At 36.8% G+C, this 60,948-nt stretch overlaps 2 protein-coding genes across 2 annotated transcripts; both read left to right on the top strand.

The window, feature by feature from the left end:
* Window positions 1-586: 586 nt before the first annotated feature.
* Window positions 587-19,927, top strand: LOC126976718 (agrin-like). The gene is made up of 9 exons (XM_050825220.1): window positions 587-1,014; window positions 1,279-1,402; window positions 2,944-3,180; window positions 4,184-4,399; window positions 6,371-6,583; window positions 9,793-10,005; window positions 16,157-16,257; window positions 18,458-18,572; window positions 19,674-19,927. Exons 2-9 carry the CDS (start codon window positions 1,321-1,323, stop codon window positions 19,925-19,927), a joined length of 1,431 nt encoding a protein of 476 aa, XP_050681177.1. The 5' UTR covers window positions 587-1,014; window positions 1,279-1,320.
* Window positions 19,928-27,271: 7,344 nt separating this feature from the next.
* Window positions 27,272-32,227, top strand: LOC126976833 (uncharacterized). Its single transcript, XM_050825458.1, has 2 exons — window positions 27,272-28,001; window positions 29,502-32,227. The coding sequence occupies exons 1-2, from the start codon at window positions 27,412-27,414 to the stop codon at window positions 29,668-29,670; spliced, it is 759 nt and encodes a 252-aa protein (XP_050681415.1). The 5' UTR covers window positions 27,272-27,411; the 3' UTR covers window positions 29,671-32,227.
* The last annotated feature ends 28,721 nt before the right edge of the window (window positions 32,228-60,948 follow it).

Below are 60,948 nucleotides of genomic sequence, written 5' to 3'. Positions count from 1 at the left end.
GCAATTGTTTGTTCTTCGTGACATTACAATCTCACTAAAACCAGGCTGTTAAAAATTGTAAGAAATGAAGTTGATTGACAATCTACCGTTTTATTATAATATCACTAGTGAGCCACACGCCATATCTCAAAAATTGAATTAAATATGACTAGTGAAATTTAAATATCACGGCTGTGACTATATGGAGGATTATGTTGAATTTAATTTTAATAAGTGCAAAAATGCAACATGTGCCTTTTTCGAAATTGCATAATATTTAATTTTCTTAACGTAAGACAAAATACTAACTCCTCACACGAACTTTTAACACGAAAGATTAAAAAAGTAAGATAATCAAAAGCGCACTAATTGGATGTGCGGTTTGTAAGAAAAACCACCAACATTTTTTCTTCAAAAACAAAGGCAAAATAGATTGTTGTTTGAAAACGTTCGTAGCTCAATCAAGGTTGTTATGACTTCCCCGAGATTATTATAACACAACACAAAATCTAGAATAATCTCTTCCTTCGTAGGTTAGCTAATTCTTTCGCCGGTTTCAGATTCAGTCTTATTTCTATGTATAACAAGTCACACAGCACTGCTTAAGTTGGTCCTGGTTGGCTTAAAGAAAAAAACAAATTGATCTGAAAATAAAATAAAATCGATAGACGCGGCCTTGGCTTTTGATCTATGTTATTATTAAGGGCATAAAATAAATGAACCTATATGTAAAGATGTCTTTGTCAATCCAGATAAAGTAAAGTTCTATTCATGGATTTCCTTCAATGGACACCAAAATGGCATGTTTTGATCGTTGTTACTGCGCATGCTCTCTTTAATTCATACCCATTACGGATATCTAAGCATTGTTCGCTTACTCAGCAAACCTCACATACGTTCATAATAAATTAGACTATTATTACAACGATTAATTAGGAATCTCATTAGAGAATCCTTTATGCAGTCAAATCTATGGCGGACAAGTCTACAGGAAGTCATCCAATACCTATAATATTGCGGTGCGTATGTTTTATGGTATGTACTACTCTAATTACTATTATTAGATTATATGAGTCAGTTAAATGAGTATTGATTATTCCTAAGTAACTCTCATTTAAACCGAGTTTTTCAGAATATTGCTATGAATATTTTTGTTTATCAATAATTAATTTTTAGTACCTACACACGTAGAATATATTTTAAAATATGAATAATATGCCTGGCTGAACTAATTAATGATATAGGTATATCCTTACCGATGTATTAGGTAGGTTTTATATGACTTTTCGTTATTTACAGAAACAACTTTGCAGACAGCAGTAAATTAATTAGTTGTGAAATATGAGAATACCATTTGGTATTGAAGTTATACTTACATCGCTCGCAATATCGGCGTCATTTGGATGCTATTTGTTCCCTAGTGGTAAGTATTTTTTTATCTTTTTTTACCTTTTTTTCACCTTTATTTATCTTTTTAATACTAAAAGACATAAAAGGCATTTATTTTCTCAAAATTGATTCCTTTAGAATTCTTTTTGATGTCATTTCTAATAACTACTAGATACTACTACCGCTTCGGAAACAAATGGCGCTCTGAGAGAGAAGAAGCGGCGCAAGAAACTCTCCCAGCATTCTTTTTTTTTCGCTCTTTTCAATAAAAATATACAATATTGGACAGTCATTTATATCGCTATAAAATAATGACATTCTAGTCCCAGGCTGTCCGATCATTTAGATATTCAGCAGTGGAGCAATAGGATTTACAGCAGAGCCGTTTTTTTATAAAACATTTAAATTGCCATTTTTTGCCAAATTTGAAAGCCATTTCTAATACTATTAAGATGAAAGAGAAGAAGCGGCGCAAGAAACTCTTCCAGCATTCTTTTTTGCGCTCTTTTTAATAGAACATGCAACATTGTACTGTCATTGTTATTGCTATAAAATAATCATAATCTTGTCCCAGGCTGTCCGACCACTTAGATATTCAGTTGTGGAGTAGAAGGACTACGACAGAGCCATTTTTTAATAAAACATTTAAATTTATTTATACATAGATTATGCCTGAACAGTGGCTCGGACTTTATTATAATAGTGTATACATTATGATTAATGTATACACTTTTATAATAAATACACTAAAAGCTAGTTATAAAATATAAACGCCCACCGTTGGCTATCCCTCGGGCTCGCTGAACCCTGGGTCTTGTCTTACATACCGTGGCTTAGTGTGGTAAAAGCCACAACCTGAGAATTGAACAAAGACATAGTGTATATAAAAATAAATTTGAAAACAAAATTTATGAACTTTATGTCACTCGTACGGTTGGCTCAGTGGAAGAGCGCTCGCACGGAACGCGAGAACTCGCGGCTTTGAGTCCCGCATCGTTCATAAATTTTGTTTTCAAATTTAATTACGATAGACACTTTGTCCTGATTAGTCGCTTCGGATTGTTGGAAATAAAATATAAAATATTAGCCAATTTAAAAAGAATAGTGATGTACACAGTGTCAATACTCGAAACAAACATAAACTCGCAATTCAATCTACTAGGCTCCGTAAAATTGCTAAATCTTTTAAAGTGGATTGTGTTGTATTTTATAATAAACTCCCTAATGAAATTAAAATGTTACCTATTAAAAAATTTAAATGTATCGTAAAAAATAAATTAACATCTAAGGCCTATTATAGCGTGAAAGATTATTTGAATGATAAAGATAGTTGGAATTAATGTTATAAATTTTGTTAATGAATATTGTTATACTCATTTGAATGCTATTGTAACTTTTGTACTTCATCCTGACTTGCACTAAATAACTTATAAAGTTTTATAGTGAATAAAGATTTTTTGACCTTGACTTTGACTTAAAGATGCTGCTATGTTTCTGCAAGAAACGGATGAATAATCAACAATGTTCGTAGAGTGACGTGTTTGTTACAGTGTATTGATGTGAATGTTGGTGTAGACGTGCCGGATCCCTGTGTGGGTATAACGTGCGGCCCAGGGGAGCTGTGCCGACCTTCGGCTGATGCCAGCAACTACAGCTGCGAATGCCCAGCCTCGTGCCCCAACTATGGAGACCATGAAGGTGCTCGGCCACTCTGCGCCAGTGACGCGCGCGATTACTCTGGCGAATGCGAAATGCGACGCGCTGCCTGCCAATCAAATACCAATATCACTTTCAAATACTATGGGACTTGCGGTCAGTAACCTTATATTTAAATACGTATGGGTTTAAACTAATTGGTATTGAAACTTATTTGATTTTTGCAAATTGTCTTTGATAGCTCTAAAACTGTGTCTCGAAATCTCGAGCGAATACCAATTCTGCGGTCATCTGGAGGGCAAATCCAAATTGGTTTCGATGAAGCTGGGTGTCATTAATAGATCACGGCAACACTTTAAGCCGGCCCACATTCTAGCACTTTACAAAGCTCAGGTCCGGCCACGTGGAGTATTGCTGTCATCTCTGGTCTGGTGCATCCCAGTATCAGCTCGATGCGGTGCGGTTTTCAAGTAGCTTTCTTCACGTAGTACAAAGCTGTAGAATGAGCTTCCTTGTGCGGTGTATCCTGGACGAATCGACATGGGTGCCTAAAAAAAAGCGCGTACACCTTCCTCAAAGGCCGGCAACGCTCCTGTGATTCCTTTGGTGTTGATTGATTGGTTTTGGTCAAGAGAATGTAGGCGGCGGTGATCACTTAACACCAGGTGACCCGTACACTCGTTTGTCCTCCTTTTCCATAAAAAATAATAATAAATAAACGTTATATGTCCGAATAAACCATATGATTGGTTTAAATGCATTTGCAAAGTAAAATGTTGATTTGTAAGCATTTTAAATATTTTTATTTTTATCTCAGGTACATTTATTACAATTTTCATACCAAGTTTATCTGCATGGCCGTTTACGTTTTAGTACTTAGAGAGAGCTTACTCTTATATTATAACTTTATTACTAAACAAAAATTGAAACATTAGATCTTACTAACTAAAGTATACATTATAAGGTTAAACTAAATGTGCCAACAAAACCGTTAACCACAGATTAATTATAAAAAATGAGAAAGGTGAACATCGTGAATCCTTAAGTTCTAATAAATTATAAACCTTTAAAAGTTGGTCATAAGGTAGTCTGTTTAATTACCAATTTAGTATGAGAGTATTAAGTAGTTCTTCTGTACTGTTTGTGTTGTCTTTTTCAGATCCGTGTGCCGGTATAACTTGTCCGGACCCAGAGGTTTGTCAACTGGATGAAAAACGATTGCCTTCCTGTCGTTGCGCGGAACCCTGCCCTCTGGAATTTTCACCGATTTGTGCGTCTGATGGTAAAACCTACTCGAACGAATGCCAAATGCATAGAGAGTCATGTCGAGCAAGAAAACAGCTGAAGATAATATTCAAAGGACAATGTAGCTCTGGTAATTATCGTAATATTATGTTATTATACATGACCAACCCATAATAGTATAGTATAAACCCATGATAGTAGATACGAGTGAGCTCAGTTGCTCATTATAGACGAGGCTGTGAGTTGCAGCTCGAGCCGTAGGCGAAGTCGCAAATCAGCCGAGTGTCTAGTAAGCAAGTTGCTCACAAGTTTCATATGCAATTTTTCAACACACTTGCGAGGAAAAAACAAACATGTTTAAACAAAACAAATATAAAAGAAAATCATGGGAAATGGTACACAAGTTGTTTTTTCCACAAATGTAAGGTGATTGATTACATATAGTCATACAGCCTCCTGATAAAATGCATTTAATATAACAAATTATTGTGAATTATAAAAATTCTTTTACAAAATTATCATTGGCTTGAGGTAATATCTATCTAATACTTCTAAATACGCACATCTAGCCTCTGTCTGTAAATACATTTGTTTTTTGTGAAATTTATATTTTTTTAAATTACTTAAGCCAATTCTACGATTTTTTGTCTGTCTTTCTATAATTCGAGAACGGCTTACACGAAAATTGCTAAATCTTATGTCTTGACGAAAATTATGTGTGTGTAGTTAGATCATGTGGCGGGGTAATGGATAGGCTATATAATATAATGACTATATTCTGCGTGTGACTCTGTCCGCATGAAATCTTTAAAAAAATTGACAAAAATACAACCGACTTCAAAAACACTATTCCAAAACAATAGATATAATGTGCACTAAAAAGAATTATCAAACGAATTTGATAATTCTTTTTAGTGCACACTTCACCCAGTCGAAAGTTTGGAGGTAACAAAGTTTTTTAAGTCGATTAAAAATATATAAAATGTATTCTTTCTCCGATTCTACCCAAGAAATGTGTAAAATTTCATGATTAGCTTTTATTTATGAAAATAAAGGACGAGACGAGCAGGACGCTCAGCTGATGGTAATTGATGCGCCCAGTTGCCCATTACAATGCAGGATGCAAGGTCAGGATTCTTGAAAAATCCCAAAATTCTGAGCGGCACTACAATTGCGCTCGTCACTTTGAGTCATAAGATTTTAAGTCTCATTTGCCCAGTAATTTCACTAGCTACGGCGCCCTTCAGACCGAAGAACAGTAATGCTTAGACATTTCTGCTTCACGGCAGAAATAGGCGTCGTTGTGGTACCCATAATCTAGCCGGCATCCTGTGCAAAGGAGCCTCCCACTGTGTAGCTAAGGCTTGAAAGTATAACAAACTTATTTTAATATCAAATTTTTTGAGTTCAACTTTGTGCTGTAATCGATTGTATGCGTCACGACCAGTCTAGGCTCAACAAACAAAAAAGAGCTGTGACCGCAAATTGTCGTAATCATAAGAATAAACTCTAATATCTTTTGTGTTAATGAAGAATTTATTATACATGATGTTACACAAAATATGATTCGATAACAAAATTTTATGAACGATGCGGGACTCGAACCCGCGACCTCTCGTGTTCCGTGCGAGTGCTCTCCCAACTGAGCCAACCGTTCGAGTGACGTCGAAATTGAAATATATTGATTTAAAATCCATGCTGACGAAGTAGCGGGCACAGCTAGTAATATTATAAAACTTTAAAAAAAAATACATTTATTCTCAGCAATAAATAAAAAATATCATAAAAAATTGACTTTAACAGGCATTTAACCTGTATGGCCACGAATATATATTGATTTTCACACTTTTACCATGAGAAATTTCGCGAAATTTCGCGGCTACTCGCTGTGACGTAGCGGTAGATTCAATAAGAAAAATATTTTAGGTTTTTTTAACATTCAAGTGTCATTTCCGTGACCTACGTGAAAAAACTGATTTTGATTTGACGCTTTGTGACGTCAGGAACACGATACACTCACCCATGGAAATTAAAAGTACTTACCGTAAATATGATCATATGACAAGGTTCCTTTCGTATATAAGTTTTATCTTGATTGCAGGGTTAAACCCTTGTGCGGAGGTGGAGTGCCGGCACGGTGCGGAGTGTCGTGTGGAAGGTAGCGGTGCCGTGTGTGCGTGTCCGGCCGCGTGCGAGCCCGTGCTGCGGCCCGTGTGCGGCTCGGACGCTCGCACGCACGACAACGAGTGTGAGCTACAACGCGCCGCGTGTCTACTTGGCCGCGAACTGAAAGTGCTACATGTCGGAGCTTGTGGTTAATATAAATACATTACAATTATATCCTAATTCTGTCAACCGCATCAAGTTTTTAATCTTAAGCCATGTTAAATTCAATTATTGGCAATATTTTTGAAGTTATTAGGCGATAAATATCGCTCTACTGAGTAGTGTCATGATGTTTTCGTGATAAGGCGAAGATAAGCGTTGTGGCGACTCGTCTAAAGAAGAACAACTTCTTACATGCGTAAGAGCAAGGTACACACTTTTTAAACAACGTGTTTACGTTTTAATGGGTACATATTCTACAATCTTCATATCCTTCCTCTTACAGCCACCCATTTCTTTCCTCACTGCAGTCCTCCCCTTCTTGACCTCATCATAGTCTCTATGCCCGAGTATGTAAACTCGCATGGACAATGCTCTGCGGATGTTTTTTCCTTCCATGATCTCATCTTTCTCTCCTATAGAGTACGCCCCCCTAAACGTAAACCCCAAATACTGATGCAGCGAAAATTTTCTGGGATGGATATGCAACGTCTTTCTATAGACGCACAAACTATTGATTGGGATGTCATTTCTAATTCTAATAGTATCAATGATAAAGTTGATCTTTTTCATTCTTTGCTAATACAGCTGTATGAGAAGCATGTGCCAGTTAAACCCGTGAATATAAAGCATTTACCTGCTCCTTGGCTTACTGATGATATTAAAAAACTGCAAACTTTTAAAAATCGAGCTAAATCTATTTATAAACAGAATAACTCTGATCTTAACCGGGAAAAGTATATAATATTAAGGAATCGTTGCAATACAATGTGCAGGGACGCGCAGCGACGCCACGTCTACTCGTCTGTTGAGAACGGTGACACTAGTAAAATTTGGAAATTTCTAAGAACGCTAGGAGTTGGGAAGCAACAACAAACTATTTCTAACAGTCTAAATATTTTAACAGCTTAATCAACATTTCTGTCAAAATTCATCTTTTCTTGACAATAACACTAAAGCTCTTTCGCTTAAATCCCTTTCATTAATGCCAACGCCTGATTTTCCACCGTTCAACTTCTCTCACTTCACTGATTGTGACGTTAAAAAAATATTTTGTCTGTTACATCTAAGGCCGTTGGTAGTGATTCGATTAGTCGTAATATGATCCTTCCTATCATAGATATCCTAGTTCCTATAATCTCTCATATTCTTAATTTTTCCATAACGTCTGGCCAATTTCCGGAAGCCTGGAAAGACGCTAATGTTATTCCAATACCAAAAATTTCTAAGCCTCATAATTCTTCTGACTATCGCCCCATATCTATACTACCATTTCTTTCCAAGGTTCTTGAACGCTTAGTCCATCAACAATTTTCTATATTTATTAATAAGCACGGTGTTCTTAATCCTCTCCAATCTGGTTATCGTCCAGGACATAGTACGACGACTGCACTTATCAAAATTACCGATGATATCTGATCTGGTATGGATAAGCAACAGGTCACAATACTCACACTACTCGACTTCAGTAATGCCTTCTGCACTGTTGACTTTGATATATTGCTGAGCATGTTGAGTTCCATTAACGCATCTCCAACAGTAATAGGGTGGTTTCGAAGCTATTTATGTGAGCGTCGGCAAAGGACTAAGCTTGATGATAACACTTCGACCTGGTCTAACCTTTCCGCTGGAATACACAGGGCGGTGTACTGTCTCCTCTTATTTTGCAATATTTATTAACTCTATAACTAAAAATTTAACTTCCTGGTATCATATGTATGCAGACGATCTCCAAATATACTCGTAATCTTCTCCCGAGGGTCTGCCTTTAGCTATTCCGAATACTAATAAAGACTTAACTACAATCTTGGAATGGAGTACCGCCCATGGTCTAAAATTTAATTCGTCGAAAACTCAATGTATTATTGTTGGTAGCTCACAAATAATACATAAAATTGAGAGGGGTACCTCCCATTTGCGTAGGAGGAACTCTCATTCCTTTTAGCTGCTCTATTAAGAGCTTGTGTGTATTCATTGATCGGAATTTGTCTTCACTCATTAAAAAAACTCCAAAACTTTCTTCCTATACCCACGAAAACTTTACTCGCTCAATCCCTTCTCTTGTCCATTCTTGACTACGCTGATATTTCATATGTTGATTTAACCGAACTCCAGTTGGATAAGCTCGAACGATTGCAGAACATGTGTATTCGTTTTATATTTGGACTACGTAAGTACGACCACGTGTCGGAATTTCGTAAAAAGCTCAAATGGCTCCCTATCCGCTTGCGTAGAAATTCCCATATACTTATACTACATCGTGTCCTATTTGATCCTAAAACTGCTATATATCTAAAGGAAAAATTTTCAGCATTAAGTTCTCACCAACTATATCTTCGATCTGTCTATAATCTCTTGCTTTGTACACCTGTTCATAAAACTTCCTTCTTCAACAATTCATTTACTGTGCAAGCTGTTAACCTATGGAATTCTCTTCCCACTGAAATCAGAAAGGCTCAAACTCTCCAATCTTTCAAAACAATGCTCCATAATTATTATTTATTACTGTGACAAATTAATCACTAGTTCATTTCTTGGAATTATTTACTGTATGTTTGTCAAAATAACATCACCTTCGGTTATCTTTTCAAATAAACTACTCCATTACAGGTTGCCTGGACGAAATCGCTCTTAAGCGCTTAGGCCGCCTATTGCTTTTTGTAGTCTCAATTTTTATTATATTATTTTGTGGTGTGCAATAAAGATATATTTCAGTTCATTTCATATTTTTGTAAGCTATATTTGAATCGTGAATGTTTTTATAACATACATTTTAAATATGAGCTCGTGCTACGATAATTGTTAATTTGGAAGCGAATCAGTCATAAGAAACCAAATACTCGAAGAAAATTGTGTCACTTCCGTAACACACACACATATATATTTATTCATTATAGATCTAATTTCACGGTATCGGAAAATCATTTCGCTGTAGTTCGTGAAAAAATTTACATGGCATCACATCGTATAAAATCGATATCATATTTTTGCGTCAGAAGCATAACTTCAAAATAAAATTCTACGTACATACCTATTATATAGATATGAAAAAATTCGACGTTTTATTTGTGGATTATTTTAATCAAAGAGTTTTCTGATCTGTTCGTGTTTTGAACAACGCATTTTCAAATCAATAGTGTCTTCGTGCCGCGAATAAATGGCATCAAAGATTTTCATATTATTTTAAATATGTTTTAGGATCAAACGGCGTGTGCGCAGGCCGGGTGTGTCCGCACGGCGGTGAGTGCGTAGCGTCTGGCGCCCGCGGCGTATGTGTGTGTCCTCGGTGTTCTAACGAGTTCGCTCCGGTGTGCGGGTCCGATGGCATCTCCTACGGGAACCGATGTAAACTGCAACTTGAGTCGTGCCGCCATCGGCGAGATGTACAAGTCCTTTATGATGGACCTTGCAGTGAGTATATATATAATGTGTATAGATACTAACACGAATGTTTTTTTAGAATTTTATGAAGACCCTTAAGTCTTCGTAGTCTTAGTTGAATATCCTTAGTAAGAACACGTGATAAAACCACAATTTTTTTGTTATGGAATAGGAGGACAAACGAGCGTACCTGTTGTTAAGTGATCACCGCCGCCCACAATCTCTTGCAACACCAGAGAAATCACAGGAGCGTTGCCGGCCTTTAAGGAAGGTGTACGCGCTTTTTTTGAAGGTATCCATGTCGTATCGTCCCGGAAACACCGCACAAGGAAGCTCATTCCACAGCTTTGTAGTACGTGGAAGAAAGCTCCTTGAAAACCGAACTGTGGAGGAGCGTCACACATCCAGATGGTGAGGATGATATCCTAACTTGTGGCGTGTCGTGCGAAGGTGGAATTCGGGTGCAGGAATCAGGTTAAACAGCTCTTCGGAACACTCCCCGTGATAAATGCGGTAGAAGACACACAATGAAGCGACGTCTCTACGCAACGCCAAGTGATCCAGCCGTTCACAGAGCACTGGGTCCCCGACAACTCAAGCTGCTCTGCGTTGCACGCGGTCAAATGGATCGAGCTGATACTGGGGCGCGCCAGACCAGAGATGACAGCAATACTCCATGTGTGCCCGGACCTGCGCTTTGTAGAGCGCTAATATGTGGGCCGGCTTAAAGTATTGCCGTGCTCTATTAATGACGCCCAGTTTCTTTGAAGCCAATTTGGCTTTGCCTTCCAGATGACCACGAATTTGGCAATCGCTCGAGATTTCAAGACCCAGTAGTCCGATACTAGGCGAGGCTTCAAAGGAAGTTTGTCGAAGAGCGACAAATGGGGTTAAATTGGACAAGGTTCAATTTTCCCCATGCCGCGACCTTCTCAAGAGAGGACTCGATAAAAGACGCAAGTTTCTCCCGGCACTGGTCGACGATTTCCCGAGCCTGTATGGCCCATGTATACGGCCTCACCAATGCTGTCGTCTGCATAACAATGAATGTTGGAGGTGCCCAACATATCATTGATATGCAGAAGAAACAGCGTGGGAGACAGAACACAGCCTTGGGGCACTCCAGCATTCACGGGCTTCGGGTTCGAGCAATATCCGTCGACAACGACCTGTATGCTGCGCCCAGTGAGGAAGCTGGAGGTCCACTTGCATAAGCTCTCGGGAAGCCCAAATGATGAAAGTTTTGAGAGGAGCGCCTTGTGCCATACGCGATCAAAGGCCATCGCTATATCCAGGCTAACTGCCAAGCCTTCCCCCTTGCTTTCAATAGCCGCAGCCCATCTATGTGTTAGGTATACCAGAAGATCACATGCCGACCGACCATGGCGAAACCCGTATTGTCAGTCGTTGATCAACTGGTGACCCTCTAGGTATATCAAGAGCTGACGGCTAATTATGCTCTCCATGATTTTGGAGAGCAGGGAGGTAATAGCAATAGGCCTGTAGTTTGCCGGATCCGAACTGTCTCCTTTTTTTTTTGGATCGGATGGACAAGGGCTGACTTCCATGAGTCAGGGACTACGCCTTTAGAATAAGAGTGCCGGAATAAACGCGTTAGCACCGGCGTCAACTCAGGGGCACACGTTCTAAGCACGATTGGAGAAATGCCATCCGGCCCGCTCGACTTCCTGACGTCCAACGAAAACAGAGCTCGCCTAACAGTTCTCTGTCTGAATTGTACTTCAGGCATACAGCTCTGACACCGCGGGATGATCGGCGGTGTTTTTCCGTTGTCGTCAAAAGTCGAGTTGGAGGTGAAAAGAGCGCACAAGAGATCACTTTCTCTCTTTTGCCGTATGGGCCAGGGTGTCATTCCTCATGTGCAACGGCGGCATGGACGGTTGGCTGAAGTTACCAAGAGCAGCTTTCGACAACGACCAGAACTTGCGTGTTCCGGTCGGGTAACTGGAAAGCTGCTCGCCGATTTTGACGACGTGTTTTGACTTTGCACGGGCGATTTGCCCCTTAAAAAATCTGGAGGCACGGTTGTATTTCCTCTTAAGACCTATGCAGTTCGGATCCTTTGTGCCCAGCGCCGCAACCCAAGTTCGATACGCCTGTCTTTTGCAGTCAGATGCTGCTTTAACTGACGCATCGAACCAGGGCTGTGATCTGCCACCGATCGGTACTACAGAATTTGGTATAAAAATATCCATGCACTGTAGTATCACATCGGCTACTGTCACAGGCACTAGGATTATCCGAAGGGTAACAAACCCTGCCCCAAGGGTAGGATGCAAAAAAGGAACGCATCCTATCCCAATCTGCTGACTTGTAGTGCCAAAAGTGGCGAGTCGCTGGTGGTCTGCGACGTTGGCGTCGGATAGGCACTACACTCCTGACCAGGCAATGGTCGGACGTTCCGAGAGGGGCGTCGACAAAGACCTGGTAACCATCGGAATGTGTAGTCAGCAGAAGATCCAATAAGGACGGCATGTGGCTATCCACATCCGGGAGCCGTGTTGGCGACTCAACCAATTGGGATAGACCATACGCCAATGCAAAATTATGCACAGATCGCCCTGCGTAGTCTGTGGTACGTGAACCAAGCCATTCGGCATTGTGCCCGTTGAAATCACCCAAGACTACGATTTCTGCGGAGGGGATCTGTGCAAGCACGTCGTCATTTGCCGCTTGAACGCAGCCCATGAGATGATCGGTTTCTGCGTTACCACTATGGGACCTGTAGGTACACGCATATATACGGACGCGATCCTCTAAATCTACGCGGAGTGGACAGGTCCCTACCCTCAAAATTGCCGAGACAGCGACAGCAGATATCCTCCCTAACTTACACACACACCCCGGCATGAGGCAAAAAATTGTGCTCAATTTTGTACCCGGGCTACGTTAAATATGACGTATCGCTAGGTGGAGATATCTGCGTCTCCGTAAGAAAACACAAGGCCGGCTGCGCCGTCTCAAGGTGGTGGTGGACGGCGCTTAAATTGGAGTGAATTCCCCTGATATTGCAAAAGTCCACGTTGAGTGTGGAGCGGGGTGCCGTGGTGTTACAGCCTCGTTTGTCCTCGGTCATGCGCGGTTCTGTGCCCTCCCCAGAATACGAAGGGCAGCCCGAGCTAAGTGCTCAGGGAGGGATTCTCCGACTCTGGTAGAGCCGGTACCCTCCTGGGGTAAAATCTTTTTAAGATCCGCTGTCATATTCGGGTGGAGAGAGGGGGGGGGGGGATTGCCACCGGTCCTCGACACTAACCTATGCGAAACATAGCGGCACTAGGCCGCTACTTGACGCCGGTATTCTGTACGAGTGTGGTAATTACCCCGGACGAGTCTGGCCCGATTGTGCTGACGTCAAAAGACGGCAGCGTGACTCTCCCACTTCTAAAAAGCCCTTAGTCGCCTCTTACGACACCCATGGGCCTGGGACTCCCCTATTCTTTTTACGCCCCGGGGAAAGTACAGAGCAAACGGCAAATAATGCTATTACAAGGTAATATCATAACACTGTTAAAACTAAAAGTAGTTACAGCTCGGACCAATTATTACACTGGACGGAGCTATAGCTTGCTTTGAGTTGTTCCCCTTTATTGCCCCGCGCACATTACCTTACCGTCTACCGGCAGTAATTATGGCATTAAATCGCTTCTCAAATTACCGCGTTCTATGGTGCAGTTACACTAGAGTTTACCGAGATATGCCAATCAACTAAGCGATAAACAAGACATTTTCAAGGTGGAGTTCTAAGCTGTGGCACACGCACACTTATGTTCATCTTTGTCCATTAACCATTTCTCAAAATCTTTGCATGACTAATAAAGATAGCTCATTATGTTGTAACGTGTAAGTTGTGTCAGCTTGGGTGAGAAACACAAACTACTTGAAGAGTTCTAAATTAAAGACTGTAGTGATACAGTTCAAATATTGTTCCTGTGAGTGATACCGGAGATTAAAGTCTCTTATTTTGGCACTGAAATTTGCATTTTAATTTTCCTTGGTGGTTGGCATTATTATCTATCGAAACGCATATTAAGCTCCACCTTATCTTGTTACTGCCATGTACGTAAAATAGATGAGAAAACTGACAAATGATTTTTACCCCGTATCAGGTAGTCTGTGACGTTACCAACAGCTGGAATTGTTCAAATTTCGTTCTTAGTCGTTAACATTAATTAAACACATCCCAAGGTACCATTTTAGTACCCACCTCTACGTAAATTAATCACTAATGTAATCATTTTCTTATCTTATAAAAAAACTACTTCCATCTTTATATATATATTTCTTGTGTGCGTGTGTATGTCACTGAACTCCTCCTAGACGGCTGGACCGATTTGGATGAAATTTTTTGTGTGAGTTCAAGGGGATTCGAGGATGGTTTAGATTCACAATTGAACTACCTCCTAAACGGCTGGACCGATTTTGATGATATTTTTGTGTGTTCCAGTGAATTTGAGATTGGTGTGTGTCTTCAGGTGGATTCGAGAATGGTTTAGATTCACAATTAAACTACCTCCTAAACGGCTGGACCGATTTTGATGATTTTTTTGTTTGTTTCAGTGAATTTGAGATTGGTTTAGATTCTCAATTCCGTCCATATAATATAATTCTCTCCGTCCATATAAATAAGAACTCCTCTTAACGGCTGTACAGATTTTGCAAATTTAAGACGTGTGTACAGGACAACGTCTGTTGGGTCCACTAGTCTATATATATAAAAATGAATTGCTGTTCGTTAGTCTCGCTAAAACTCGAGAACGACTGGACCGATTTGGCAAATTTAGGTCTTGAATTATTTGTGGAAGTCCAGAGAAGGTTTAAAAGGTGAATAAATAGGAAAATGCTGCTAAATTAAATAAAAACTACAAATTTGTTTTACCTTTGATGTGTCCATACATAATTTATATGAGAGAATTTACTGACGCACGGTTTGATAGTTCTGCTGTGAAACAATTTAATTACGACAGCAGGGTGCATATTTTACGAAGTAATTTTTGATGTTATGATATATTATTGACAAATTAATAAAAAAACATTATATTTATTATATACAGAACAATGTCTGTCGGGTCAGCTAGTAGTATATAAAAATTATCATTTAATTTTATATGACAGTTATATCTAAAAGAGCTGTCAACCAAGGTACAAACGCAAAACAAGAATAAAACAATCTATAGATGATTTCACTCTATGTGCAATCCGTAAAAAAAAATTCGTACAGAGGAAAGAGGTTGCAACTCTAGGAAACCTTTTAAATCAATTGAAAGATGACATTAACTTAATGAAAAATAAACCAACAAAAGGAATTAAATTAAATTTTTTTTACGATAAAGTCTTGTTATAAGTAACACATATTAAACGAAAGTATATTAAAATTAAACAATATATATTTTCGAACAAGGAAATATAGCGTGAGTTTTTTCTGTGAACCAAAGAGAACTTAAACACTACGCTGTGAACAGACACAAAATTTTAAATTCAGTAACTATGGTACACTAATATTAAAAAGGTTAAAGTGCCACAAACTTACTGGCCCGGTGTCCAAAAGAAAAATTAACGACACCATTTTGGATTTAATGAAACGAAAATAAAATTGAATTGGATAATAGCTTTAGTAACTTTCAAAATTTAGTCATATATTTTTGTTTCATGCAATCTCACTTTACAGAAAAAAACATTTTTACTGGCGACGCCAAATGCGAGAACAGCGCCTCTCTTACCGAGCTAGATAAGTTTGTATAGGTACTTTGTGAGTAGGATATATTTAGAATGGAGCTTCAGGTAAGAATTAGGCTGTTAATGACGACCCCTATAGCCCAGTGACTCTGCCTACTGAGCCCGAGTTCGGTGAGGTCCCGGGTTCGAATCCCGGTAAGTGCAATCATTTATATGATGAATATGAATGATTGTTTCCGAGTCACGGATGTTTATTAGTATTTATGTTTCTGTAAGTAAGTTTATTGTATTAAATATATCCTGTTTTTTGTGCCCATAGTTCAGGCTAAGTCTGTCAAGTGTAAAGTGTGTCAATATTATTATATTTATTAGTATTTGATAACTTTTACTTCAAAAAAATCATTGCCCAACTACGTATTCCATGTTGTTGAGAAAAGCTCTTCCTGTTAATAGCGCAAATAGTTACATAAAGTATATTGTTTTTCAGACGGTTGCGAAAATAAAAAGTGTGAATTTTACGCTGTCTGTGAAAGTGATGGAGTGTCGGAAGCCAGTTGCGTGTGTCCCAAACATTGTGAAGAAGGAACTGTAAGTTCATGATTACACCGAGTTTTCATCTTAACAATTACATCTGTACCTACAAAATTAACTTAGATTTGATAGTCGATTATAGATATATAGTAGATTCCAAATAGGAATGCTATACAAACAAAATACAACCTACTGGAATCGAGCATAATAAATATCTATGTAAAAATGGTAATTTTTAGAAATTAAATAACCTTTACCGCGTTTCTGTGTAATTTGGAAATGAAAAAACCCTAAAACAAAAAAGTCGTCATACCCGATTCTTTAACTTAAGAATCGCCTAAGTACCTAGCTATGCATTGGCTTATAAGCGTCAAATCCATACAAAATATGTCAATTTAAACCTTACATAATAGTATACAAATGATTTGAGTTTTCTTAAGAGTTAATTCCGCCAATATTTGTCTTTTAACAATTCGACACGTGTTTCGCCTCTACACGAGAGTTGCGTAGAGACGTCGCTTCATTCAGAAGAGCTGGTTAACCTGATTCCTGCCGCCGAATTCCACCTTCGAATCACGACACGCCACAAGCTAGGATATCATCCCCACCATCTGGATGTGTGGCGGTCCTCCACAGTGCGGTTTTCAAGGAGCTTTCTTCGACGTACTACAAAGCTGTGGAATGAGTTCCTGTTCCTTGTGCGGTGTTTCCGGGACGATACGACATGGGTACCTTCAAAAAAAGCGCGTACACGCTCTTGTGATTCCTCTGGTGTTGCAAGAGAATGTGGGCGGCGGTGATCACTTAACACCAGGTGACCCGTACGCTCGTTTATCCTCCGATTCCATAAAAAAATATTTGTCTTTTAACAATTCGACACGTGTTTCGCCTCTACACGAGGCATCCTCAAGACGTGTTGTCTCGCCAAAATCTGGCGAAACACGTGTCGAATTGTTAAAAGACAAATATTGGCGGAATTAACACTTAAGAAAACTCAAATCATTTGTATAATTATGGATTTCCGCAAAGTAACGCCTACTTCAATAAATTTTCTTACATTATAGTGCCAATTAGATCGTGCCACTTACACTAATTAGACGAAACACAAAAAGAAAAATTACAAACAAATAAGGAATATTAAAGAATAATTGAATGAATTATACAATGTCAATGCTCTCCGCGTACCTTAAAAATTAGGGAAGTCCATCATTGAATGGGTCCCATTGAGCATTCTTGTCCTGGTCGCGTTGAAAGATGCCAAATGAACGCGGTATAGGTGCCATGGCTCGGGCAACGGTGCGATGAAACGAATAATTAATAAAATGAACAATATTTTTAAATATAAGAAAAACTGTAGCAGTCGGGACCCATTTTAGAAATGAAGGCTTAGTGAATTAAGAGCACATACCTAGGTATATTACATTGCAAATTACTCCAATCTACTTTCTTGTTTTGTAGGTCGTTGCATATTATATATTTATATCTAACTTTAGTTTAAATTCTGGATAGATTTTTGAATAAACATCCGACATCAGATTCTGCCGGACTAAGCTACGTGGTTAATAAATTCTACTTTCACAGTAAATAAATTAATAAAAAAGGATATCCAAGTAGGAGCCTAGTACTTATGACAGGTTCAATGTGTTATCTAATATATAAAATTCTCGTGTCACGGTGTGCGGGACCGAACTCCTCCGAAACGGCTTGACCGATTCTCATGAAATTTTGAGTGCATATTGGGTAGGTCTGAGCATCGGACAACATCTATTTTTCATCCCCCTAAATGTTAAGGGTGGTCCATACGCTTTTTTTTTTAATTTTGTTGACATTTTTTTCAGTCAGCATTAAAAAATACATACAACTTCAAATTTTCACCCATCTACGATCAACAGTTACTTTTGTATCGCGATTTTAATATTATTCTAATTCATCCACAGACACGCAATAGAGTTGCAATATGGCAATCGAATATAATGATTATTGTAGTACCGTAAATTTTATGTACGATATATTTGGTAGGTCTGAGAATCGGTCGTCATCTATTTTTATACCCTAAAAATATTAATTATTGAATTTTTTTATTACTTTATATGGCAATACATTTGCTGGCCAGCTAGTTGATACATACAAATAGCCACTGAATCTGTCATAAGTCCTAGAAACTTCGTAACCCTCCTGTCCTAATGGATCACATAAATAAATATTACTGTTACTTAACAATTTTTAATACTATTTGAATGTTTATAATTGTTTGCAGGAAACCGAGGAAGTTTGTGGAAATGATAACAAAACATATAAAAGTGTTTGTTCTCTGCGCGACAAATCGTGTAGGGAGAAGTTGCATATTTATATAAAACATATGGGATCTTGTGGTGAGTATAACGACATGCACACATCAATCTATCAATTTACCAGTGGGAGGCTCCTTTGCACAGGATGCCGGCTAAATTATGGGTTCCACAACGGCGCCTATTTCTGCCGTGAAGCAGTTATTATTTCGGTCTGAAGGGCGCCGTAACTAGTGAAATTACTGGGCAAATGAGGCTTATAATCTTATATCGCATTGTGATGGGCAGGGCCTATTAATTACCATCAGCTGAATGTCCTGTTCGTGTCGTCCCTTATTGTCATAAAAAAATCAAAACTTCACTAAAATAGGTACTTGAAGCAAATATGGCATGTAATTCTGGGTACTTAGGTATAATTAGTCAAATTCAAGCCGATTAATGTTTAGGTTAATTCTAGTAATTAACCTATATTTCCGTTATTTCAATCTTAATTTAATACGCCTCTAACTAAATAAATTTGATGGGAAAACATTTAAAAAACAAAGATTAAAATTTATTTTGAGTCATTTTATTGATTTTGTTCATTAAAAAAAATACTAAAAAACCTTTGTGGGCTCATCATTGACAACACTTTGATGATCATTACAGATGATCACATGCATAGTTTACGATTCTATAAAGAACATGTCTGTATGTTCGTTTCTTTCGTAAGAATCGTAAACTATGACTATGAAATATAGATTTTTATATATTATATAGATATAATGTACACATGAGAATATATAAACCTGTAGTATCTTACTACCTTTTCTACCTAATTTACGAAAAATTACAATATTGGGGGCTGCTGAAAACCAGCGCTGTGTTGGTATTATTCCAATGCAGCTGAGTCAGTTCCTTTTGATAACAATAACTGCTGCACAATACTTTTAAATTAAGATAATCACTATAATATTATGCATACATTTGTTTCATTTTTTTATCATTTGTATATTTTTATGCTAAGTATAAGTTTTTAATTATAATTTTTTTTACATCTAAGTCTTTTTAAGTTGTATTATTCTGTGTGGTTTGTGTTTGTTATTAATAAAGTTTTCATTCATTCATTCATTCATTCATTCATTCATTCATTCATTCATTCAATACCTACGAATATTATTAAATACGGAATTTATTTATTTTAAGAATCCTGCCTCAGCGTCAAGTGCCCGAACGGAATGTGGTGTTCGAGTGGAAAATGTTCGTGTAACGCGAATTGTGACGGGCACCTGCGCGAGCCGGTATGTTCGGACACGCGGCGAACATTCCCCAACGAATGCTCGCTGTTGCAAGCCGCGTGCGAGGCGCGCATGCGTGGTGAAACAGAAATACATGTCTCTTATTACGGAGAATGTGCTGAAGCTCAAGATGACACACTTAATATGGGTAGGTTGCCTTGAAACAATCACTGTAACTCTTTTACGCTCTGGCTTAGTTGACTCAGTGGAAGAGTGTCCGCACGGAACGCGAGCGGTCGCGGGTTCGAGTCTCACATCCTTCATAAATTTTGTTTTTAAATTTAATTTTTCATTAAATAATTATATTAAATTAAATGATTTACGTTTTCATAATCAAGCAAAAACGGTCTTAAGAATTAGGAGGCAACATACGTATGTTACCCTCGTACATACATATAACTTCAAATTACCGTACTTTTTCATCCCTGTATCTATCTTTATATATATATATATTTCTTATGTGCGTGTGTATGTCACTGAACTCCTCCTAGACGGCTGGACCGATTTTGATGAAATTTTTTGTGTGAGTTCAAGGGGATTCGAGCATGGCTTAGATTCACAATTGAACTACCTCCTAAACGGCTGGGCTGATTTTGATGATTTTTTTTTGTGTGTCCCAGTGAATTTGAGATTGGTTAATTTTGTCAATTCCGTCAGTATAAAATAATTCTCCTGCTCATGTGTATTTTCAAATTTAAGACGTTTGTACAGGACAAAGTTTGTCAGGTCCACTAGTATCTATTATATATATTAAATCAGGTATTTCGATTAAAGATATACTGATGTACTATACTTTGCAATACTTTTTGTTTGACTCATTCATTAAAAACTCTTTATTCGTAGGAAATAAAACCCACAACCACGAGATCGGCAACGATATATTAGGTACAGAGAAGGAGGGAACTGCTGTATGTGCTAGAGTACAGTGCGCATACGAAGCGACCTGTGCAGTCGATAGTAGCGGTCAGCCGCGGTGTGCTTGTCTGTTCGATTGTGCCGCTGCAAGTACTGCCACCACAGCTCCAGTGTGTGCTTCTGATCTGAGGATATACCCTTCCCTGTGCCATCTAAAGTTAGAAGCGTGTCGCCGACAGGAGGATCTGAGACTCAGACCGCTGGCGCTCTGTCGAGGATTAGAGGTATCATTATTGAATAACTATATTACAAGGGTTATGAACATTAAAAAAAGTGTGTGTGTACTTATGTATGCACGCAAGAAGTTATACTTCTTTGGCCTAAAGAAACAAAAATCATTAAAATGATTTATACCTCGTGCTATTCTACGTTTTTAGAAAGAACAATATTGTAAAAATCTTGCAAATATAGCTTTTACAATTAATTATTAAATAATGAATACGGCTGTATGGGCTTGAACCCTTTGCCTGTCCTAATAATGGACGAAGAAACCAAAAAAATGAATGACACAAACGTTAGAAAATTTTAGGAACCAACTTCAACCTGTTACTTTTGTTTTACAGTGATGCGCGCGCATCTTAAAATTTCACTCTCATCATTTTTTCATAACGCGCCTAAAGAAGTATAACTTCAAAAAGAAAAAACAACCTTACTCACGTCCTTGATGTCTTCTTCATAGTGAACGGTTCTGTCTTCTTCATTTATTATTTTCCAAGATTTTTTATTACGTTAGAGCTAGTAATTATTTTATCTACTATTTGCCTTAACTTAGCAATAGCACTATCGACAAAATTGAATCGTGATCCAAATGAAAAGAAATTTTATTTACAAGAAACACTGTACTTAAGATGTTAACATAATATCATTGATAATCGAATATGTTTCGTCAATTGACATGCAAAATATGTTACAAAATTGTCTAAACACTACTGTTATACTGAAACATGTCGGATTTCACAATGCTATCATTAATATTTATAAAATTAAAATTTAAAGATATTATAATATGAGACGTAAATAATTTAATAATTCATTTAGTACCTATGTATAATGTTAACAAATTCAATGTAAAAAAGTAGATTAATTTACATATATTATTATCAAATAGACTAATTCATTCAAACTAGAAGCACTTATTTATTAACCATTGATGCGGTCTTCTTTTAAAAACTTTGAAAGGTAAATCTTTCAATTCATTGGGCAACTTATTATATATTTTCATAGACATGCTGTAACAATTTCTACTAAAAGATGCAGTTCTACAGAAGGGAATTACGAGTTTATTTGGATACCTTGTGTTTAAAACCTTCTGGCTTTTTTTTGTATAGAAGTCACTTATATGTTTTTGAACAAATAGGCTTATCTCATATATATTTTTCCTTCATATATATATATTTTTTATATTAATAATTTTTCCCACATTAAAGTAATAATTTGTCTACAGACGTAATAAACAAGTTGGTCGAAATTGGCTTGAATATACATTTCCTAACCACGGACGAGTAAAAAAAGGACTCCGCGCCGTGATATTAGCAAGTGAAGCACCGTTATGCTGGTGTGTGTGCGGTTAGGGGGGATACTAGTTACACAATTGTTTCTCCCGTATATATGGCCACCAATACTTATATAGTATCGTTTTTACACTTTTTCACAACGCACGACGGCATTTTTAAAATATTTTATTGAGACGCAAACTGATCTGTCACAGACGATGTCAATTCTCATAATGGCCGCCTATCGGCCTGTAGTAGTGTAAGTGTGTGCGTGGGTCTATGTATTTACACGTTAATCGGCTTGTTTTGGTGCTACACTGTTATGTAAGTGGACACGGAGTCCTTATTTTCTTACTAGTCTGTGTTCCTAAGTAACTGTTATCATTTTTTTAACACTGGCATTCCACCATTTGTTATACAATCTTTATCGAGCAAATACAAACCTAACTAAAAAAAGCGCGTACATCTTCCTTAAAGGCCGGCAACGCTCTTGTGATTCCTCTGGTGTTGCAAGAGAATGTGGGCGGCGGTGATCACTTAACACCAGGTCAACGCTCGTTTGTCCTCCTATTCCATAAAAAAACCTAACTCTTTTTATGATTTTAATGTAACTGTTTTTATCAGCGAAATGGGTTATGAATCAATTTTGTCGATGGTAAAAATCTTTTGAAAAACCATTGAACATAGCGTTTGAACTCATCACTAGAGTAACTAATTGTTACTTTTATAGGATTTAATAATGATACTAATAATGTACAAAAATACATTCTAACATACATATTCTAAAATTGTAAGTAAGAATATATATTTTAAAATAAATAAATTATTTTATTAATAACTAACCTTTTCTTACATTAACATATAAATATACATAAAAGAAAAGGAATAACCTAAGCTTTTCTCAAGTTGATGAATCTCAATATTACATAGTTCAACTTAGATTAGTTTTACTGAAACTTCTCCTTGAGGCCGAGTTGGTGAATAACGCTTTTTTATGAAAATAAAGGACGAGACGAGCAGGACGTTCAGCTGATGGCAATTGATACGCCCTGTCCTTTACAATGCAGTGCCGCTCAGGATTGTTGAAAAACCCAAAATTTCTGCGTGGCACTACAACTGCGATCGTCATCTTGAGACATAAGATGGCAAGTCTCATTTGCCCAGTAATTTCAGTTATGCTTACACATTACCGCTTCATTCATTCATTCATTCTTCATACAGAATAACTCGAATTAAATTAATGTTATATAATTCTTGAATGAAATTCGGTTCAATTTTCGGAGCAGTTCTTAGCTAAGCGGTGTATCTATAGTTCAGGCCGTGTGGTGATGATGAGCCGCTGACTGATGCGGAAGGTCGCATGATGGACTGCGGTGGAGGACCGCACCGAAAAGATTGTCCCACCGGCAGCTACTGTCATCATACTGCTAAGGAAGCCCGTTGCTGTAAGAAAGGTACGTTATATATCATCCTCACATAATAAACCCCACAACTCACATAAGGTCCCCCATAAGATGGACCGACGATCTGGTCAAGATCGCCGGAATACGATGGATGAGAACAACGTCGTGGAAATCTTTGGAGGAGGCCTTTGTCCAGCAGTGGAAGCCTTCTGGCTGGCTGATTATGCAATGATGATGACATAATAAACACTTAGGGGATCAAATCAACATTTTTTTTATTTCAATTTATATTATTTGTAATTTTTTTCCCAAGCAATAATGTCATTTATAGTAAGGCCAATAAGACGAGATAAAGAATGTAAACAACGTTTCAGGGCTACTAAACATTTTTATTTGAATAAATTATCGAAAAATAATGGATACCCTATTCTAATCGCTGTCATCTGTATTAAACACTGTTTCCGGGACGATACGACATGGGTACCTTCAAAAAATGCGCGTACACATTCCTTAATGGCCGGCAAGGCTGCTGTGGTTCCTCTGGTGTTGCAAGAGAATGTGGGCGGCGGTGATTACTTACCACTAGGTGACCTAGGTCCTCCTTTTCCATAAAAAAAAACAAAAGATATTTGTTCGAAGAGTCCGAATCAGCCGTATTTATGACAATATAACTCAGAATAATGTAGCTCAGTAACAGTCCGTTTGTTTATTTTTTTAATCTCGTTTCGTTGGCCACTTAGATACTAATTGACAATCTCTGTTATTATTTTTTTGTTTGTTATAAAATTGTATTTTTATATTGAGACGTATCATGTAGGTGTGTAATACAATATTGTTTCGTAAAGTTTGTGCTATGCAAGGAAGATAACATTAAAACATTCAAATTAACAACTTATTTCGTGGGCAGTAATATCCGAAATCTATTGTATACGCTCATTAGAAGTAGTAACACTACGTCACGCGCAAGACGCAAGCGAACACGAGGCAAGAACATTTCATTTTAGCAATAGAAATGTAATTTAGCAAAATGATTAAAACGTCATGTTAGTTACACAATTTTTTTTTATTTAATTGGACAGTCGATCCTTTTTGAGTTTGGATATGGACATTTTTTATTGACTGTCATTGCGTGGCGTTGTATTCAAAGCGCGGTCGAAACACAGCTAAAGGAAAACTCTGTCTAATAGACACGTAGGCAGAGTTTTGTTTCAGACAATTTTTGAGCGTGATTGTGAGTCTAGTTGTTAATTGTACGTTAATAGTAGCTACACGATTTCCTTATCAAAATATTTCTATAGTTGAAAGATGGGTATAGTATAGCGATAGTATGTTATGCCTACTGAGCCATTAAATGTTGACTTTAAAATTAGACAAGGGTGTCGTGGAGAGGAAGGACTGCCAGGATTCCTGGTACGGGTGCTGTTCTGATGGAGTTACGGCGGCCTCCGGGCCCGGAGGCGCCGGTTGTCCGTCGCAGTGCGGCTGCCACAGACTGGGCTCGGAGGGTGAGCGCTGTGACGAGAGCGGCCAGTGCACGTGCAGGCCCGGCGTGGGCGGCCGCACGTGCGACCGGTGCGAGCCCGGCTACTGGGGCCTGTCGCGCACCGGCAGCGGACATACCGGCTGTATACGTGAGTGCTCACAATAACAATAAGAAAAAAATATTCCATGCCAGACATAGTGGGTGATCCTTTGCACCGGATGTCGGCTAGATTGTGGGTACCACTACGGCGTCTTTTTCTTCCGTGAAGCAGTTATGTGTTAGCATTACTGTGTTCGGTATGAAGGGCGTCGTACCTAATGAAATTACAGGGCAAGTGAGATTTAACAACTTATGTCTCAAGGTGACGAGCGCAAGAGTAGTGCCGCTCAGAATACATGGGTTATTCAAGAATCCCGAGCGGCATTGCTTTGTAATGGGCAGGGCGTATCAATTACCATCAGCTGAACGTCCTGCTCGTCTTGCCCCTAATGTCATTAAAAAAACCTTAGAAATGATATTGGAATTCAAGAAATCTGAATTGAATGAATAGAGTTTTGCAAATTTATTCCGTACAACCCCGAGAAACTTTAAAGGGATATCCGTATTGTTGCAAATATAATGTTGCGCGACGGCGATTTCAGATTTCACATGAAATGAAAATGAAAAATGAAAATTTGGGTATTAAAAAGTTGCTTAGCTTAACTTTTAATGTTACAATTTTTTTATAGATTTTTGACCGCCATTCATCAAAGTAATAAAATCACTATCTGCCTTAGTAAGAATTAACTGCAGAATGAATTAAAGTTTTAGAAGTAGTAATACACGTTTTACCATTGAGAGGCTCCTTTGCACAGGATGCCGGCTAGATTATGGGTACCACAACGGCGCCTATCTCTGCCGTGAAGCAGTAATGTGTGAGCATTACTGTGTTTCGGGCTGAAGGGCGCCGTTGCTAGTGGAATTACTAGGAAAATGAGACTTAACATCTTATGTCACAAGGTGACGAGCGCAGTAATTGTAATGTTGCTCAGAATTTTGGGGTATTGCAAGAATCCTGAGCGGCACTGCATTGTAATGGGCAGGGCGCATCAATTACCATCAACTGAACGTCCTGCTCGTCTCGTCCCTTATTGTCATAAAAATCACGTTCCGTAACTAACATCCTTTCTGTATGATTGCAGCTTGCGGTTGCTCCGCGTTCGGATCAGTGCGTGAAGACTGCGAACAAATGACGGGACGCTGTGTTTGTAAGCCCGGGATTCAAGGACAGAAGTGTACCGTCTGCTCCAACCACGAACACACCCTGGGGCCTAATGGCTGCTACGATCGTAAGTTACAACGATTGTCACTGTATTTAATTTTTTTACAATACACACGCTTTTTTTAAGAGAAACTTCTTTGTCGACGTATGAGAGAAATTTTTTAGCAAATCGTCACTATTTTCTGTTGTTTTAGTTTTAAGTGCCACAGTACTTATTAAATTTTCATGTCATTGTCATGTTCTATCGTCCTGGAAACAGCGCGCATAAAAGCCTATACCCTGCTCGTCATCAGGTTCTACGTGGCATAAAGTTCCTTGAAAACTGGACTATGGAGAAACCCACATATTATGCAGATTGACATCACGATACACCAAACAAGTTTCCTTCTGAGCCGTTCCTTCTGTTTGCATCCAGTCTTCAATAAACTAACCATCAGAATAACAGTGATTACATATTTGAGCTCTTATTAAAAACTTTTTCTCTAGATCCTTGTAATAGTAACATAAAATGACTTGTAAAAATTATCTGATCTAAGAATTAACAATTTTCTCATTGACTTATTTCGGTAATTAACTTTATTTTCAGCGGAGTCAACTCAATTGCCCGCAACAGATTGTGAACGAATGACGTGTTATTTCGGCGCGTATTGCGTGGTTCGCAGCGGTCTGGCCAGCTGTGAGTGTACGAGCACCGAGTGTTCCGCTGGCCAGCCAGCCGTGTGCGGTAGTGACGGACGAACTTACCTCTCCACCTGTCACCTCCGCAGCCACGCTTGTAGGACTCAAACAGACACAGTCGTCCAAGCATTCGGACCCTGTGCTGTAGTCCCCAACGTGCGTCGAGGTACTCGATCAATTTATGTGAACCGCTCGACCCAAAATGTACCGGCACTGCCAGAACAAAAGAAAAAGCACATAAAATTCACTGACGCTTCGCTAAACCCAGTCGATAGTCACGAACCTGAGAGTACTGAACCAGAAAGAACTTGTGAGAATATCCCCCCACCAGTTGAGTATCGCTAGAAAGGTGTAACAGCTAGTTGTAATATTAGTAGTTAAATTTTGAAAATGAATTAAATTATATTTCGTAAATGTGGTTATTCGCAGAACACAAACCTACAATTCACACGTTGATAGTTGAACACGACGTAAGTCATGAGAAAAGCAGCGGTTGCGGAAAGAAATCGGACAGAGTGAAGTTCGATTATGACGAATACGAGGAGGCGTTTGAGACAAACGAAGTGGACTATCCGATTATTTACGACGATTATTTTTACGAGCATGAAAATGAAATGTATTCAGTACCATTGTTCGATGGGCGTGCCCGAATGACAGCCCGAATGAGGTTGCCCGCTAAAAGGTTTGATATTTGGGCTGAAGTGACCGCGGTGTGTAGCAAGGGGACCTTAGTGAGCGCTTCTGGCGTGAGGGATTATTTATGGATGGGAATTGTTGATGGCGAGGTTAAAATGCGTTTTGATGCAGGAAGTGGTCCTTTAAATGTGCACTCGGGGAAAGTGAACATCGATGCAAAGTCAAAGATCTTAGCGAGAAGGTACAAGAACGACGGGATGCTGAAGGTGGGCTCGGTGGCGTCCAGTGGCAGCATGGAAGGAAGGCTGACTTCCCTCGACGTTCTTCCATACATTCACGTTGGACTGCCGCCACAAAACGATACCGTGTAAGTTATGAAAATGTGTTTATTTATTTATCTACACCGCATGCATTAAATCCTCTATTAAAGATTCTGAAACAGTTAGCTTATTGCCAACATTAAAACACCCAATGTCCTAATAACCTCATCCTCATGTCCTAAAACATCACCCAAACGAGTGTTTTAATGTTGTACTGAATTTCACAACATTACTCGTTTGTTTTTTTTCGATCCCTTCAGTTTCAACAGACAGCCACATTCTTATTGCTCGATTCGTGGTATCTGTATGAATTTCAAAAAAGAACATTTTCGTTTACGCGTGTTCCACACTACCAGAACGTTGCGCGCGGTAAAAAAAGTAGGTTATTCGAATCCCCGCCATTTTACTTCGATATTTTTATTGTTTTGTTTACAAAAAATGAGCTATTCAATTCGTTTTGACTTAATGTAAAATACAACTAAAATAAATAATTATTTCATTATTACTTGTTTATTTGTATATAATCAGTAATGGATGATATTAGGTTACTACTAGGACTGGCTGTTTAAATGTTAGCAGTAAGCTAACTATTTCAGAATCTTTTTGAGGATTCATATTATGGGTGTAGATAAAGTCTTGTACGCAACTGTTGATAAGTAGGTATTAAAACACTCATGTGATACTATTATCAATATATATAAATATATAAACCCACATTCGTATTTTAATACCCCCTATTACATAACGGATGCATAAATAACTAAAAACGCGCTTGTGGCGCAAAACAGTAATAGAACAGTATTATAAATTCATACTATAGCGCCCGAATAAACGCACGCACACATACATACGATTTACAAGGCCGCTAAGCAATCTTAGGAAAACAAAACTATTGTGTGCCACGCCGTACGCCGCCGAGACTGGTTTTTGTATGTACCAACCCCAGCACTCCGCCTAGGCGGATGTGATGGGATATGATGAAGTAACTTGAAAATAAAAATGAAAAATCTCAACCTTCATAATATCATAAAATCGTTAGCAGCCGTTTCCGTACATTAAATACTTTAAAAAACAGCTTACGGTGTTATGTTTGTAACATAAGCCAAAAACATTGTTTTTATAATTTTTGTCTCTGTTTGTGCTAGCTAATGTCTGAAACGGCTGAGCCTATTTGAATCTGGTTTTTTCTCTGGCAAGTTCTCCGTGACATCTAATATTTGTTTGATTTTTTTAAATAAAAATATTGAAGCACTTTTACATAAATTATCTAGCCCCAAAATAAGTATAGCCCAGTATAGCTATGGGTGCCGGCAACGATATATTTAATACGATATAAATATTTAAAAAATGCGTGCATCTACGGGGTTACCTTGTTCAGGGAGCAGGGTCATTAACCGCTTGGCTTCATCGTAGTCGGGTCGTTTGATTCCAATTAGTTTTCAAGAAAATGTTTAAGTTATTTAATTTAAGACGATTCAAATTTCATGGTTCTATGTTTTTAAAATATTATTTAAAAACAGATACACTAATAATTAATATGTTACCAGGTTATCCAGCATTTCGTTACCTGGTTTTGTGGGCTGTGTTCATCGCTTGCGTGTCAGCGGACGTGACGTCATCCCACCGTCACGGGGCGTCACCGTCACATCCCACGGCCTGCGCTCTTGTACCCCAGAGAACCTGGCAGATTTAGTTTGCCCCTCAATTATTCCATAACTTCGATGAAATTTTAACATTAATTTTATGATTCACAGTAATAAATAATTGTAAATATTAACCAAATGATATTAAAGTCGTAAATAGTAAAATGATAATCTACTAAATTCAAATGACGTATTTTAATTTATGTAAACTCAATCACATGTACAAATAAACATGTTTTGTTTCTAGTGTCCAATTTTCGTTGTTGCACATAAAATTTCGTTTAATTCTTGTGTAAAATTTGGTTGTTGCCAACAAAGTTTCGTTTAATTCTAGTGTAAAATTTGGTTGTTGCCCATAAAGTTTCATTTCATTCTAGTGTAAAATTTGGTTGTTGTCCCCAAAGTTTCGTTTAATTCTAGTGTAAAATTTGGTTGTTGCCCATAAAGTTTCGTTTCATTCTAGTGTAAAATTTGGTTGTTGCCCACAAAGTTTCGTTTAATTCTAGTGTCAAATTTGGTTGTTGCCCACAAAGTTTCGTTTAATTCTAGTGTCAAATTTTCGTTGTTGCCCATAAAGTTTCGTTTGATTCTAGTGTCAAATTTGGTTGTTGCCCACAAAGTTTCGTTTAATTCTAGTGTCAGACTTTCGTTGTTGCCAGTGAAGCCTGGTGCCTGGTACTCTTTTGCACCACGGTACCTAAGTATGGATCAGTCCTTATATTGCACGGGCACTTTTGCTATTTGTACATGTAATTTAGATTAAAATACATATCATGTGACATCATTGACGAACAATAATGAACTAGTCTCCCAATCGCCTATTAGAAGGTCGTCAAAAAATGTCCGAGCGTTGTATATAATTATATATACAGATGCTTATTTTACTTATACAGATAACATTACAGCATTAATTCAAATTAACACCTTATTTCGTGGCAGTAATGTAAAAAGACTTGTATATGATCATTAGAACACGAGGCAAGAACATTTTCTTTAGAAATTAAAATTTAATTATTTAGTAAAATGATTAAAAACGTCAAGTTAGTTACAAAATTTCGTTAATTTAAAAGGGGCATTTACCTAAAATACGACACTCCATTCTTTTTAAGTTTGGATGCTGTTATTTGTAAAGATTAACACTGAACACTTTGTCATTGCGTGGCATTGTACTTAAAGCGCGATCAAACATCGACATTTTGCTTATGATTGGTTATTCGGACGTATAACGTTTTTTTTTATGGAATAGGAGGACAAACGAGCGTATGGGTCACCTGGTGTTAAGTGATCACCGCCGCCCACAATCTCTTGCAACACCAGAGGAATCACAGGAGCGTTGCCGGCCTTTAAGGAAGGAGTACGCGCTTTTTTTAAGGTACCCATGTCCTATCGTCTCAGACACACCGCACAAGGAAGCTCATTCCACAGCTTTGTAGTACGTGGAAGAAAGCTCCTTGAAAACCGCACTGTGGAGTACAGCCACACATCCAGATGTTGGGGATGATATCCTAACTTGTGGCGTGTCGTGCGAAGGTGGAATTCGGCGGCAGGAATCAGGTTAAACAGCTCCTCGGAACACTCCCCGTGATAAATGCGGTAGAAGACACACAATGAAGCGACATCTCTACGCAACGTCAAGTGATCCAGCCGTTCACAGAGCACTAGGTCCCCGACAATTCGAGCTGCTCTACGTTGCACGCGGTCAAATGGGTCGAGCTGATACTGGGGCGCGCCAGACCAAAGATGACAGCAATACTCCATGTGTGGCCTGACCTGCGCTTTGTAGAGCGCTAGAATGTGGGCCGGCTTGAAGTATTGCCGTGTTCTATTAATGACGCCCATCTTCTTCGAAGCCAATTACTTCTTGCTTTACCTTCCAGATGGTCACGGAATTGGCAATCGCTCAAGATTTCGAGATCCAGAATTCCGAACTGAAGGACAACTCTGCCTTATAGACGTGTAGGCAGAGTTTTGCTTCAGACAATTTCTGAGCGTGATTGTGAGTCTAGTTTTTGACAATGGTACAAACTTCAAAAATGTTTTATATATATTTAAGGTAATTATTTTTCGTAGATATAAACCTAATCCTAACTTAAAATAAATTATTTATATCAGATTATTATAAAATATTTCCAGGAGTAGATCTAACTTGATCTACAAACCTAAATTAATTGTAATATAAAAGACAATTTTATCTCCCGAAAATATAACATATAAAATGGTAACCTAAGTTGTAAAAAAAATTTGCTGTTTTAACATCGCAAGGCGCCACATTTTTATTAATATCTTTTAAAAAGGATCAATCCGGGCAAAGTCGGGAATGGCTACCATTATTTAATCATATTTTCTTTTCATTCCTACAGTTAAGTTATATGAAAAACAGTATTAATAGTTGTAATTCGGTGTACAGAAACAAAAAGTGTGATTTTTCGATTTTACGAGTGGTATTAATACACAGTCCGTGTGAAAACAGCCACAATATAATATAAGTAATCATGTGATATTATAATATTGTCAACTTATTACATATCTTTCTAAATCTTTTCAAATGTCTTAAAAATAATATTGAAATCGTATTTTTTCCAATGTATTCTTATCGATGTTTACGAGACATTTAATTAAATAAACTTATAGTAAATTGATTATTGTTTTATTATTTTAAAACAGGGGAAAGGTTAGCCGAGAACGGGGATCTTCTTATGGTTCTACTGCTTGAAGAGTCAAAGGTTACAAGCACCCGGTTCATTTATTTATTTTAAAATGCAAGTAATGCAATAAAGATCCCACGCAATTCTGGAATTCTCTAGAATAGAAATCTAGAATTCTTATCATTGGATAGCTCCTTTGCACAGGATGCCGGCTAGATTATGGGTACCACAACGGTGCTTATTTCTGCCGTGAAGCAGTAATGTGTAAGCATTAGCTACGGTGTTTCGGTCTGAAGGGCGCCGTAGCTAGTGAAATTACTGGTCAAACGAGACTTAACATCTTTTGTCTCAAGGTGACGACCGCAGTTGTAGTGCCGGTCAGAATTTTTGGAGTTTTTCAAGAATCCTGAGCGGAAGACCATCAGCTGAACGTCCTGCTCGTCTATATTTCAGTTCAGCTCCAAACGTCACATATATATATATATGGACACAACTATAACTGAGTGGACTCCAGTTTTGGAAGACCAGTGCCACATTTTTTATTTATTTAAGCCTTGTAACTACTTTTAACTATACAAAACTGTTATTCTAATATAAATTCTAGTTTATACTTCATCCCACTGCTGGGCGCAGGCCTGCCCCATTTTCTTCCACAATATTTTGTCAGCTGTTGATTGGGTCCAGAGTACTCCTTCAAAGGCAATTATTTCTTCGATCCACCTGGTGGTAGGTCTGCCTCTTTTTCTGATTTCTCTTTTTATGATGTGACCAGACTACTCCAGCTATTGCTAGATCTTCTTGTTATATATCCTGCCCAGTTCCATTTCATTCTTTTCATTACTCTTGCTACATCTTGTAGTTTACTTTTTTATCTTATGTTTATATTTGGTATCTTATCTATTAACCTTCTGTTTAAAAAAATTCTTTCCATGTTTCGCTGTGCTGTTTTGACTTTCCTAAGCTGACTTCTATTCAATGCCCACGTCTCACAGCCATAGATACGTTTGGGGACGGTATTATACAGCTATTAAAAGTATCTTTTGGTAAGTTAAGTATTAAGATTAAGCAATATTTTGTTTTCATTAAATTTTTTGTGTGAATGTGTCAGTTTTTCTTCCAAAATAAATTCATTTTCATTTCATTTCAAATATGCATATTACAACATTCTAAAGTTGGTGCCAAGTTAAAGTAGTTATTAGTAGTAGTAACGTAGAGCTGCTAAAAGCGTCTGGGCTTAACCAGTAGTTATATCTTCTATCGCATTTATGACTGAGAGAGTTTCAGAGAGCTTTTTGAGCTAATCCCGGCTGTCCAATTTGACCTTCACACCATAATAATTATGTCCTACAAAGATTCAAGGACTTTTCTACTCACGATCATGATATTAGTACAATAAAACGGCAGGCCGGCAACGCTCCTGTGATTTTCTCTGGCGTTGCAAGAGAGTGTGGGCGGCGATGATCGCTTCATTTATTTATTTAAAAAAAACCGCCAATAAGATATACACTCATACACTCACACAAACACATAACACAACGTTTGTCAAAGTCAAATAAACTTTATTCAAGTAGGCTTAAACTAAGCGCTTCTGAATCGTCGTGAAAAATTGAGCTCGTGAGTAGAACATACAAGAAACTCAACGGCCACTCTTTCCCATAAAAAAGAGTTTTTAATAAGACTGTTATATACATAACAAATTAGTTTGTTAGATGCTGCATCCAATATATGAGTCGTGTTTGAATAATATAAATTATTTCATGAAAAGTAAAAAATAATTAAATGTATAAATATAAATTATCGTATATTGGATGCATCAATCTTTAGAGCTTGAACTCATTGTTTGTGTAAGGATGCTTCGTGAACATGATGGTCGTGATTACTGTCACAATTAGTAATGGTATAATTAGTAAATAACAAATACAATGATTCATTAGGTAACTATAACAGGTGGACCTGGCACCACAAGCAGCACCCGTTCACGAGTTGACGCATGGACCAGCCATCGTTCCCTTCGCACATATTTGAGGGAAGGAGACGACCCGGCACACGACGACACCGCAAGCAATGCCATTTAGTGAGCATGACGAACCATGTATGGTTTGCATATACTCGTATATAGCGTACCTGGTATTGTATGGTAAGTGATGCCTCAGTTATAGGCGAAAAAGACATGCTATTCAACTAAATTAAGCCACGAAAGAAAATAAGAAATATACAACACCGGCCTTACAAATAAACTTCATATAAAGTTATACCTGATAATAAACCAAGAATATGCAAAATATTGACACTGTCTTTGCAATGATAATTCTGAAGTTTTCCGAATGTCAAGCAGCCTTGCAAATAAACGCGGGAAATGTTATACGTCCGAATTCATTTATTTATTTATTTATTAGTATGGATCTCCAACAGATGTACATATTAATTAACTTACATCTAACACATGCCTTATATTTAAACATTTGTATGTACTACCAATTATAGGAGAACACATCATTCCATAAATATAAAAGTGACTCTAATTTGCATTTAAGGTGACTACAAAAAATACTTAAGTATCTTAAACATAAGTTGTATAATAAGTACCTATTAGTTGGAAAAATATGGGTTTCTGAACACGAACAAATGTTGAATATAGTAAAAAGTTAAACACTAATTAATTGGCCAGAGCGTCGCTACATTTTTTCAGAAAAATTGGCAGTCTATCACAACCAATGTCGAGTGTTGCTATGTTTTTTACACATTCGTTGTATACGCGTGACATACGGGCTGTAGGAGCGTCCTGTCCAAGTTTTGTTCGAGCAAAACTTGGACAGGACTGTTATTAGTTTTAAAGAAAGGACATGGGTTGCGAGGAGGTCTCCGAGGTACGTTAATATTGAATCTACTCAACAGTTCATTGTCATCTGTTTTTCCATTGAAAACTTAGAATTAACCCATCCTATGCAACATGTCTATTTGTAAACATTTTGCATATCCTTGGATTTTTCTCAGTTGTAACTTTACACCAAGTTTATTTGTAAATCCGTATATTATGTCTATCTATGAATGTAATCTGAATATAAATTAACACAAAATAGATCTAGGTCATCCCACCCTCACCTTAAATGAAAGAACCGTTTTTATATTTTTTTTAATTATGTTAATTTGCGATGAGATTTGTCAACTTCATAATGATGTCTGTTATATTCCCTGTTAGTTCTACTGAAAGGGAGTTATAGTTAAAAAACTTTACATCAAATGATTTGCTCGTTTGTTCTCGTACATTAAAAAACTGGCTCTATAAAATACAAGTCCAGAGACGCATGGTCCATCCTTTCTTCTTACCAGTCCAGTCTTTCTTACCAGTTCCAACCTGCCGCTGAACATCTCTCATCATGTGGATGCGTAACGTTTATCTAAAGTGCCTGACAAAATCTCAAAACTTACCAGTGGGAAGCTCCTTTATACAGGATGCCGGTTAGATTATGGGGACCACAATGGCGCCTTTTTCTGCCGCGAAGCAGTAATGTGTAAGCACTATTGAGTTTTGGGTCTGAAGAGCGCCGCAGCTAGTGAACTTACTGGGCAGATGAGACTTAACATCTTATGTCTCAAGGTGAAGAGCGCAATTGTAGTGCCACTTAGAAGTTTTGGGTTTTTGAAGAATTCTGATTGGCAATGCATCATCATCATCATCAGCTGAACGTCTTGCTCGTCTCATCCCTTATTGTCGTAAAAAAACTCAGGCGGTGGGCAGAGCGACTGAATGAGGGAACCTTACATTATTACTTCTAGAGAGAATGTGACAGCTGTGAACACGTCGAAAAAAATAGCGGCGAACAGTTAGCCTCTATTTTCAGCAAACGCACGGACACTAAAATAATGTGATTGACGTATCGCGAGTGTAAGACGTAGCTGTGAAGTATACAACAACACAATAATTTATCTTAATAAAAAACTTATATATTATCTTAAGAGGGAACTGCCATGCCGTTTTTAATACGAATCAACATCACATGTTATTTCGTAAGATAAGTCAAAAGATTTAAAATTAAGAGTATCTAAGAACCAATAGAAATATCAACTACATCGAATCTTGTGGATTTTGTTAGTGACATTACTCAAGCTTTCACAGATGGCCACGAATTGCTTAATATTTACTGATTTATCAAAGGCCTTCGATGTGAATGACCAGGAATGGAAACGCAGGTATATGTGGGCTCTCTACTGCGGTGTTGCGAATCCCAGAACCGTTCCCAAATTGTAAAGATTTGCGTCGCCTTAAGTCAATTACAAGAATCGTGTCATCGGGGGTTCCACAGGGCTCAGATTTAGGGCCCCTTTCTTACTTGACTGTCACAAAGAAATGTGAAAGATCTAGCCACTAAATTAAAATCCAAATTCCAAAAGTTTGCAGACGACTTAAAAATTTATTGAGAAATTCGATCTACAGAAGATACAATCATTTTACAAAGTGATCTTGATTCGATCTGCGATTCGTTTATTAGCAATAGGATGGTCTTAAATTCCTCAAAATATTTCTTCTTAAGCTTTTCTCGACAACGAAATTCTTTACTAACTTACTCCATAAATGCGTGTCCACTGTCCACTAACAGAAGTTTGTACAATGCTTTATTAAATTTTCATGGTTGACACAAAATTTGATTTTAGAGAGCACATTGACTACATTTCCAAAAAGGCATCTCGTCTTTCAGGTTTTGTGATAAAACAAACTAAATTTTTCAAAGACCCTGATGTGTCAAAGATACTTTTTAACAACTACGTGCGTAGACTTTTAGAGTATTGCAGTCCGGTATCAAACCTTTCTTACAACGTTCATATTAAGAGGTTAGAACAAGTACAGTCCAAATTTTTATATCATATCTAATATTCAAGTTATCCTTGTCGTCAGTTAGACTGCTACGAATCTAGACTTGTGCATTTTGACATGACGCCTCTTGTACAGCGTAGGAAAGTTTCAGACCTTGTCTTTTTACACAAACTGATTCATGGCCACATAGATAGTCCTCTATTATTAAGTAAAATTAACTTGGCTGTCCCACGAGATTGCAGCCGCATTATTAATAGGAAAACGTTCAGTCTACCCACAACACGCACAAATTATGGTCAACATTCTAGTTTATATAGATGGTGGATTTATATGTATGGTAGACATATTCAATACGTCAGAAGCGTCAGTCCCTCAGAAGACTTCTGCTAGAAAAAGCAGCTTGGGGCTGTGGGGTGGAATTGTGTTCAACTATAGTTTGAGTTATTGTTTTTAGTTTTATATAAAACCTAGAATACATTTAAAAGCATGCTGTGTTCACTTCTAGGAGCAGGCACCCTCCCCTGCATGTTAACGTATTTTTGTGTTTTATACAATATTTAGAGAATATCCCATTTAATGAACCTAATAAAAAAAATATAAACAAAATTATCACTATTAAAATCTTATTATGTGCTCACCTAAGTAACGTTTTGTTTTTATGAGAAAGAACCAATAATTAATACACTATTGAGAACCAACGCCAACCATATATGTTTGCCGTGTATTAAGTAAGAAAAATATTATGCAATTTAATATCATTCAAATTATTTTACATTCAATATGTAATTGGATCATGCATCAATATTAACGTCCGTTAACAACTTTACGACTAGTTGTGAAAGTTGTCTCTCTCATATTTGGGAGCATCAAGTGGCACTTACACTTAAGAGCAGGTACCAACAGTACACCACTCAAACAGAAAACATTAATTTTGTCATAACAGTCCCCTTACGAGTTCTCTCAACCGCTTCTATCCAAGACTTTAATATAGCTAAAAGCCCCATTCATATGCCACTGCTAGTAATGTGTCATCTTGTTGCATTTTATGGACGTCGCGATGTTCTTATTGGTTGTTTCTTTCTTCGCGTACTTCTGCCTCATTTGTTGTTCATATTATTGCTCGAGTTCATGTGTATTATGGTCGAGATGTGACAGTTTGACTGATTTGTAAGTTATTTAAAACACTGCTTACTGTGTTTGTTCATTTTGTTCATCAAACTTTTGTGTAGGTACTATAAAAACAGTGCAATCATCAATGTTTAGGTGGATAGCTATCAATAGAGTATATTAAATTGCTGTGGGTTTCTATCCGCAATTTGAATAAACATTTACAAACAATATTTCATATTTAAGCTTACTGAATTGATTTGGTCCTAAAAACACAAATAAAATATCATAATAAGCGTAATTTGCGCAATGTGAGACAATAATATTGAATTCTGAATTAAATGGAGCTACAAATCTATTGACATTTGACGCGATTTACTTTCCTCCGCCAGTATCCGCAAATAAATTGGAATCACACACACACACATAACCAATTCTATGTCTCAATTAGTTGACCACGACCTTCTCAATTTAGGTGACTTTATTTTATATATAGAAAGACTTTACTGAAACTTGTGGATAACAGTTACGTTAATCACGTTATTCATTTAGGTCAAGGTAACGATTATGAATGTCGTTAAATTCTTTTCTCTAACCATTTACCGCCACTTCGCAAAGGGTTTAGCTTTAATGAGAATAAGTGGCAAACAAATTCTTTGCCATTCTTTTAAATCAAGTAGGTACATTTACATTCCATAGTGTTCATTTAATCGATTACGAGAGGTGGTGGTGAATCCTGGTTTTTCGTCAATGCTCCTATATCATTTTGGAAAGGTTGACTGTTTTAACATACTTTTCTCATCTAGTTATAATTAATCACGTAGTTATAGTTAATATTCAAGCTCGTCAGTGTAATTTCCCTTAGTTTCGATAAGTATTGAACTCGCCGAACTATTTCAGTGTGAATATTTTGTTTTTATTCTTTTGTATACATTTTTAGGTTTTCAACAAAACATTTTCCAACAAAAAAGAACCAAATTTTAGACAATTGTTTTGTTTTAAGGTTGCAGATAATCTTGAACATTTTCAACAAATGCTTACATTGACTAGTATGCTATGGTACGGTTGGCATAACTTTCAATTATCATCGGTATCGACTCACGATATCATTTTTCATTTCATGAGTTTGTAAAAATGCGCTTTAAATTAGAATAAATAATGATTTAACTATGTATGTTAGGTTTTACAGGTATTTGGTGGATTGACTTTTAGGAAAAAGCAGATATAATGTACTTTCTTAATGCTTACTAATTCAGAAAAATTCAAGGGGTGGAGGTTTTATATTATAGTTTTACGATGAATGTGCAATGTAGTTTTCTCCCTGAAAATACATGGATTTGTTTGGAAAATACTTTGGTTGGAATCCATGTTATCTCCCTGTGAGCTAACTTTTTCTTTATAGATTAACAGATGATCACTTCTAGATATTACCTAATGCCACTGACAACGCCATATTGCTAACTGCGATTATTACTTTCAGTACCTCGCTAAAGGGTTGCGTAAAATGCGAACACAGCCCTCGGTACACTTCCACTTCGTCCAAGGTTCCAAAGCAAAAGTCTTATCTTGTTAATTATACAAGTGAATTATCAGATTCTATTTCAGCTTTACATATGGAAGAGGACAGATATTAGTAAAGATTTCGACAGGTGGCTCAAAAGTGACTTCTAAATTGATTTTCTGATTGCAGTATTTTTGAATCTTTTTATTTATAGTTTTCATCGTATATTTGAAATGAATCAATAATAAACTCATATACATACTTGTCGTATGTGGCCATAAGTGTAAAAGATATGAGGTTCCTTCGGCATCACTTGTCCACCTATTACTTAAGGACTCGGAGATATACACATATATAATGTCATTCAGAGCACTATGGACTGGCAACGACTACAAGATGATCTAGAAGTGGATGCAGTTGAATTAAGTTGAATAAACTAGAATTCAATATAAAAAATGAAAATTTATTGAATTAGGCGTTACTTTGCGGAAATCCATAATTATACAAATGATTTAAGTTTTCTTTAGTGTTAATTCCGCCAATATTTGTTTTTAAAACAATTCGACACGTGTTTCGCCTCTACTCGAGGCATCCTCAGGACGTGTTGTCTCGCCAAAATCTGGCACGGGACTGAATCAAATGAGCCTGATGCCGCTCTTTTATACCTTCGTCCCATGAAATGACGCGCTGTGATTGGTCGGCTGTTGTGACCTATTACCCCCGGAAGAGACACGTAACAAAGGTGATGGGACTTAATTTGTTTGTTCATTCAACAATGTAAACATGTTATTTTTGTGTTTTATTATTTCTAATTGCTCTAACACATTTAAGCGAAATCCTTTTTTCACATGTATGTAAAATATCAAAAATAACATGTTTACATAGTTCACTCTACGAAATGATACGATCCATGAGTCGCGGAACCAGTTCTTCGGCTCTCGTAGTCCGAGCATTCGTTCATTCCGTATCAAACCTTCAAGCACGCCATACTAGTTACATTACACATAATATTGTATTTAATAATGTGTCAGAGTTTGAAATACATACATTTAAGTTCACAAATCTTTTATTTATGTTCAAGTACTGAACAAAGGCTTCTACAAAACTGAGAAAGTTGACACTAATTCCGAAAAGCCTGTTATACCTATGATATATTTTCATACATGCAAGTTGCGATAAAACAATTTGGCTTCTTTTTTCCTTGTGGTTGCATTAACGTAATTTTCTAAACTATAGAATAATCATCATGTTTTTGAATTTAGCTGAATATCATTTATAATCTATTATGATTCATTGAATAATGATATAAGTACCAAGTAATTGCTTTAAACCATAGGTTCTCAACGTAGGCGATAACGCCCCCTTGTGGGCGTTTGAGACTTTCGGGGGTCAGTAGAAGACCCAGAGAAAATCAGGGGGCATTGAGATGGCACAGATGGGGCGTGGGTAGATTAAAAAATATAGTCTAAAAAGTCAAAAAAATACACGAAAATACTCTAGAAAAAAACATATTCTTAAAGTGGGCGGTAAGCAAAATAAGGTTGAGAAACTATACTTTAAACCAAATACTCAGCTCCTATATATTAGTTTACGCTCTAGTTATGCAGTTAATATCATATGTAATAATGATTTAGGATCATATTGTTGGCAGTCTTAAAAAAATAAAACCCTTACATTGAATGAATAACGCGCGTTTCAAAACAAGAAAGTGTATGGATCTAATTCATTGCTTACGTTCTCAAAAATGTGTTATTATAGGAAATAATGTAAAGAATTAAAGAGACGGACTCATATATTACTTACTAAGTAAATATAAACTTTACAATCTAGATGGAGTTTGTGGGAGACCACAAAAATGCATGATGAATAATTATTTTAATAAAGCTCCCCGCGTAACTTACGAAAGCTCGTCCATATATTGTATCGGAATTCGCGTTGTTTATGAAAACTTATCTTACACGGACTATTATGAGTTATTTACCATATCGCCACATAGTTAGGAATTTCATATGAGTTGGTAGATGAGCTCGAGGAATTCTTAATTATGGTTGTCATGTCCAGTTAATGTACACATTTTGTGCTCTTACAGCCCGCCCAAACATCTGTGTTGGATGTTACATGTAATTTAAATTAGTTAAAGTTATCTTCGTATTAATTGCGAAGTAAATGCAGTGATAAAGAGAAGAGGACGTACTTAATTATCATCATTATCATCATTATCATCATTATCATCATTATCATCATTATCATCATTATCATCATTATCATCATTATCATCATTATCATCATTATCATCATTATCATCATTATCATCATTATCATCATTATCATCATTATCATCATTATCATCATTATCATCATTATCATCATTATCATCATTATCATCATCATCATCATTATCATCATTATCATCATTATCATCATTATCATCATTATCATCATTATCATCATCATCATCATCATCATCATCATCATCATCACCATCATCATCATTGCCATCATCATCATAATTATCATCATCATCATCATCATCATCATCATCATCATCATCATCATCCTCATCATCATCATCATCATCATTATCATCATTATCATCATTACACGCGAAAGTCGGCCACTGCTGAACAAAGGCCTCCCCAAAATTCGCCATGACGATCGGTCCTGCGCTGTCCTCATCCAACCTATTCTGGTGATCTTGACCAGATGGTCGGTCCATTTTGTGGGGGGCCTACCAACACGTCGTCTTCCGGTACCTGGTCGCCTTCTTCACTACCTTCTTAAGAATGTTATCTTGATACACTTGTGAAGATGTTTTGATACCTTTTTCACAAAAGTATGGCTCAGTCACACCTTCATAGCTAATACCCCACCAAACCATTACTGAAGTCGGATAGTGCCCACGTTGCACTCTGTCGACTAATTTGGAAGCTTCCTTAGAACTTCGAGAATAAATACGATCATTTCGTATGTTAAAATGTTGTCGGTACCCTGCCCACTGCTACTTCATTTTCGCAATCATTTGGTCCTATGTCCCTATGTCCATATATATACCAACCTGTAGTACGGACGTACCTATAGCATGTAATTTGCGTTCATCGCGCAGTGCAGTAAAAATTTATGTAACTGAAAACCTAAATATGCGCATTAGTTTCACAGACCGATCTAGATTCGCACCGAAATCTATATAGATGAGATAATACATAGAATATAGATAGTTTTCAGTCAAACTTTATCGTGCTCTGTGGGACTGGATCTTGGAATTTGTACTTAGATTAAAGAAATACTGAAAGCGTGTGATACTGATTCAACTTAAGGCGACACTAAATGCCAGCGACCTTGAGCGATATGAGTTCACGGCTGCCGGCCCGCCATCTATGTAACAAAGCCAATATTTTCAAAATTATTTCTCGTTATTCACTACTAATCTGAATAAATGAACCTACACAAAAAAGCACAAGCTATAAGAATAACTTTTCTGAGAGGAGTACCAAAAAATTGCGTCACGCCATGCCAAAAAACTTGTTTAACTTCAAAGAAAAGTGGTAGTTCAAAAAGGCTCGGCAGTGCTAACTATAACCAACAGCAAGCATTAGCAACCTACAAATAAGACCTAAGGATATGTGTAACAGGATAAAGTAGTGTTCATAGCTCGAAATGCTATACTTTCACCACAAAACTTGTCTAAAAACACCATGTTTGCGTGTTTTCTGCTTACTCTTCGCCTTAAGGTACACTTAGCGTACATTGTAGTAGGTAGCCTATGCTAAGATACTGTGAAAGGAGACGCGTCTATCCACAACACATGGTCTTGAAAATTTATATTATCAACTATTCTCTGCGCTCGTTTGTCAAGCTGTAGATTTTCGTATTTCTGATTGTCTTCTCTTAATAAAATTAATAACTAAATTAGCATGTCAGTTTTTATATGAGAGTGAGCAAACGGGCAAGAGACTCACGGGATTGAGAGATGTGAGGCAACCGCCCATGGACATCCGCAACAACAGGTGTGTCAAGAAATGCGTTGCCGGCCTTTAAGGTGGGAGTGTGCTTTTTTCTTGAAGGTCCCTAAGTCGTATCTGTTCGGGAAGACCGCTGCCGGTAGTTGATTCTACAAAGTGGCTGTGCGACGGTCGGTGACGCAATATTGAATTGAATTGAATGTTTCTCCACTTCCAAAAGAGGTACATAATTAAATAACTGTTAGTTTATTTACAATTTCTGCAATGTAATGTAATTTAATCGCTTGATTAACAATATTTGTAGAACTCATCCCAACTAATAGTACATTAAAATTACCATAAAAGCAGCGAAATAATTCACGCAATGTTCCACGTAAATAGCACTCAGTGGCATTTTATGTATATTCAAAGGTTATTATTATTCATATGCGGATTATTTGAAAATGTTCACTCGTATATAACAAAGCCGCACTTTGGTGGCAGTTGTGAAAGTAATCGCAGTAAACATGTCGGATATTATACTGTAGTGGGCTTAGCGTGGATTTACAAGCTCGTTAGCTCATACAGAATATTATATGGATTTCTGGTCCAACTCGCTCCTTTGATGCGTACTGCCATTTGATACACTTACAAATGAATACTATCGTGTCTCTTACTAGTAGCCGTATTAATATCGGAATATGTGTTTATATATTCTGTTATTGGTAGATTTATATTTAAAGGCACAAGTGGAAGCGTACCTAGAATACTGCTAGAAGCTGCCAGCGCTTGGGTTTTAAGCAGCCTTATTGAGGCGCGAAGATAGTATTTTGAACATTCTCCGCGCATCTGGGCCCCACGGGCCAAGTGTCTCGACACCAAATGGCACAAAGATGTATGACTCACTGAGGCCAACATATTTGCGACGCTTGCTGTCTTCGGCAGTCGAAGCAGCAGCCCCAACACCAACTGATGTAACTTGGACATGAAGGAGCCAGAGTGTCGACGAAGTAGCGTCCCACACCAGCGCCCTTCCCCGTGCCCAAGCCACCAGCGTCATTCTATCAGGACGCTTGCCATCGCGGCGGGTTTAGCTCTAAAACAGCTGGTATATTAAGAGCGGCAAATGCCTTGCGTATGACTTCATTAATGCTGGCGTGACGACTGATACGGCCTGCCGATTTTAGGCACGATAACCCATGACGTCCAAGAACATCTACCTGAACGCCACATCTACATCTACATCTAATTAAAGGCACTAGTCGTTGTTTATAATTGAGAAGATTAATAATACCTATATGTGAATAATACAAACAATTCAGTCAGCCAACTGTAGTAAACGGTACCTGCTGGCGGTATAAGCTGATTTTCACCTGACCAATAAGCATACGGTACGTATGCTCATTGGTCAGGTGAAAAAACAACATCTTGCAATTGGTCAATTAATGATCACAACATCTCCGATTGGTCAAGTAAAGATCACAACATATCGCAATTGGTCAATTAATGATCACAACATCTCCGATTGGTCAAGTAAAGATCACAACATATCGGAGGTCTGGTAATGGGTTTGCAAATTCAGAGAAAAGACGGTAGAACGAAAACATATCTAGAGAATGCTGCTTTAATATATCTATGTATTGGAATATCAATTTGGTACCATGGTTACAAAGGTAAATGCGGACGATGTCGCGGGTAACACTAAGTCTAATATAAACAGAAAAGCATGCATGTCATAAATACTATAGAAATAATATTACGATAATCAACAGTCAAACAGATATTTTAAACCACAAAACGTAACCATCTTAGAATATTTGACTAAAGACACAATATTTTTATCTCTCCCGTGAATTGAAGTGGCGCGGAACTCGTTACATAAATAACGTGCCTGTACGATGACGTCACACAGCCTGGCAGGAGTAATAAACGGGTGTCGTTATTACGTTCAAAATGAGCCGCTTTAGGAAACGCGAATGATCAAGTGTCAAATAATGATTATTAAACCTGGTGGATAACGAAGCTCTTATTTATACATCGCGGATAATCCGTGCATCGTATAAAAGTCGGGGAATCAGTGAATATTAACTGGTATAATTTCATCGCTGTCGGAGTCATAAATATTGTTGAGGGATTTTCATATTAATTGCAATTCCACTAGAGCGCCTTTGAACGCATGAATTTTAATTCAATGACCCTTTATACTGGTGCGTGGTGGTTACTCGGAATACGTTTGTATGTTTGCTCAACATTATTTTCGTATTTAAATAACACGCCATTCAGATTCTACATGAGATTTCTAATTTTATGGTAGTTTTAGTAGGCTTAAGGCAAGAAGTAGTTAAATGTTACTATTGCGCCGTTGAATTTGATTTGATTGGAATAGTGAAACTATAGCTATGTAACCATATTTATTAGCATATTATATAAACTTAAATATGTTTATTATTTACTAATACACAAACATCCTTCGCACAAGATGCCGGCTAGATTATGGGTACCACAACGGCGGCTATTTATGCCGTGAAGCATTATTGTGTTGTGTTTCGGTCTGAAGGGCACCGTAGCTAGTGAAATTACTGGGCAAACGAGACAGCATCATATTATGTCTCAACGAGACGAGCGCAATTCTAGTGCCGCTCAGAATTTTTGGGGCTGTCAAGAATACTGTGCGGCACGGCATCGTAATGGGCAGGGCGTAACCATCAGCTGAACGTTCTGCTCCTCTCGTCCGTTATTACAATAGTAATAAAAAAAACATTCGACTACAACTTCAACATACTTGAAATAAATGATAATTGCGCTTTTAATTAAAGGCACTCAGACATGCCTGAAAAACAATTTTGTGACGTTGTTTATCGGCTATATAGTAATGACGAATTATGTAAATTTAAATCCACAAAAAAAATTATAAATACTTCTATATAAATAAAAAAACAATTATTCAAGAAATTACAATCCAATCTTGAAATACATTTTCAGAATTATGGTTTTTAATAACGTATCTCGTATAGTAAGCGCAAAAGGATAGATTTGTCTACCTCTAGTAACTTAAACTAAGGATAGATAGGTTATTGAAAACGGCCGTAAACCCATAATACTTGAAGAAAAATAATTGTATGACCGCGAAAGCTTTGCTAAAGTTGAGAAAGCTCAAACCCTCGTTTTTTTTTTATGATAATAAGGGGCGAGACGAGCAGGACATTCAGCTGATGGTAATTGATACGCCCTGCCCATTACAATGCAGTGCCGCTCAGGATTTTTGAAAAACTCAAAAATTCTGAGCGGCACCACAATTGCGCTCGTCACCTTGAGATATAAGATGTTAAGTCTCATTTGCCCAGTAATTTCACTAGCTACGGCGCCCTTCAGACCGAAACACAGTAATGCTTACACATTACTGCTTCACGGCAGAAATAGGCGCCGTTGTGGTACCCATAATCTAGCCGGCATGCGGTGCAAAGGAGCATCCCATTATTATTCGTTCTGCGGAGTGAGGTTTTAAACAATGCGTTTATTCGTAAATTATTCCTTGAGACTAATTTTTAATGTCAGAGTGAATTTTTGTACAGAATGTACAGAACCGGCCCAGTATCTTCTTGATTTTATATTATATTGTAAAGATATTATCTGGAAAATGCGTGAAAATATTTAATACAGACCTGAAGAAATGGGTTATCAATAAAATCATGATTTTTTATTATATGCACATAGTATTTTCTTATATTAATGCGAGTATTACACATTTAAAATAAAATAAAAAGACGTGTGGCACTCGGGGACTGCCGCGGTAAAGCTATTGCATAGCATTTTTAATAAACTTATGCAATTATAATTATTTATTTATTTTATTTATGCAATATATTTTTTTGATAAAAATAATTTTAAAAAAAGCAAACGGGTAGTGAGTAAAATTTAACTTGCAAGATTTGATTACAGACAGACAACGGGACAGGTGAAACTAAATAAAAATGCTTGTCATAATAATAAAAATTAAAAAAACGTGATAAAAAAAAAAGAAATTAAAAAAAATTCAAGATTCACCCCAGGCTCGAACCTGGGACCTTCTGCACAACGAGCATATGTGATAGCGGCTGTTCCACGGCAACTGTAAAAGTGTGCCGAAATATCTATATACATCTAGTTAGTAAGTGTTCGTTACGGAATTTCTGGATTCGGTCCCAACGCTCAAGGCCCGCGATAGAAGCTATGCAATAGCTTAATAAAAATTTAACTTTTACGCAAAAATCTAATGTAAAAACACATTTACAATTACATGCGTTTTATTCCTTTAAAAGTGATTTATTACAGTGTTGTATGCATTTAAAGTAGACCGTTTTCCATGTCTCTGTGGATACTTGTTTGTATAAAAACGGAGAAAGTTCTTATAGCGAGATACAAATTGATTTTTAATGTCCTCTTATATCTCGATAATTTCCTCGGAGCGAGCGGCTCGTTAACTGACAAAAACTTATTTTGTCAATACTGCTATGTAAGGAGTTATGAAGCTCAAACTGAAGACATTATAACTGTGATTTTAATTAGCCTTTTCAATGGCGGCTATAGCCTTATAAGTCAATTTTAGATTAAAATATTTCAACCTAAATATACCTACATAATTGTCTGAAATAGTGATAAAAGAATTTGAGATAGTATGTCATGCCAACTTTATTTTCGTTTGTTCAGAACACAAAACAGGTAAAAGACATTCAGAAAAACTATTAAGATCCACCATCAATTTGAATATCAGTAGGGTACTAAAATAACTAAGAATTGTATTAAAGAAATATTATACAGCAATAAGATTGGACGTGAAAACTGAAATTCTATTATTTGAGGAACACCTGGGCTTGAGTGCCTCGCTTTTCCATATCCATAAATTTTATTAGAACCAAAAATCTGAGGCTACGAATTGAATCAAATAAAAATAATACATACTCGTATAATGTATAGTTTATGAATAGGTTTTGGGGATTAAATTTAGCAAACAGAAACAGATTTTTTTTTGACGAGCAGGACGTTCATTTGATGATGATTGATATGCTATGCCCATTACAATGCAGAGCCGCTCAGTATTCTTGAAAAACCCAATAACTATGCGGCACTACAATTGCGCTCGTCACCTAGAGCCATAAGTTGTTTATGTTCATAAATTTAAAAAAGATGGTTACGTCTGACGTCCGGCCTGGCAACTTCGTTAAACCAATGTATTTATGCTGTATTTATACCACATTATAAATTATTATACCACTCAAACTAATCTTCAGAAGGAAGCCATTGTCTTAAGTTTAAATTTTAACTTGAAAAGTGACTCGTTGGTGTAGATTTTTCAGGTCTAAACCACGGTCGTATGAAAGAGACATATAAATATATATAAGACATATATATATATCCGGCGTGAACTGCGCCCGTGCGCACGCTCATACAGTCTAGATATGTATCGCTGACAGAGCCGCGATGAAACTAACAGATCGTTGACCTGATGTAAAGCGGTATACTATTGTTACAAACAGTCAGACAAACATTTTTGTGACGAATGGGGAAGTACCCTAAAACAAATTTAATGTATTCTAAGGCTTATAAGAGTCAAAGTGTTCAATGATATTTACTACCTTAGTTCTATTTTGTGCCGATATAAAATGTAATTTATAACCTATTTTCCGTAAATGTATATTTAGACGTTATTGATTGGATTCCCCAGTAGAAACAGACAGACATACTTCACAGACTCACTAGTAGGTTTACGTTAGACGTTTTTATTACAATGATGGACCAAGCAGATTCTGTACATGATATGCGGTGTCAGCTGTTCATAGTAGTGACGAGTTTTTGCCATTAAGCTAGTGTCCTATTATGTCGCTATAAGCGGTTTGGTCCCCACTCTTAATGTCCAGACTTAAAGCTAACGCCTCTTCCATCGACTCCACCACTTGCACCTATTTATGAGTGAGATATACAAGAAGATCACCAGCAGAGTGAGTGCCTCCAGGTAGCTCCTCTAGGCATTCAAGAGCTGGTGGTCGTTGATTGACTCGATCACTGTAAATAAAAATAAGGTAATGGGACGGTATGCGTACACCTTTCTTAGGATCGAGTGCACTTAAGCCACCTTCCATAATTTATGAAGTAGGCCTGATGAGTAGGAGAACGAAAAAGGCGGGAAAGGATCGGCGCCAGTTAAGGAGCACATTCCATAGCACTTTAGGGGGTATGCTATCGAACGAATGGCCAGGATGAAAATCGTCTTAAGCACGGCGCTATTTTACAATTTTACCTCCGGGACCATCAGTAGCAGTTACGTCATCTTGATCTGAGTAAGATGCGCAAAAGAGAGCTCATGAGATCAGCTTTCTCATTTGAAACATAGGTACGGTGCTATGTTGGAATTTTACCTCCAGCACTACAAGTAGCAGTTTGGTCATCTTGATTTGAGATGGATTCAAAAAGAGAGCTCAGGAGATCAGCTTTCCTTTTCGAGACATGGACCAGCGATATATCAACCCATCAACAAGTGGCGGAATGGCAGGTTGACTGAAATTATTTTGGACAGCCTTGGCGAGCGAAAATTAAAATCTGTTATGACAATTGTAAGTGGTGACCCATTAGGTATATTAGGTAAGAGGTATTTAAATAAAATCAAAAGATCAACGTGTATAAACGCGCTGGACATGTTTTTACTATATATATATCAAGTTACCCTGAGCTACAATTAAGTCCTAGGTTTGTCTCCGATTATGGATGGCTTCACAACAGGGATATTAATCAATATGTAAATATAATGCGGGGTAAGTGAACGAGGTGAGTGGGTGGTAGTCAGCGCGACAGCCTCCGGCGTGAACTGCGCCCGTGCGCACGCTCATACAGCCTAGATCTGATACTATCTCCAACCAATTCATAAACGACATTTAAGTGAACCCCCTCGCGTACAACTGTAATAATTTATTCAAGTCCAACATGAGGCTCGTAATAACTTTCGCAGTGTTGACGCTCGCGAGGTCTGTCAACATGGAAGTGCAATTTTCGAGGATGGGATCTCCCAACACGACATCTGCATGTAACGCAAATGTCACATCGCAGCTTTTATTAAAACGTGTCACTATAATATCCAAATACATATTTACGGGTAAAGTTTATGGAGTTGTTATGTACAATGACACACGCGTGTATAAAGTGAATATCCGTCGAGTTTTGAAGGGTGATTTACACGATATTGGGTTAGATCATCGTCGCGGTGAACCGGATTCGTTGCGTTTTATTGATTCGACTATTTTAGTTCAGAGTGCTGTAAATTCTATGTGTAAACCGTTAAGGGTGCGGAATTATGCAATATTTTTGACTCACATGAAATACGGGAAGAATAACGGGGCCATTCGACTCAGCCTCGTAATAGAGCCGGTGCTATTAACTCTGCGAAGTATTGAAGTTATCGAGGCTGCGATAAAAGGTAAGCAACTATAAACTATTGTTAGTTCTATTTATTTATTTTTATTTATTTATTAGGTTTATTTACAATCACTTACAATAATACACACAAATATAAAAAGTACAACTAAAAACTTGGTACTTACAAATAAACACAGAATGCACAGAAATAATTAATTTTAGATATTATATTATAGAATAAGTTACGAATTAATATTTTTTTTAAATTAATACATGAGTAGGTTACATAGTTATACAGAGTTACATTAATTTTCCAATTATAACAGTATTAAAGATTACCAATGATGCTGCAAATGGTCTTGCGGAATTTGGCTAAGGAATCAGCAAATATATCAATATCATCTACACTATAAGAATTTAAAATCTAACATAATCGAGGGACTGAAGATATGGTACCTAGGATCGTTCGACGAAGTGGCGGACTAAGTGGAGTAATAGGGTTACGTGGGATTTTTACTGGTACTCTTAGACTAAATTTATTTAGCAATTCGGGACAGTCGATAAAGCCGTTCAATAGTTTATGAGTAAACAGAAGATCCAGAAGTTCTCTACGTTCATCCAAAGTGGTCATTTTAAAGATGGCCAGCCTTTCTTTGTAAGAACAAATTTTCTTGGCTTTACCGGCACTAAAAGCCACATGTCACAGAAATCGCTTCTGAATACGTTCCAGTCTTAGGATATGCGTAGCGATAGTGGTTAGCATTAGTGGATTATCAGTTAGTTAATGTTTTATGGTATTGAAGAATTTCGGTTGTGACAAATTCTACAAAGAAACTGTTTAAACATATTTCTTAAAGTATTCGTGATAAATTAATTATTATTTATAGCATATTCTTTGATTAACGCGAGTGTTACACATTTAAATCAAACACATCTTAAAGGATTAAAACACGTGTAATTAATTGTAACTGTTTTTACATTATATTTTGCGTAAAAGCTACATTTTTTTTCCCTTTTTTCTTTCCAGATCTCGATTTCAGGGGGACTGCAGATAAAAATGAGATAAAATTAGCCAAGATATATATCATAGTTGTCATTATGAAGTTTAACGCCATTTGTTGCCTCTGAGGCTATATTTGCTGTCTAATGTAAAAACACAGTTACAATTACACGTATTTTAATCCTTTAAAAAGTGTTTTATTTAAATGTGTAACACTCGCGTCAATAAAAGAAAAAAGTAACTATCTCTTCATTCAATAAAAACCTGATTTATCTAGTATACAGACTGCTGAATAAAGCAGGCAATTTGTAAAGCAGTAAATGGAAATGGCGGTGTGTTAATATAAATGCGTATATTGAGTAAACAAGTGAATGGCAATTAGTCGCAGGAGAGTCGCTCAGTCGCGCGCTCGAGAAACGAAGAATAATCAATAAAGCTGTTCCGTTTAACATTATTTATGTTCATAACTGTGTATAGACGAATGACGTTTTATAGAACGTATATATGTATACATATAGGCAAATCACGTCGTATAAAAACAAAGTCACATATTAGACTGCTTTATCTATTCATTGCTGTATTCTGTCCAGTTGTTTAAGATATTCTTGGTTAATGAGCAGCAATATAAACACTTTTTTATGAAAATACGGGACGAGACGAGCTAGACGTTCAGCTGATGGTAATTGATGCGCCCTGCACATTACAATGCAGTGCCACTCAGGGTTATTGAAAAACCCAAAAATTCTGAGCGGCACTACAACTGCGTTCGTCACCTTGAGACAAGATGTTAAATCTCATTTGCCCAGTAATTTCAGATCAAAACACAGTAAAGTTTAGTTATTGCTTCACGACAGAAATAGGCGCCGTTGTGGTACCCATAATCTAGCCGGCATCCTGTGCGAAGGAGCCTCCCACTGGTAAAGTGAATTATTCAGTTCAGGTAACATAATATGTTGAATTTTGGACCCGTTTCTAAGGAGAATAGTGTGCTTACATTGTCTTCTTTTGCCGTTCTGCTATCATACTGTGAATGATATGTCCTTATATATGTATAGAACGCCATTGGATATCCCTGTTCACCCTCGAAGTGCCCCTCACTAATGTCTATCACTTACACTTACACAACTAATGCCTATCACTTAAAAAAAACAAGATTTGTAGAGCAATACCGCAAGCCAATTTCCTAATATGCAATTATTGGGGTTAAGCAGATTCGCAACTGTAATATCCTGTTGATGGAGCCACAACCAGAGAGCTAAACAAGATATACCATGATTTACGATCGATGCGTCACTTGGACGGTTGGCTCAGTTAGTAAGAGCGCTCTGACGGAACCCGAGATACGCAGGTTCGAGGCCCCGTATCATCCATTAAATTTGGTACAAATTTAATTTGTACCAAAAAATTTGTTTGTTTTAGATTATTTAGAACGTGTTCAGTGTATCGCTGAATCCACAGTTGCGTAAAACAATTTAGAAATATGCATGTGTAACGTCACTAGATCTTACAATTTCAAAAGTAATTTATTGGGTACTGTCAATAACGTGGTTCTGTACAAAAGAGTAAACTACAGGAACCCTGTTACCAGGCTCTATACATCTGTCCGTGTGTCTGTATTAGGTCTGTGACTCATAAGCCGGTATAACTACTTTATATTTTGACATAGTGTGTATTGACACTATGGCCACATTCATTTAAACAAAGTTATTTAAGTACTTAATATTTAGAAAATAATTTTTAATATAGAGCTAGATATACCTAGATAGATAGTACGAATCACATGATTCCGACTCTTGCTAGAATCTCTCGTTTTTAATTTAATGTTTAACAATTAAAACATGTCTACCGTCCCAGGTTACAACGTAAAATGAATCGTTTCTTTTATTTTATAATTTTTTGCAGCTTTTTTTATTGAAATAACTAAAGAATAATGGTTTCATAGAACCATTTTGATAGTTTGTCCGTGGGATCAGTGCAATATTGATGATAACAGCTAGTAACTTAATATATAAATATAAATAGATGTAAAGCTATGGAGCTTTTTTTTAAAAACGTGGAGGTGAAACTTGTTACACAATATTTTTTAACATTACTAATGATTCTTATTATTTAAATGTTGATATATAATGTATCCAGATTGTCTTTAAACTTCATTTTATTAGGTTCGTGACTTATATGTAAACTATTTAATATATATGGGATTCTCTTTTTCAATGTTCTATCTCCGTTATAATTCTTAACTCTAGGTACTTCATATTTACCATCAGATGTAGACCTTGTCTGGTGCAAGTAAATATTAAATTTTTTAAGATAATTGGTAGTATGCTACATACTTTAAATATTTTTTTATAGTTATCGATACATTTCTCTTTTGTTTTATTGTCTACAGGTTGTTTTAAAAATCTCTTCAGAAACTTAATTTTGTTTTAAAAGTTCAAGAGCTTAACTTATAATTTAATCTACCATCGACATATACAGACTTAACTCGTAAAAAAATGTCCGTTTTCAAGACGATCGTTTATTGAACTATGTGCTAATTTATAGCACTCTTTTTCTAGAAAAAGCCCCAGTAAAAACATTACCTTATATCCTTTGATCGAAATGCGACCGTTAAAGATCAAACAACGATCTCGAAAAATCTTCAATGTTTAGAAGGTCACCCGTGTAACATTGAGCTTATAACGACTTCCTAAATTTATAGGTGCCATAACAAAGCCAGCCCCAACTCCACAAATTGGATTATTGTTAGTTCCGAATAACTCTTTGTCTGAAATCCGAACAGAAGCCATTGACTAATTTTGCATATGTTTCGAGATATTCTCAGCGTAGAGCCCACATTACGTACTAGCTAACTTCGAACCTGTCACACGAATATTAAATTTTGTAGTTCTGTGTCCCCAGCAAGTTATCTTGTGTTGGGAAGTTTCTTTTACCTGTGCAAAGCGAAATATTAATGTTATGAAAATCTAAACTTTACATTAGTTTTGTGAATGTATGAAATCTTCTTTGTATACGTCGGAACCAATTCCAATAAGAAAGTAGCTCGTGCTTTGAATATACTCTATAACTTAACTATGCTAAAGTTGCGAAATCGTGGATTATTTGCTTTTGAGAAAAGTTTTTCTGTTTTGATACAAACTTATTTTCTTTACTAATCCATTTGAATTCTTTTCCAAATAACTGTTAGTTTTGAATTGATTTTTAACCGACTTCAAAAAGGGAGGAGGTTCTCAATTTATCTTTTTTTTATGTTTGTTACCTCAGAATTTTCAGGATGAACCGATTTTGATAATTATTTGATTTTATTTGAAAGCCGATGCTTCCCGAGTGGTCCCAGTGTAATTTGGTCCAGTTCTGACGATGGCATCCATGAGAAACCCATAAATGTCTTAAATTTGAATTAAGTATGTGCGCGACAAATGGATTAACTCAACATCATCCCAACCGATTTCAATGATTCTTTTATTATTGGAAAGGATATACTTTAAAAGTAGTTTAGTTAGGTTCTGATCATAATCAGATCCCATAGGATCCATGACAAAGTAACGGAACTCTTAACGATACTCGGTCGAATCATTTTTATGCTCTCCGCATACCGTAACTTCGTTATTGTCAAGTGGGAGGCTCCTTTGCACAGGAAGCCGGCTAGGTTATGGGTACCACAACGGCGCCTATTTCTGCCGTGTAACAGTAATGTGTACACATTACCGTGTTTCGGTCTGAAGGGCGCCGTAGCTAGTGAAATGAGACTAAACGTCTTATGTCTCAAGGTGACGAGCGCAAGTGTAGTGCTGCTCAGAATTTTTGGGTTTTTCAAGAATCTTGAGCGGCACTGACACCATCAGCTGAATGTCCTGCTCGTCTCGTTCCTTACTTTCATTTTAAAAAAAAATAATTGTAGTAGTCGAATATGATGATCAATGGAACTTCTTTACGACTTTTTTTTTGTATGAAAATAAGACGAGACGAGCAGGACGTTCAGCTGATGGTGATTCATACCATCCCTACCCATTACAATGCAGTGCCGCTCAGGATTCTTGAAAAACCCGAAATTCTGAGAGGCACTACAATTGCGCTCGTCACATTGAGATGCTAAAGCTCATTTGCCCAGTAATTTCACTAGCTACAGCGCCCTTCAGACACACATTACTACTTCACGGCAGAAATAGGCGTCTTTGTGGTACCGTCAGTCCGTACGTACGGAAAGCACCACTGCCTTTATATTAACTCTTCGACTTGTACAAAAAACAAAACGAAAACAAATTACAGGTTCTCCAGAGCAAGAAGAGTTGTAGAGAACGCCTTTGGTGCGACACGTCTTGACCAACCGAGGATTTGCCTCACGCGGCTGCCTCGCGAGGCTGCTTGCTCAGTCAGAACGCGGTTATTTAGAAGTAAAAACAAGAGTTGAATTGGTTCAGCAGAATTTTGCGTTATCAACTAACCTGGTTCTTTGGTTGGAGGTCAAACGGGCGTCGATTCTTTGGTGGAGGGCGCACTCCCATTAACGCTACTTTAAGGCCGTGAGGCGGGCAGGGGTAAGATGGCTCAGAGCTTATAAAAAATACCTTTATTCTAATTGTGAACTGAATGAATGATCTCGTACACCAACAGCAAACGATTTCAACGTCAATAAAGCCTATTGGTTGGTTTATGTTTATGACACGAATGCTATGAAGAGTCAACTCTGGAGTTCTGGCGGCTTATTTGACGAGTTATAAAAAGGGGTTCTCACAATGTTTATGTTTCATTCGGTCTTGTATTTCACACGATGTTTGGAGCCTGCTATGATTGTTTCATCGTGTTATTGTCCATAAAGGGAAGCGTTTTATTATGTGTTCCATCGATGACGGGGCGTGGGCGTGTCGTGAGAATTGGATAGATTCACAAACTGAGGGTAGAATTAAATTACGAACCGACCTGCTCACTTGTCAGTTGATACGATACACGCATTCTGTAATCAATCGCAATCCAGTATTAGTGATCCCAGATTGAATTATCAATCTTTATCCTTCCTTAAAACAAATTTAAATAATGGATCGATGGAATTCCAATTTAATCTGTTTTTGTCGACCAATATATAAGGGGCGAATTGTTTTTTTTTGATAAGCGTTTAAGATTTGATAAATTAAGATTGTCATATTGCAGATTCAGGATCAATTGATAGATTACATAACAGCTGGATTCAAAATTATGAAAAAATAAAGATCGAATATTCAAATTTATTGTACCAATCGATACCGACCTTATTTATTGCCTAACCCTAAAGCCAACATGGAAACAAAATAGTAAATTATAAAATTAACGAATTTTAAACTTAAACAATGGAAGAAAACTAAGCTTAACGATTAAAAGAAAATATCGTGTTAATAATCTTTACTACTTTAGCAGATTGATCAATATGTAACCTAAATTATGCAATAATTAATTTTGAAATATTAGAACAATCAAAGGAATTATACTTAACGAAATTGGAGGACTTATAGGATATAGTAGATATCCCAGTAAATCAAATATTACAATGTCCGTAACGTTAATATTTGTATAAAATAATACTAACTTACTTAATCCTACCTTTGTCTAGGAAGCTTCACAATTAAAATTTCCTTTTAAACAATTAGCAAGAAACTGCATTGTAGGTAAATTCAAATATTAAAAACTTGGAACGTACGTATAATGAGTTGAGAATTATTCATGAGCAACAAGAAGATAATCAAAATATTAGTGAGAGCAGAAAGCGTAGTGTGTAAACTTCGCAGGTCGTTAAAGTTGAATGAAGTAAAAGATCATTTCGGCTTCGCTTGCCAACTTCTCTTCCTATGGGGATACCGCACTGACCACCGACCTCCGGAGCTCTAAACAGTGATATGATAAGCAAAAATCTATATTTAGAGTAATGGTGCTTAGTATAGTATCCACGTATTTATAAGTACACATACAAGAAAAACTGAATGGCATACACAAATAAAACGGAAAAAAAAAATTATGAACGATGCGGGACTCGAATCCGCGACCTCTCGCGTGCGAGCGCTCTTTCCAAGTGAGCCAACTGTTCGAGTTACGTATCGTTGATAAAATCTTGTATGCTTTGTTCAACTCTCAGGTTGTGGCTTCATCTACAGGATCTAATTTACAGTTGATAACCTGCTGAACCCAATATTAGCATATTAGGAAATTGACTTGAGATGTCGCTCTCGTAAATCTAAACAATATCGTCATAAAATTTTGTTTTCAGTTTTATTTATGTAATTACAATAATTCCAGAAGTGAGGGTTATCACTTTAAAAACATAACAAATTGTTTATAATTTGGCATGTTTAATGTTAAACTTCACACGAAGAGTAAGTATATACTTAGATCATTTATACATTTAGATAAACTGTGATAGGTGTGAAAACGTCGAAAAAAATTGAGGTTGACAGTTTACCTCTATTTTGAGCAATGCACGCACACTAGCACAAAGTGACGGCAAACAAATCGCGAGTGTACGACGTAGCTTGTCACGCACACTAAAGTAATAAACGTGGCCTGTTTTCATCGGCTGTCTACCAGCAAGAGGCTCTAACTAGAAAATATCTCTATAAATTATCCAAGTGTATTTATTATTTTTATTATAAATGCTTAAATTGAAATTATGGAAATAATTAATAGCAGTAAAATGCCTAGTTTGGGACAAGATAATTTGTGTAAGAGTGTGTCAATATTATTATTATTTTAAATTCATTGTTATTCTTAATCAATATGTCATACTAGAAGAGAAACTAGTCTAGATTGTCAAATAATAATCTATATATATATAAAAAAATGAATTGTTAGTATCGCTAAAACTCTACAACGGCTGGACCGATTCGGCTAATTTTGGTCTTGAATTATTTGTGGAAGTCCAGAGAAGGTTTAAAAGTTGAATAAATATGAAAATGCTCGGAATTAAATAAAAACAACAATTTCATTTGTCCTTTGAAGCGTCCCCTGTCATTCAGAACAATCAAACAATTCTACTGTAAAACAATTTCATTTCAACAACAATCAAATAATCCTTGATGATATGAAATGTTATTGACAAATTAAAAAAAACATTATTTTATTTATTATCTACAGAACAACGTCTGTCGGTTCAGCTAGTATTATATATTAATTACATTTATCTAAACACTGCTTGATCAACACTTCAGAAGGTAATTATATAAAAAAAGTGTGTGTACTTATGCAGGCAAGAAGTTATACTTCTTTGGCTTAACAAAGCATACTCCTTAAAATTATTTATTCTTCGTGCTATTCTACGTTTTTAGAAAGAACAATATTGTAAAAATCTTGCAACGATGGCTTTGACAATTCATTAATAAATAACGAATACGGCTGTACGGGCTTGAACCCTTTGCCTATCCTAATAATGGACGAAGAAACCAAAAAAAAAAAAAAAAAAATAACGAATGTCGCAAACGTCAGAAAATTTTAGGAACCAACTTCACCCTAATACTTTTGTGTTACATTGATGCGCGCGCATCTTAAAATTTCACTCTCATCATTTTCTCATAACGCGCCTAAAGAAGTATAACTTCAAAAATAAATTATGGACAAATCGCCCAGTGTTCTTGTAAACTGGGCGATTACTTGTACAATGAAATTGTAAGACATGATTTTATTGAGGCCCCAAAATTGACTCGTCTCCTTTTATAATGAACAAAAAGTATTGACGCACCAACCGTAGCACTAAATGGATTTATTTGAAGGACATGAATAGTGCCTTTATAATTGTTTATGTGGAATTAATAGTCGGATTCGGGTCGATACGTGCGATTCAATTAAAGCAGCATTGGACAGAGGGCAGTCAAACACATAAAATTCATAAAATACTACGTACAATCGTTGATATTTTACTACAGTCATAATAAACAAGTAGGTCGAAATTAGCTTAAACATACATTTCCTAAGTACCCGTTATCAGTTTATTAGACGACCAATTGTTATACAATCTTTTTCGTGCAAATATAAACCTAACTGTTTTTATGATTTTAAAAGAATTATTAGCATATGGGTAATAAATAAAATTTGTCGATGTTACATTGCCGCTTGCTCGTAACTCTTTATTTCAGATTTTAGATTGAATTGTTACAGCCATATATAACTTTTATTATTATAACATTGATTTTTTATAATATTTATACAGACCTATTTTATAAAGAAACTTCTAGATTAATTCAATAGAACATATATTTAATACTTCTATTCTAATCACAACTATGTACACTGTAATACTAAATGATATATTTCACTAGGGCACATCCACCACCTTCTACTGCTCCCAGAGAACTCCTCTCTAAACGGCCACCTATTTAAGATCGTCACTACCATTTACTTCCAACTTAATATAACAAATAAAATCTTATACTACCAACTTAATGACACAAATTCATAAAAAGGTCGCGACACACTTTAGCACGTGATTGTATAGTAAGAGATTTACTAAAAATTACTTTACTATGTTTTTAAATTGAAACCTAGATCTAGCTAGATCGATTTATCACCCCCGAAATCCCCTGCATACTTAATTTTATGAAAATCGTTGGAGCCGTTTCCGAGATTCAGATTATTATATATATATATATATATATATATATATATATATATAATAATCTGATATATATATATATATAATAATCTGAATATTAATCTAATCTATTCTTGTATATATACAAGAATAGCTCGCTTAAAGATATAAGATTAAGTCTGATTCAAAAATGTTTGAGTTTCCCGATAATTGGATGTTGTATCAGATCATCACGGAGAGAATGAAGTCATCGTCGTATAATTCGTAGTTATTGATATATATATTGATTTCAAGTTCTATTTCTGCGTCTAATTTTATTATCTTTATTACTAATAGCTTCAGTAGTGATCATAACTTTAGAAACAACGTGTAAATAACGGATGTTACAAAACCCCTCGTATTCATATCATATTGTG

Source organism: Leptidea sinapis, chromosome 42 (genome assembly GCF_905404315.1).
Source record: "Leptidea sinapis chromosome 42, ilLepSina1.1, whole genome shotgun sequence".
NCBI lineage: Eukaryota > Metazoa > Arthropoda > Insecta > Lepidoptera > Pieridae > Leptidea > Leptidea sinapis.
Note: the sequence above shows the minus strand (reverse complement) of the source record. Positions and strands in the feature narration are given on the sequence as shown.

Excerpts from the sequence above, each read along its gene's own strand:
- LOC126976833 (XM_050825458.1), top strand. The coding sequence starts at position 27,412 with ATGTGGTTATTCGCAGAACACAAACCTACAATTCACACGTTGATAGTT. Across the intron at positions 28,002-29,501 it reads CCGCCACAAAACGATACCGT|GTTATCCAGCATTTCGTTAC; the intron begins GTAAGTTATGAA and ends ATATGTTACCAG.
- LOC126976718 (XM_050825220.1), top strand. The coding sequence starts at position 1,321 with ATGAGAATACCATTTGGTATTGAAGTTATACTTACATCGCTCGCAATA. Across the intron at positions 1,403-2,943 it reads ATGCTATTTGTTCCCTAGTG|ACGTGCCGGATCCCTGTGTG; the intron begins GTAAGTATTTTT and ends ATGTTGGTGTAG. Across the intron at positions 18,573-19,673 it reads AAAACATATGGGATCTTGTG|AATCCTGCCTCAGCGTCAAG; the intron begins GTGAGTATAACG and ends ATTTATTTTAAG.